The following is a 72,089-nucleotide window of genomic DNA, read 5'->3' as shown; positions in this document are numbered from 1 at the left end:
TGACCAAGTTATGACCCTAGGAAGTTGGCTGCCCAATTAGCCCCAACAGGGCCCACAAACTCTTGGTGTTCCACCTCTTGGGGTTAGGGTTTTGGTTGCTTATGGTTTTCCATTATTGTTCAATAATAAAAATTCCCTTGAGCGTAATTGTAACACAATTCAGAGGCATTTAGCCACCACAACTCTTCTCAGAGATAAGCTACCATTTCCCAAGCTAGTTTATTCCCATTTCTGTGTGTAATCATATTTCAGCCCTTTGATATTAATGAAATGAAGTTTTATTTCTACTGCATCTCTATGTTTATGTTTATATCTATATTTTTTTCATTTCTGCATAAGTATGGATCAGTGGTATCAGAGAGGTCTGCACTTTCTCTATTTTTCTTTGCATGTCCTCAATGAGGTCAGGGTATAAGGTGTTGGGGCTCAAACTGGTTGAACCTTTGCAAGACTAGCCTCGCAAACCCTGACGACCTCCCATGGTGGAAGAAAATAAATATGAGGGGATAGTAGATCCTTTCAAAATATTTCTTAAGGAATCCATTGAAGGATAGAGGAACACAATGATGGATAACTTTATGCAAATCCTTCGGTGACTACCCACAGGCAATACGTCCTCATCCAGCAGCCACTCTGGAGGCGCCACTCCTTTTAAGGTAAAATTTAACTTTGAAATTCCCATATAGATGGTTAAATATGTTGGAAGGATATTTTTCAGTTCATGACTTTTACAATCAGGAAAACAATATTTTTTTACTCCTCAAAACTGCCCTACATGTCAAGGACTAATGAGAAACCTACCATGAACAAAAGTACGAGAGGGAATCCTCACTATTTTTAGTTGCACCCTCTTGGAATTTTTTCCAAGATGCCATAAAGGAACAATATTACCCTATCAGGAGCTATGAAGATAAATACATAAAGTGGACCATGCTACTGCAAGGAAGGGACCAAGATGTGTCGTTGTTCACGAATGTTTTCCATGCCTTCGCATGAAGTTGGGTATCAAGGATTTATGAGAATAATTTGGTGCTCAAGTACCATGACTGTCTAAACAAGTAGATCTAGGATGATATGGAGTTCCTTGACATCTCCTTTCTTAGCGCCACCTATCGATACCTTGTAAAGATCGAGCCGAAATTTAAATAGAAGAAGTGAGACTTTAGATCTATGAATCTAAAGTAAGGGAAAGCTACCCCCAAATTGCAGCATAAAGGATAAATCCAAGGCAGGGTGATCCAAGACAACCCACCAAAGCCGCTACAAATAAAACACCAAGAAGACAAAGAAGGACACAAGGGAATGGTGTGAGTTCCATAAGAGCCCCACTCACAACACAAGTGAGTTCTGAGCCAAGCAGTCATTGGTGGTTGAGCTGAAGGCTTATGAATTAGATGCATGTTCTGAATCTGATTCAGAAACCGACAAGGGGAATGACAAAGGGAAGCATATTGTTGATGTGAAGCCTAGTGCCATCATTTCCACCACTAATATCCAAAAGCATGAGCCTAAATATCGAGAGGATAGGGAGCGGTTCATGCACTCACATATGTAGGTGAATGGTTCTTCGCTACAATTCATTTTTGATAGAAGGAGACAAAAGAACCTCATTCCAATAGAGGTCATGAATAAGCTAGGCCTACCAACCACACCACACTTGCAATTGTACACTAGTGGGTGGCTTCACCAAGGGTGAGATCTCCACGTCAGCCAATAGTGTCACCTTCCCTACAACACCAAGCCCTTCACAGATGAGCTACTATGTGATGTTGTTTCTCTTAGAGTTTGTGATGTATTATTAGGCCAACCATACTTGTGGAAGCATAATAATGTGTATGATTCAAGGCCTCGCAATGTTATTATTACTTTGGGCAATAAGTTACAACTGATACCATATGTAGCACTACCTACCTCCATCTCTTTGATCACTGCGAAGCAATGTGGTAAGATAATTTCCCAAACTGGGAAATTTGTTTTCCTTATGATTCACCCTTAGGGAAAGAAGAGGATTATGGCCATAGACTCCAAACAGGGATCCTACAAAAGGAATCAGATGGAAAAGGTTGTGGAGGAGTACAGGGACATCTTCACCTCACCCACAGGGGTACCTCAACACTGTCAAGTCAAGTGCTCCATTGATTTGACCCCAAGTGCACTGCTACCCACTGGACTGATCTATCGACACTATATTCTAGAGAACGATGAAATGAAGAGGAAGATTCATGATCTGTTGTAGAAAGGGCACAGAAGACCACGCTCATCACCATGTGGGAGCCCGATCGTGTTGGTACAAAAGAAGGACAGGACCTGGAGACTGTGTATTAATTATCGGGCCCTCAATAAGATCATTGTCCAGAATAGGTATCCAATCCCACAGATTGATGACCTTATGGACCACCTCAAGGGGTCCAAATATTTTAACAAGATTGAATTGAGGTTTGGCTATCACCTAATATAAATCAAACCCTCTGATTGGTGGAAGACTTCCTTTAAATCCAAGGAGGGTATTTTCTAATGGTTGGTCATGCCTTTTGGGTTGACGAATGCCCCTGCAGCCGTCATGAGACTATTCGATGACATCTTGCGACCCTTCACCAACTCATTCGTAGTAGTGTATTTGGATGACATTCTAATCTTCACCCAAAGTTTGGATGAGCACCTCCACCATATTTGGCAGATCCTCCAAAACCTACGAGAGCACAAGTTCTATGCCAATTTAGAGAAATGCACTTTTGGTATGACCTGTGTTGCTATTAGTGTAACCCACTTATTGTTTTTAGTGCAACTCCCTTATTGTATTATTGTGCCCATATAGTCCCCATGTTGTTATTATTATGCCCCACAGAAGCCCACTATTGTTATTGTTGTGCCCCTACAATATTATTGTTATGTAGGCTCTGATTGTATTGGGACCCCTTACACTCCTATATATATAAAGGAGTTCTTTTTCGAACCATAAAAAGGGTCTTTTCCACCTCTATTTACCTCACATTAACTTATCAATCCAAGAACGATTTGTTATCTCAAAGAGTGTACTCAGTTTGAGGCGGTCATTTGTTAGAGTAATGCTAGTAGTATAGTGCTCAAGAAAATACAAGAGTAAACAGATGTTTGAAATGAGATCTACATACAACAAAGCACTTTAAGACTTAAATCATTCAGAAGACTAACTAAATTATCAGTCAAGGGTACAGTAACAATAAATCATCCCTCTGTAAACTGATGTAACTAAAGACGATCAAGGAACAGATCATCAACCTGGGAACTAGACAACGAATCTCAATGCTCACTACAGTTTCAGATCATTCAACGCAATGGAAATGCAAATAACAGGAAATGGAACAACAACTATAATTGAAACAACAACTAGTCTTGATAAACAGTGAAACCTTACTCTAAGGAAATAAAGGCATCAATCGTATCCTATAGAAATCAGAGAGCAATCCTTACTCTAAGAATAAATTGGACAACAAATGGAAATAGAACGACAACCAATTAGTAATGAAATATAGAACAGTGCTTCAAACCAATTGTGAATGTATAGTAAATCGAAATAAATAACACACATAGCACATCTTGATATTGAGAAACAACAATCTGAATCCGATACCATAGATATTAATCTCAGTTATAAAGGATAACAATCGCAATTTGTAATGGAACAGCAATGTCAATTGAACAACAATCGTAATTAAGTATAAACCATAGATGAATACAGTAATACCAACTTAAGAATGTTACAGCCCAGTTACTCTGTAATTGAACAGCAATAGCATTCTGTAAAGAACAGTAACGTTACATCAATGATTTAAGGGAACAACAATGCATTATAAAGTCAAAATGAACAATACAACATTCCTAGTACAAAGAATGATATTGTAAATATAATAGAGCTGTGATATAAAATAACAAAAGACATCAGATTACCGAACAAAGTTGATAATGAAAACCATGTACGAATTAAAGGTAATGATATAGGAGTAAGTGTTCCACCAGGGCCAGGCCCTTAGCCTCTAGGGATACACTGTTTGAGATTATTCTAGGATCAAAGATGGAATAACAACCAGATTTATATTAAAGCATCCAAACAAAGTTACAGTGGATCACTTCTCAATGAGAGTCGATGATCAAAGTTTTAAACATAAAGAGAAATTACATAATAGTAACAACAACCGTCCCATGAGCTAGTAGTGTTGCCCCTTTTTATAATAGAGGAGTGAAGATATAAATGATGCAAAAATAGTTAAGATTGTGATCCCTCAGGATCAAAGGATCCTAAGGGATTCACCAAATTGTTAATTTCAGTTATCCCTTTCTTATCTTGCACCAATTCGATATCTCCTTTTCCTTTCCTTGGCTGATACGCTTCAGTTTGGATTACCTTGTGTTATAGCTCCAAACCTCACTCTTGATGTTTGTGGTGCTGCACTCATGGCCTAGGGCAACCCCTCCTTCCCGCCCTGGTCCAAATATTCAAAAAAAAGTGTTTTACTCCCTATACGCGACATTGCCCTAAGCTAAACACGTGTGTACACGGGTCTGTGTATACCCAACCCACGTATATGTCTTAAAACACTTAAAAAAATTAAAAGTCCTTAATTTCGGGCGGACATCGCGGGTTTTACCTGCTGATTACCTATTAGTGCCCATGGCCCAACTGTTCCCAACGAATTCCCAACTAAGAAACTACTTTGGGAGAAGTATAAAAAGGCTTCAATACGAAGGCCTAAGGGAGGAGAGAATAGAGAGAAAGATCACTCTGCTGAGATTTTCCCTGACCAGGTCTGAAGATCCTTGTGCTTCCAGCACTTCCCCCATTTATAGGAAACGCTTGTTTCCTTGTCTGATGATGTCTTTCTACTTGAGAGATCATGGAGTAAGTCATGGAAGGAGTTTGTTTAAGGCTTGAGACCAGACGAATCAAGAGGACGGTTCCGCTTGGCGCTTGCGAAAGGACGAATCAGGTGAAATCATTCCCTTCTGTACTTTAGTTATTTATAATAAAAGAAACACTTGTCTTGTTCCTGATATAAATCTTCTTCATGTTCATGATGTCAATGTTATAATTCATATGTGAATGGTTGTTTTTAATTGTATAACTAAATACCTTTCCTTATGTTATGAAGATGATTTCTTTATGATTCTTGGTCAATATACTGTTGTACTTTCTGGAATTGTTTGTTTTGCAGGTTGAAGGACTAAAAGGAACTCTAAGACGGTTTGGACCCTAACTGGATCTTCTCAAACGAAGGACTCTTAGGTGCACCCATTTTTCGTATAGTTTGTTTATATTAGCATCATGGTTGTATGGAATGTGTGTTTCTCTCTGTAAATAACCTCTTATCTGCTAGGGTATCAACCCAAGACCCTAGGGCAATTTATCCCTTAACAGAATTGGTGACTCCGTTGGGGACAACAGTATTGTTGTTCCTATTTTAGGTTTATTCAAGCCAATCAGGGCTCAGTTGTCTGTTTTCTTGCTGTTACTGTTTAGTCTGTTCCTATAGGAACTTGAATTGTAAGTTTGATCAGTTTCTTCAGACTTCTTTTTGTTTTTTCTTGAAATCTTTTATATACGTTGTTTTTCCAGTCTACAAAAGCGTATATACGCATGTTTCCTTAAGTAAACATGTGTATACGCATGTTTCCTTAGGCTGAGTCATGTATACACGCAGCTGTGCACTAACATAGTCACGTATATCTTATAATTTTCAGGATTTTTCGAATCTTTTTGTTTCTGAAGGTCTATCTGTTGGTTTGATTTAGTCCTGAACAGTTACTTTTCTATGTCAGTCTTTAGTTTTACAACAAGTATCTGTTTTAAAATTTTCTCTGATTGTGGAAAGTGTTGGTCTTATTTGTTTTTGCAAGCATCATCGTTTTTGTTTAAGCATGCAAGATTTCTTGCTAGGAATCTTGGCTGCTCTGATTCCTCAGGGCAGGAAGATTGATCTCAATATTTGTGTCAAAATCTTGGTTTGGTGACCTTTTTGTTTGCTTGTCGAAACTACATTTTTGTGACCATCTACTTTTCTTGCTTTTCGAAAGTTGTTGATTGACACTTTCTTGAAAATTGTCTTTTTGATATTTTGGTCTTTGTTGTCAAGCTCTTATTGCTGCTTCTGATTGTTAAGAGCATCTCGAAACACATTTTTTTGTTGAATTTTCATCCATTTTGTGTTGTCAACTTGCAAAGTGTTTTGTTGTCGATTTTTCAATTGTAAAGTTTCAGTGTTGTTGAGAGCACTTTTGAAAAGACGTTTTTGTTTTTACTTTTGAAGAAAACTTCTTGAAAAACTTGGTTTTGCTTTCTTGAACTTCGTTTTGATTTATTTTCTTTTAGTGAATGAAAGTGAGTTTTTGTTTGTCTTGAAACTTGCTTTTAGTGTAGAGATGAAAATGAGCATTAGCAACTCATATTCCATCTAAACATTTTAAGTGGCAAATCATATTGATAAACAAGTTACTTTAATTTCTTGATTTAAAGTAGTCTTAAGTCTTGCATCAGCATGTACTCATTGCATTAGGATAAATTTGCATCAGCATGTACTTAGAGTGTGAAGCTTGAGTAAAAGAAAAGAAAAGAAAAATTTGTCACTTTCTTTGAAGTTCCTCTGAACCTAGTAGAAATTTCTTTCATCGAAGAAAAAAACGAGTGCATTTGCATATGGTTTGGTTTTTATTGATTTCTTTTGCGTCAAAACACCACAAGTTTCATTTCCGCTTATCCCTTGACTTAAGAATAGCACATTTAAAAACAAGCGCTAATTAAAATATACTAGAACTTTTAGGATATTTTAGGGCCTTGGATTAGGCGAGTGGAGAAAAACTCTCCAAGGCCATTTAAACTGCTAAACATAGGAGTTTGAATAGTGAGTGAAAATCCAATAGCATTAGGGAGACCAGGAAAGCTTCGGATCTGGGAGTCAAGCACGAGGGTTTTTGAAGATAAGGAAGAGAGATACCCCCTCTCCTACTTGTCAGATCTAACCTCAAGACTGTTCCGCCTAGCTTTTGATACGAGTTGGTAACCTTAGTTGCTGCTCCTAGGGATCTACATTGGTGGCTGTGGAGGGGAATCCCATGGCACCTGAGGTCGACGTTGTATCACTCTCAATGGTACTACTCGAGGGCACCCTTGTGAAGCTTGGGGGCTTGCACCGGCGCAGGCTGTTGTTAGGAGGTCAATGTAACTTCCTCTGTTACCTTCGCTAGTAGGACTGGGCCATCATTATCCCAGACTATCCTCGGAAGGCCCCTTACTTCACTTTCTTGTATTTTGGTTTCCGGTCGTCATCACCCGGAGTGGAAATACTCGAAAGTTGTTTAACTGGCTGATAACTTTGAGGGACTTTTTAGTGTATGCTCTGTGCTCTTAGTTGGCCTAGCTTTCATTTTTTCTTGAGTCTTTAGCTAGAACTTAATAAAAAATTCAAAGTGACTGACCAATCACCCAGACAGTCTCAAAGACTTCGTGGTCTTTCACCACCAAGTTTAGAACCTTTTCCTAGAAGGCGCAGAGGTAATACTGCTGGTGGGTTTCATCCCGTGGAAACTAACACATCGGGGATTGATCTTCCTCACAGGGAAATTAGTGTTCAAAACAAGCCTTGTACTTCCATGGAACAAGAGAGGAACACTCTAGTTCTTTCTCGAGTTCTCTTTCAATCAGAAGATAACATAGAAGTAGAAGAATTTCAAGAGTCGTTAGCAGCTTTGAATTCTCCCTTACCTTCTAGTTATCCAGAAGTATTACAATACGTTGGGTCTCTGACGCATAGACCATCAAGTCCAGGTCATATTACGCACTTACCATCGATGGCTACTATTGGAAGCATGGCTTCTACCACAAGTGCTACAACTATGCAGACTCCAACATCAGTACAAGGGGGAGGAACTATCTCCATCCCCTCTGCATATTTATTTGGGTCTTTTGCTAGCACATCTTTGGTTGGGTCTACCTCCATTCCTTCTACGGGTGGAAATTCCCAAGCCAATGCTTTTAGTACTCAATTCTTCCCATTTGGCACCCATTCACAGGGTATTCCATCAGTTCCATTTAGTGCCTACACATCCATGATGGGTGGATCGGCTTCATTTCAGGGTTTTCCTTTCGGAAGTGGTCATTTACCACATTCCAACCTGACGATAGGATCTATGCCTTTTTCCGCTATAGGACAAAGCAGTAATCCCTTTCAAGGTTGGACTAACCCTGTGGTTAATGGCATGGGAACTGGGAATCCATTTTTTGGCCAACAAGGGAATAGGCCGTACTCCACAGTTAGTTCATTTTTAAGTATTCCTCCCTTAGCTTCTAATTGGAATCCTTATCAGGGGTTATAAACTCCTTATAATCCTCTAAGAGGGAGCTTCGCCGGTTATGGAGGTTTTTCAGCCAGAGTTGGTCAAACTCCGAGTTTTGCAGGATCACAAGGTCTACCTTTTGGTTCAGCTGGTTCTGCAGGTTACTTCAGGTAGCCTGGTGCCTTCCAAAATCCAAGCCCATCTTTTCAAAACTTTGGGAACTCCACCCAGTCTGGGTGGAATCCCCAAGGTCCTCCTAGGCTTCCTTTTTTGGCAATGTTGAACTTGCTAGATCTCACGAAATTAACAAATGATCCAATCAAATATAATCTAGCCTGGCCTCTGGTCCCAACCAAACTCCCTTCGAACATTCCAAAGTTCGAGGGGAAGGGCGGTGAAGACACGAGCGACCATGTAACCACATTCCATTTGTGGTGCTCATCAAACTCCCTTATTGATGACTCGATTAGGTTGAGACTTTTTCAACACACCTTGACTGGTAATGCGGCCAAGTGGTATATAGAGTTTCCAGGGGGCAGCTTTACATATTTCGCCAACTTAGCTAATATTTTCTTAAGTCATTTCCAGTTGCCCATCCGTTATGATGTCGGAACTGAACATCTGTCCAATTTCCCTCAGGACACGGCAACTCAAATTTCTGACCACATTTAGGAATGGAGATGGAGAAAGAGGCTTATTAAAGCCGAGATTCCTCCAGAATACCATCTTGAATGGTTTTTGAAATCTTTACAACCTGAAATCTTTAAGGATGTCTCCCTGTCTGGAGTCTATTCTAAGGAGCAAGCTATTTTTAAAGCCCAGCAATTAGAGTTGATTTATTCTCAGTCTAGGATTCTACAAAAAATCTTGCCTAATGCTCTCAGTATGAAGGTTGATATATCCAAGTCGAAGATAGGTCCCCACGCGGATGGTATCATGGGATCGGTAGACACAAATGCGGTGAACCTATTGAGTCAACTGTAGCAATTATCTTTACAAACTGCTTCTAACAACCAAGTCACATCGTCTAACCCTTCGTCTTCCCAACCCTCTTCAGTTAATGCCATCCAATCTACCAACCCCAAAGGAAATCAAAATTCCAATGGGAAGAAGAAAGGATGAGGTAAGAAAAAGAGTCAAGATGAGAAGACTGACGCAAATAAATCTGGCAATAATGCTGGTGGTGGTAGAAATGAGTCTAAAAAGAAATTCAAGTTTCCATGCAAGTTATGAAATGGAGACCATTTCACTCATATCTGCTCCAAGATTCAAGATGCTCAGCGCTTGTTAGGGCAGCAAGGGACTTCTAGCTCTCAAGCTGTGTTAACCAACCCTTTTCCCCAAGGGTAGCAACTTCTTGCTGGCACGAGTTCAAACCCTGGTACCTCTGTAGGGGGCAACCAGGAAGGGGAAAAGTCATCAAATGTTTTCATGATGGGTTCCAATGTCCATGTGGCCACTCGGTCACATGATTATGGTGAAGAAGAAACTTCCAAGGACAAAACTGCTCCCGGAAATACTGACCTTCATATTGAGCGACCCCTTGTCGAGACTAAACCATAGATACCAAAAGGTTCCGCTAAATGCACGACAATTAATCCTAATGCTAGGGCCCCCTAGAATTACTCCATTGTTGAGGATCTGGCTCAGAGTGCATGTGCCATGTCCACTTTAGAGGTTCTCCAGTCGTGTCCAGCTCAATGAAGTGTTTTAATTTCGACGATTGGGGCAGTTGATCCAGCTAACTCTTTAGTGCTCACTTTTGACATGTTAAATGTCAAAAAGTGACTCCCTCATCATATGGCTTTCCAAATAAAGTCTACATACCAGAAAATTAAAATTTTTCATACCGTTATTGATGAAGGAGCTTCCACGTGCGTCATGTCGATGTCATGCTGGAAGGCTATTGGATCGCCTTCGGTCGTTCCTTCACCTACCCTCTTGACTGCATTTGATGGAAATTCTCATAAGCCACATGGGATTATCCCAACCCTTCCCATATGTGTTGGGGGGAAGGTCGTTAATATTGAAGTAGACGTCATTGATGCTAACCTATACTACAATCTCCTCTTAGGAAGGAACTAGGTATGCGAAATGGACGTCGTTATTTCGACTCTATTTCATGTCATTTTCTTTCCTCATGAAGGGAGAATCATTAAGGTTGATCAATTGGATTATTTTCCAGTCGATCCTTAAGCAACTTCTAACTCTACTATTCCTTTAGTGGATAACCCTCGTCTGCTTACTGAGAATCTAGAGTTGGGATGTATTCTTCATTGATGGGTACCTTGAACTTCCCTCTCCTATTGCTAGAATCAATGTCATTTCATCATCTAAGGAGTCTCCTCGAAAAGAGTTCTTTCGAACTCATTATTTTTTAGACCCTTGGACCTTGCCTTCACCTATGACCACATTAGCTGAAGGACAAGTGAATGGAATGGAATTCCCTATGTCTATAGCTCAGCTTAGATACCAGTTTATCGTTAACTCTGCAGATGACCACTCTACTCCTTTTTCTGTGGAGGAGTTAGATGGTGATGTGGTCCCGACCTGGACCCTTTATTCTACCTCTGCCTTGGACTGACTAGATACGGTTTTACCTTCTAAAGAAGCAATCCTAGAAGTAATGATGGGTGTAGATCGACCTTGGGAAGACTTACACCATCGTTCATATTTTCTTCCTCCATTGTAGGAAGTAGAATCTAGGTTCTCCGAGCTATTTACTAGTGATGTTTGTACAGTATCAAATCCTTTGGCTCCAGCACACTTTCGTGCCGAAGGTAATATGTCGGTGATTTCAAAAATGATATCTATAAACATCTCTACGAACCCTAACATGATCAAGAATCTCTTCATCGGAGTCGAATGTTCCCCTGAAGAAATTCAAGTTTACACCGACCTTTTCAAGGAATTTCGAGATGTATTCGCTTGGTCTTATGAAGAAATGCCTGGCATTGATCCATCTATAGTTCAACATGAGATCAAGACATATGAAAATGCCAAACCAGTTCGTCAAAGGCTTTGGTTGGTTAATCCTAGGAAAGCAACAACCATTAAAGCTGAAGTAGAGAATCTTCTCAAGGCGGGTTTTATATACCCTGTTCCTCTTACCCATTGGGTTTCTAATCTAGTCCCTGTGGATAAAAAGAAACGAACAATCCGAGTCTACATTGACTTTAGGGACAAAGCTTGTCCCAAAGATAATTACCCCACACCATTTATTGATCAGATTATTAACGAGTGTGCGGGTAATGAGATTTTTTCCTTCATGGACGGTTTTTCTGGTTATAATTAAATCTCTATCCGTCCTGAAGATCAACATAAGACAGCTTTTATATGTCCCTGGGGTACCTTTGCATACAGAAATATGCCTTTTGGTCTTAAAAATGCTAGAGCTACTTTCCAGCGGGCCATGTCATATGCTTTCCACGACATTAAACATATCATCGAAGCATACTTGGACGATCTAGCTGCTCATTCTCGAAAGAGAACTAATCATCCTAGTCACCTTCGATTGGTTTTTGAGTGATGTCATTTTTATAAGATCCGGTTGAATCCCAATAAGTGCATTTTCATAGTTACATCTGGTCAGTTATTAGGGTTCATCGTGTCAAATGAAGGGATTCAAGTTGATCCCTTCAAGGTTGAGGCAATAATTCAGTTGCCTCCCCTGTCCTCAATTCGACAACTTCAAAGTCTTCAAGGGAAAGCTAATTTCTTAATAAGGTTTATAGTGAACTATGCCGAGATCAGTAAAGGATTTATGCATTTGCTACGTAAAGGAGTTCCATTTGTATGGGACGACTTCACACAGTGGTCTTTCGATGCTTTGAAAGAGGCATTAGTCTTTGCCCCGCTTTTGAGTCCACCGGATTAGGGTAGGGACTTCCTTTTATATCTCGCTACAACATAATCAAACATTGGTATGGTTCTCATTCAGGAAGACGATGGTCTCACAGAGCATGTGATTTATTATTTGATTAGAAGCTTGATAGGTCTTGAACTTCGCTATTCTCTGGTGGAGAAGTTGGCTTTGGTAGTTGTCCATGATTTCCAGTGGCTCTATCATTATATCTTGCTACGCAAAAATTTTGTCTTAGCGGCGGTCAACCCATTTCAATTTGTCCTTAGTAGGCGAGTGATTGGGGGAAAATATAATTGATAGATAGACATTTTACAAGAATTTGATCTTGAGTTCTTGTCCGCCAAGTCTAAGAAATCCATGATTTTCGCCGAGCTAATTTCCGAGCTACCTTTTGGAGAGGATACTATTTATGAGGAAAGTTTTCCAGACGAACATTTATTCCTCATCTCTTCACTTGACCCTTGGTATGGAGATATCATTGTCTATCTCTAGACTTTGAAGTTTCCCTCTACTTTATCTAAGGATGAACGCCGGAAATTACATCACCTGGCCAAGAACTATGTTATTATAGGTGATACATTATACTGTCAAGGGGTTGATTCAATCCTTCGGCATTGTTTAACCGTAGAGGAAGCAGAGTTAGTGCTCAATGACTGCCACAGTGGAGCTTGTGGTGGTCATCTTTCAAGGCTTGCTACAGCCCAGCATATCTTACGTGCTGGCTATTTTTGGCCTTTGCTCTTCAAAGATTGAATTGAAGTGGTCAAACACTATCACCCCTATCAAATCTATACTCAGGAGATGTGTGCACATCCAGCTCCTATTTTTCCCATTGTCACTGTCGATCTTTTTACTAAGTGGGGTATTGATTTTACAACTTGTAATTCACCTTCAGCTGCAAATCACAACTACATTATCGTGGTTGTAGACTACTTTACGAAGTGGGCCAAAGCCATGCCCACTTATAAAAATGATAGTGAAATCGCAACATTGTTCCCTTTTAATCAGATTATCTCAAGATTCGGTATCCCGAGAGAGATTGTCACTAAGCATGGTAGTCATTTCCAGAATCAACTAATGTCTAAATTGGCTCTTAAATTGGGTTTCTGCCAAGAACATTCGTCTCCTTATTATCCTCAAGCCAATGGATAGGTCAAGGCAGTCAACAAAACTGTTAAGACGATCCTGCAAAGGACAATCGACAAAAATCGGTCCAATTGGAATCTTATGTTGTATCCAGCTCTTTGGGCATACCGAACCTCCATAAAGACTGCTACTTGTTTTACACCTTTTGAGTTAGTTTATGGGATGGAATCTATCTTTCCTATCAAATGTGAAATTCCATCTCTTAAGTTAGCTATTGAGCTCCTTCTAGAGACTTCTAGTCTCGAAGAGCGCCTCCTTCATTTGGAACATCTCGATGAGCAGCGTCGAGATGCCACCACAATCAATGAGGCTCATAAGAAAATGGTTAAAACACAATATGATAAAGCTGTCCGTCCTCGAGTCTTTTCTAAAGGCGACCTCGTCTTGGTCTACGACCAAGATAAGGACACCTTGGGGGTAGGCAAGTTCAAGCCTATGTGGTACGGTCCCTTCATTGTTAAATGAGTTTTAGAAAAAGGGGCGTATGAGTTAATCGATTTTGAAGGAAACAAGTTGGTGGAGCCCCGAAACGGGCTCTACCTCAAGAAGTACTTTGCTTAAGTAGTAACTAGGCAATGGCTTCTTTTTACATTTTGTATGTTTGTACATATCTCATCGATAGTTTTTTATATCGACACTTTTGGTTTGTTGTGGCAGGAGTTGATGGATGACTTGGTCTTTTTTGGATTCGCCGATGGTGCTAGTCGGCACACTCGGAACCTCGCTTTCATAGCTTGGGTACTCTACTATCCAACTGGTCAATTGATGGTGTCAAGGGGAGTATGCATTGGTCCCGCTTCAAATAATATGGCTGAGTATACTACTGTCATTAATTTACTATCCGAAGCCATTTCTTATGAAATTGATTTGTTGGTAGTCTATCTTGATTCACAATTGATAGTGTCACAATTGAATAACATTTATCGGGTAAGGGATCCATGTTTATATCGCCAATATTTAAGGGTGAGGTTGTTGCAAAGATCATTTACTTACATTAATTATTTGCACATTCCAAGATCTCATAATTGGTTAGCTGATTCTATCGTTAATCAAGAATTAGACTGGCACATCAATAATTCATCACAATAAAATCAAGAATCAAAAAGTTGAACTGTATGTATATATATCATAAAACATCTCGAGTGTACATAAGTGTGTCCAAACAATATACAAAAATTGGGACTCAAATGCCCATAATCATGTTCAGTACATCTAATGCCCCGGCTCAGGATGAGTGGCTAAGTAGGTAACTATCGCATTGGCCACATGCCTAAGAGTGTGAACCCAGTCACATGGAATGCCAACCACATGAAGCTGCATATCTTCAGGAAGATCCTCTATGGCCGCCATCGGTACTCCGTGAGTGAGTCTCACCAAGTGTCGCTGAACTGTGTGTAGCAGTCACTCTGTGTCTGCAGCTACCTCTTCGGCCCCTCAGCTGTGATGTCTGTGTCGTGGGAACTCATCTGTTCATACCGGCCCAATATCTGGAACATGATCATCATATTAATCATTTGAATCCTCTCATAAATATTTTTAAAAATTCATTAATTCGAAAAATCACAAAAAAATCATAAAAAACAAAAACACTTACCTATGTCGCCCCATGCTGTGGTCGGTGATAATACTAGATCAGGATCCCCTTGGAAATCCAACCTAGCATAAGGGTAGTCATCTATGGCAATGATCTACTGCTCCCACCAGGAGAAGAATTCATCATCAAATGCAGTCCGTGGGACGTCCCCACCTCCTAGATGTTTCATCAAGTCAACCCACCTACCCATTCGTGGATCTCGTGGGGTGCTGATTGAAACCGGTACTCTAGGTCGAAGTGCAGGGACCCTCTCAAAAAAGAAAGAACACAAAATAGTCCCATATCCGAAGTTTTTGGTCTGCCCTCTCTTGATGGAAGTAAGCTGGCTTTTTAGGCTGGTCAGAAGCGGAGTACACCAGTCAAATACGGTGGTAAGACAATCTACTGCCAACCTCATGGCTAGCCATGATGCCTGGTGCAGAGAAGCTGATCCGTGCACTCTAGCTATAGTGAACAATATTATCCTCAGTGATATACTCTCCACATGTTTGATTGGAATTTGACTTCCAATATTCTTTGGATGTCTCGGGAAATATATATGTACGTAGTCCTCAATCGAGAGACTGCCTCATGTCCTGCCCCTCGAATGTACTACCTCTCCCCTTCGGGAAAGGCCTGTGATGAAATAAATTTCTTCCACTTCTATCCTGAGTGGCATCTGGTCAATCATTAATGAATCATCCTCGTTGCTCTAGTAGTGAATGAGCATGTCAAGGAGGCGTGTGTTTCCCAATAAGGCATTCAAAGCATTGGGATCGTTCATAACCTCATCATCCACTAAGGTATGCTCTCTTTCTCGCCAAGTGACTGGCATCTTGAAGAAAAATTGATTTTAGACCATTAGTTTTTTGAAATTTTCGCGGCGTATACATAGGTCCATATCGCGTGTAGGTCCCGTGTGTACGCAGGTTTCATATACCCAACCCGCATATACGTTGCAGTGAAATTTTTGACTAAAAATTCAACGGTAAAACTAAATTAAATATTCTAAAACTAGTCACAATTGAATGCAAGACAAGTATAAAGGATATCTAGTGATTTTGGAAGGATCTGAACGGTTGAATTTGGTGTATGGAAAAGTTTTCTTCTTTTGCTCCACTCCTTTGCTCTCAAACTCAAATGGTGAGTCCAAAAACTATTTTATACGCTTTGAAAATGCAAAAATTTTTCAAAACTTGATTTTGTTTGGTGTCATGTAACTTTTAACTTGGGATCTTGGAATGTCAAGAATGGTTTGATTTTCAGGACATTTTGGACATTTTTCGATAGTTTCGAGTTGGTTCCATGACTACTGACCCATCATGACAGGTATCGTTTTCTCACTAGCATATAGGTTAGGGAAGCCATTTTTCTGTTGCATTATGCACACTAGCCTTCATTTGTCGATACACTTGCCATAGGGTCGATCCCATCGTGTTATGGTTCGTAAACCACTTTCACTCGCCGATTTTTTTTAATCATGACACAATGGTAGAGCCATCCTTTTCATGGGCATCCTAGTTAGCACCTCACTGACATTTGTTGCCCATGCTGCTCCGATCTGAGTAGGCTCGGGAGCCCTCTATAGTCCTGCCATGACTTATGCGATGAAGAATCATTCCTCTTTGCTTCTTTGCTTCATTCTGGCCTTATACCCTAGAGGCTCCTTTGTGTTGAGTTGTACTACTGCATTGCATTTTGACCATTTTCACCCTTTTGGCCTTAAGCCGGCTTCACTTGGACTCGTGTTTAAGCCAACTTTTAACCATGACTACTGTGAAATCAAACTTGCATGCCCTTGCCTTCTACAACTTGACACACCTTTATCCATGGAAGGAACACACCTTTGAGTGTCTTTGACTAGTTTTCACCTCCCTACATTAAGCATAGGAACGTTCCAATCACAGGAACTAGATCATCTGTTTCACCGACACTCGTTCTTTCCACTGTACTATAGCATTCTTTTATTCTTTTTCCAACTTAAATAAAAAGACAAAAAAATTGTATATTCTAAAAAAAAAGAGCGGGGACGGGACAATATTTCCACTTATTGTTAGCAGCTAGAGTCAGTCGTGTCGCCGTTGAAAAAAGCACTCAAAGCAAAGTCTCCTCCATTTGGGCAAGATTTGGTTTTACCTAGGCATGCCTTAACCTTGTTATTGAGTCAGTCCTCCCCCGATTGGTTATCTCTTCCAATCATATGGAGGGTCCGTTCATGCCTCCTACATGACGAACTTATACAGAGTCATCATATGTTGCCACATAGTCACATTGAGTCGTGCTTTTGTTTAAGGGAAGTTAGCCTGAGTCGGCCTCTCTGCGGTGTCTCTTGACTCATTTTTCAGTCGGCCATCCCTGGTTGTCAGTATCATGTCTATCATCACATCAGCTACAATGGTCCTTTACTCATGCCGGTTTGAGAAGGTACCCATCGAATTCTTGCTGGCAGGTCTTGTCCTTATCGACAATGACATCTTGCTCTAAGGACAGGCTAGAGCTGCACCCTGGCCCTATTTTCATTATTGATAGGTCACCTTGTGCTCAGCATCCATCAGTATCATGGGTCTTTGACTGAGTGGTTTCCCTTGTGTTCGGGAGCAGCTTACATTATCACACATTGGGATTCGTGTAGTACCTTGGTTTCCATTTGACCCTATTGGTGGATACCTTGCCTCTGTCTCAACTTTCATTATTGGTTGGTTCAGAGGGTTTCTGTCATGCGCTAGCCACATCTTGTGTACACCGAAAACATGCTTCAGTTGGGTTACTAAATCTTTTTTCATCCGACTCCTTCCACATTATTGGCCTACGAGTTACACTCGCACTAGATTGATGAAGGATGCCTGAATGCCTTCCTTCTAGCGGATCTTTCCCCATCGACTATGACTCATTTCTCTGGGGCAAATATCTAGAGTCCATTTGGCAATACCTTGGGGTTTGCAGTCATTAGTGGCAGATCCTTCTCTATCGACAATGGGAAACCATCATTGTCTCCTGATTGATAGATTCTTACAAGTGTTCGACTCCAGCTCATCTATTCACACTTGTTAGATTGTACTGGGTACCTTGATGCTCATTATCATTATCGGTGAGTAGTCTCGCGTTTGTTAACGGTATACATCAATGACCAATAATCAAACGATTTCTCACATGGTCGACTCTAGATCATTTATTCCCATAGTGTAGAAATGTACCACAGCGGTCGGTGAAGACCTCAGGTTGCATCAGCATTCATTGGGTCACTTGGCAGTTGTTCCTATTGCTACTAGTTGATACCACTCTACCTTATATGTTGCAGTCATTCATGGCGACATTAGATATGCTAGCACCTGAGTTTGTAGTGTAGTACCATCCTACTCCATCATGTCCATTTGGTACCTTTTGTGGTCAATATTTGATATCAGTGATCCGGTTCATTCTTCAGCATCATTGACATTCTTATATGTGATATTGAAACATGTACTTCTTCGATCGTGATCAGATGATCCATTATGTATTTTCCAGTTCTTTATACTCGTATACTTAGTGGATCCACTTTTACTTGATATGCGGACATGCTTTACTTTCTCTGAGCATGGGTATGCCTGCCTCAAATGGTGTTTCTTTCTGATCTCCTTTTGTGGCTTGGTAGGTTGAACTCTAGTGAATTCCTTCTCAGTTTTGGGAAGATTTCCTTTCCATGAACTTGCTTAATACATTTCGGTCATCATGTACCCCTTCTGACCTCATATATTAGGAGGCATATGTTATAGCTCCAAACCTCACTCTTGATGTTTGTGATGCTGCACTCATGGCCTAGGGAAACCCCTCCTTCCATACCTAGTCCAAATATTCAAAAAACAGTGTTTTACTCCCTATACGCAACATTGCCCTGAGCTAAACGCGTGTGTACACGGGTCTGTGTATACCCAACCCATGTATATGTCTTAAAACACTTAAAAAAATTAAAACTCCTTAATTTTGGGCGGAGATCGCAGGTTTTACCTGCTGATTACCTATTAGTGCCCGTGGCCCAACTGTTCCCAACGAATTCCCAACTAAAAAACTACTTTGGGAGAAGTATAAAAAGGCTTCAATGGGAAGGCCTAAGGGAGGAGAGAATAGAGAGAAAGATCACTCTGCTGAGATTTTCCCTGACCATGTCTAAAGATCCTTATGCTTCCAACACTTCCCCCATTTACAGGAAACCCTTGTTTCTTTGTGTGATGATGTATTTCTACTTGAGAGATCATGGAGTAAGTCATGGAAGGAGTTTGTTGAAGGCTTGAGACTGGACAAATCCAGAGGACGGTTCCACTTGGAGCCTGCGAAAGGATGAATCAGGTGAAATCATTCCTTTCTGTACTTTAGTTATTTATAATAAAAGAAACACTTGTCTTGTTCCTGATATAAATCTTCTTCATGTTCATGATGTCAATGTTATAATTCATATGTGAATGGTTGTTTTTAATTGTATAACTAACTACCTTTCCTTATGTTATGAAGATGATTTCTTTATGATGCTTGGTCAATATACTGCTGTACTTTCTGGAATTGTTTGTTTTGCAGGTTGAAGGACTAAAAGGAACTCCAAGACGGTTTGGACCCTGACTGGATCTTCTCAAATGAAGGACCCTCAAGTGCACCGCTTTTTCGTATAGTTTCTTTATATTAACATCATGGCTGTATGGAATGTGTGTTTCTCTCTGTAAATAACCTCTGATATGCTAGGGTATTAACCCAATACCCTAGGGGAATTTATCCCTTAACACCTTGTCTGCATATGGTTTCCTGCCATAGGGACAGCAGTTAACTCTGCCCTGTCTTTTTCCTTGGGACGGAAATCTTTCGTTTTTCCCTTTTTCTACATAAGAAAATGGTGATTATTAGTTATTTTGTGTTACATACAAATCTCATAGATTTTTCCATAATTTCTTATTATTTACCTAGTTCATGATGCAAAGGGATTATGAGTTTTTAAGGAAAAGATGACAAAATAATCAATAAAACATACCTTCTTTAGTACTCCACACACCCCCCTGCTTACTCTTTTTCATTCCCTCATGACAACATTGCAGTTGACATGTAAGGCAGTGAGAGAGTAAGCTGGAGACGGGATCTCATGTGGTGGTCTACAACCATGATGCCTAACTAGGTGTTCAAAAAGATGGCTTGTCTGGCCCTCAGGCATCTCATACAGGGCTTGGTACCCAGGTGCAGGGTGCCAAATAATCCGACTTCTAAACCTATATCCTAACCAAGATGTCCCTGTGCTCAGGATAAGTTCACCATAGAGGCTCAAGCGATCAATGGCTAACTTAAATTTTTCATAATTAAATGGTTCCCTGAGTTGGATGTTCGGATTAGAGGTCTGATGTCAAAATTTAGCAGCTGCAATGGCAAGGTCCTTAATGGTAAAGAAGTATTCTATCCCTTGCTGATTGATTGCTATATGAATGGGTCCTAATGCTTCAATCACGCCCAGAGTCCTCATGAGACTCCTGTGTTTGGTCCATAACTGTAATGGATCTCTATGCTCAGCTCTTACCCATAAGTCTAATCCGTTTTCTTGTCTTTGGAAGGCATTATAGGCTTTAAGCCATTTGATTTGATTAACTCCAAATGAAACAAATGCCTGCAGTTGGATATCCCCAATGAAAGGGTCGGGGTTCTGCTCTGTCTCTTGATCTAACACGAGGTTATGCAGATAGAATTCACACAGTAGTCTTTGAACCTTTACTCCATAGTGCTTACAACAATTTATAAAATCATCAATACTATTAATTTGTATAGGGGCTCCTGCTTTGATAGCCTTAATTTTCAATTACAAATATCGTTCCATTAAAAACAAGGCATAATTCTTAGCAGGGGCTCTACATGCTAGGACGTCAGTGTACAAAGAGCATAAGGTATCCATCTGCTTGATAACTACATCTAACCTATGAGTTACCTTTGCGACTTCCTCTTCTTCCTTTTGCCATCCTCCAAAAGCCTGGATTTCGGATAGATTAACATTCCTTAGCTGTTGTTGTAATTCTTCATACTTTTCTCGAGAAACTACTTGTTCTGTGAGTTTTTCTATTACTTGCTAAGCTTGCATCAAACCCTCTCATAGGGTTACTGTACTTGGATTACTATCCCACATAGTACTGGCAAGTGGAATATTGACTTGAATCATATTATTGCGTCGCCTTGTGTTTATAGTTTGCATTCCTTCAGAGGATTGTGCCTCTGTCTGAACTTCTTTGTCACAGGCCGATATATCATCTATTTTCACTTCAAAATAGGCAACAGTTGAATATTGTTCCTTTTGCTTTTGAACAGCAGTCTGCACTTCAACAGGGTTTTGAACGACAGACTGTTCTTCAACAGTGTTTTGAACAACAAACTGTTCTTCAACAGGGTTTTGAACAGCAAACTAGACATGGGTCCTCCGAACCTTTTTCTTGGGGGGCCTCACCAAAGTGGTTGCATGTCTTACCCCTAAAGTCCTTTTTGTTCTCTTTCTCATTTTCAAAACCCTGATTTGTTGTCGAAGTCGTGCTATCACATTCAACAATATTTGTTGTTATTTTCATAGTCTTCTAATTTCCTCTATTTTTTTAGAAAGAACAATTGTCTGTTTAGTCAAGCCTGGGTTGTCACCTTGGCCAATTCCCTAGTTTTATTCTTGTGGTTCTCCTTCGCTGTTTTTTTCAGGTTTCTCAGGAGTAAAAACCATAGCTAGCTCTGTTATTTCCTGGGTGACTTCCTTCTCCACCCCCTCTTCTTCCTGGAATTCTTCTGATGTAGTCTGGCTGGGAACATATTGTTCCTCCTCTATATCACTTTTCTCTCCTATCATACCTTCATCATGAACAGGATGATTCTCTTCTTCTACTTCCTTGTCGAGTAATTCTTCGGGTGCATTTTTGTCCTAAGCAGAATGCTCTTTTGGTTATTCTTCAATATGGAGGCCTAGCGGGCTGAGAGGTTGGGCATATTCACCCATATTGGCCAAAATTTTGGCCAATTCATCCTCTTGCAATGGATTTTGTAGTGGGCTATCTTCGCATTTCTCTGTTTCTTCCTCCACCTACCTAGGTTGCTCGGCCTCTTACTCCATTTCTCCTTCCTCATTTCCTTCCAAACCTTTATCATTCTCTTCTCCTTCCAATTGTGGGGGTTGCTCATCCCCTAAATCGTCTATCTCCACTGGTTGGATAGTATCCCCTTGGGAATTTTCCAGTCTCCCTCTAATCCGTGCCAATCTGACTGATTTCCTTTGTTTCAATAGTCTATCTGGTGTACTGGTAGCATGCTTACGTTTTGGGGCCGGCATAGTCAGTCCCCCTTCTATCATGGCAATTAGCTCTTCCCAGTTGCTCTGTTGCTAAGTAAGACTGTGGCTAACTATTAGCCATATCAACCCATGGTGACTTACTAACAATTCTACATGTTGTGATTTCTTCATACTTCGGGTGACATCGTGAAGTAATGAATTTAAAAATGCAGTTAAGTTCACAGAGCATTTTTGTTTTAATACAGCTAAGAGTTTAAGGTGTCATGGTCTTACCACGTCTTTCCTGCCTTCACAGGTGATGTAGCTCTGGACGATCTTCGCCAATTCTACCCACGGCTCACCCAATGCTGCTAGTAGGACTCCCTTTCCTCTAACTGTCAGGTTTTGGCCTTCATCTTGGAAGATCTTCATGATCTTTCACAGTCTCTCCTTGTTTAGAGTCCACATAGGTCCAGTGGTTGGCAGTCCCAAGACCTCTGCAATTATGTCATCGGTCACTGCTATGTGTCTCCCCCTTACTGTGGAGTGATATTCTTGCAAGTTCTACAAGAATTCTATTGCTACGGTCTCGTTGGATTCCTATAAACGATTAAGATAAACTAGCCATCCTGCCCTTGCCAAGATCTCCAATGCAGCATCAGAAGCTGTCAATACCTGTGGTTCTCTCTGAATTGATCTTTCTCCCATGCTTTAGCTCACTGTGAAAACGTAGATATGGAAATGGAACAATAGGTTGTTCAAACTATTAGAAATACAGAGAAAATAATGAAACATCACGACTCGTTCAAATCCTGGGTTACTTTCTAATTGCTACAGAGCATAATACGGAAATGACTTAGGAACAACAAGCTATGCAGATTGAAAAACAATATACCATTGAGCCTTGCTAATTCCAAGTAAACAATTTTCCGAATAATAGTCTGACACGTATACCAGTAAATTATGAGTTCACCTGCCTCCCACTTGCAATGTGATAGGCCTCCCTCGGCCGTCAAATGAGGGAGCAGTGTGCCGACTTGCCATAGTGCAGACTCATAAAGGAACAACGTATGCTGAAATACCATGTTTTACAAAAGGAGCAGATTGCCGAAATCGAGGTGTATAGTAGGATCACTTAACAAATAAGAGAATGTTATGATATGATTCGAGGCTGGGAGGATAGGACAGCTGACGTGCACAAAAATTTCGTTGTGGTCATTATCAACTTTTTTCGTCATAATTGGCTATAATAAATTTTCATGCGTTCAATGGTTTGAGGAAATGATATACATAATCTTATATGACATATTACAAAGGTATAAGACAAAGAAGGGTGTTAATGATTACTATTGTTGTATAAGGAATGTGACTTCAATACCATTAATAGAGCTCTACTACCGACAAGTGTCCATAACCTTGATAGAGTTGTTTGTTTCACCCATGAAACCATGATACTTTGTGTATGCTTAGGAAGTGCTGTACAATGTCAAAATGGAGGCCATTATGTTGGCTTGGTAACCATTCAAACCATAATTCCATTCACTAGGAAGGAGTAAAAGGTGGGCAGGTTGGCTCGTGATGAGACCTCTTGTTCCAAGCACTCTTTATTTTTTCTGATGTGCCTCTTGGATCATATCCCTGGTGTGGTGGCCATAGTGGAAATGCCACTTAACTTTCTTCCTTATGATCATGGTAGGCTAGCTCTTGATGAGACCCCCTATGTTGTATTTGACAACCCATAAGTTATATAAACATTTTTCTCTTTTTTTTTTTCCTTTTTATAAAGTAATTTCCTATGTATACACAAAATGTGGTTTAGCACTCATTAAGAGTAGGAATGGTGGAAGAAGTCTTAACATCTCAATAGAAAAATATACCCTTTGTTCTTATTCCTTAATAATGATGAATGAAGATTATGGGAATTTTAAAAAAAGAACTACCATGATAAAGATAACAAATCATATCAGTATTAGTAGGATAATGACAGCAAAAGTGATGGATAATTGTGTCCCTTCCTCTTTCCTGTTATCAATTCAAAGCAATTTCTTGTAAACATAGCGATTTCATATAATTTACTGATTTCAGTATGCTCTAATTTTGTATCCATTGCATACATGTATAGCTGTGCTCCAAAAAGACTCGAAATTATCATATATTGAGAAGAACGATAGTTGTCCTTTAATTGGAATAGCAAGGAGAACAAGCATCAATAAAAGGAATACAAGAATGTTGTTATTTCAAAAAAGAAGAGCAAAAAGTACAGGTGTTGTTCCTTTGGAAAAGGAACAGCAGAAAATGCCATTATCGTTCCTTTGGAGAAGGAATAGCAAAAAAACGCTAGTGTTGTTCCTTTGGAAAAGGAACAACAAAAACCAAAAGTGTTGTTCCTTTGGAAAGGGAACAACAAAAACCAAAAACTGTTGTTCCTTTGGAAAAGGAACAAAAAAAAACCAAATGTCTTGTTCCTTTGGAAAAGGAACAACAAAAAAACAAACGTGATGTTCTTTTGGAAAAGGAATAGCAAAAAAACAAAAGTGTCATTCCTTTGGAAAAGGAACAACAAAAATCGAAAGTGTTGTTCCTTTGGAAAAGGAACAACAAAAAACGCAAGTGTCGTTCCTTTGGAAAAGGAACAGTAAAAACCGAAAGTGTTGTTCCTTTGGAAAAGGAACAGAAAAAACGCAAGTGTCGTTCATTTGGAAAAGGAACAGCAAAGTGAAAAAGGAATAGCTAATATAAAAAGTGTTGTTCTTTCAGAGCAAAAAAACAAAAATGCACAAAAATGCTGCTCCTTTGGAAAAGGAACAACAAAAACAACAGTGTTTTCCCTTTTGAAAAATGAACAGCAAAAATAATGCAAGCTGAAAGAAAGGAATCAGTAAGATAGTGAAGGTGTTGTTCCTTCTAAAAGGAACAACAAAAAGAATAGAATTGCTGATTCTTTGAAAAGGAACATCAAAATGCAAAAAAAAATATGTACGGAGAATAATTTATGCTAACAAAGCAAAAGAATTATGTACAAAATGTAAAAGTAGTTAAATCACTTTAATGCACCAGAGGTGAGGAAGATTTCTCTTCCTCCACCAAAATTTGCAAGTCGGAGTCTTTGCGGAGTTGATGGTAGAAGGATTCCCGAGTATGTGGTTTGTGGTATAGTCGAACTCGGTGGCCGTTTGCCTTGAAGGTATGTCCAGATCCCTCAATGGTGATTAGGGTAAGGGTGCCATTATCATGCACCTTTTGGATCTCATATGGACCAAGCCAACGAGTCTGAAGCTTCCCGGGAAAATCCTGAAACCTGGAATCATATAAGAGCACCTAATCTCCTTTGTGGAAGACTTTCTTTTTAATGAGAGCGTCATGCCATTTAGTTCGCTGCTGTTGGATTAATGCAGTGTGTTGAAGGGCAGAGAGCCTGATCTCATCTGGCTCATTGATCTGCTATAACCTATTAATTTGTGCCTCGTTTCGATCTAGACCAACTTCTTGGGTTGTTCGCAATGTTTGGATTTCGAATTCTATGGGAAAAATGGGTTCCTTTGAGAATACCAATTGGTATGGTGAATAGCCAGTAGTGCTTCTCCATATTGTTCTATAAGCCCACAAGACTTCTAATAATATTGCAGCCCAATTGCGTCTATGTGATGCAATGGTTTTTGTTAAGATTGCTTCTATTATTTTATTGTTGCTTTCTACTTGACCGTTTGCCGGTGGGTGGTATGGAGTAGTAATTTTATGCTGGATATGATAGTTTTTAAGTGTTGCGGAAATCTTGTTACCAGCAAACTGTGGTCAACCATCTGTAATTATGTCTCTTGTAAGCCCATATTGCACAAATATATGGAATAGGAACTGTATGACGGAATCCTCTGTATTTCTCGACAATGTCTCTGCTTCAACCCGTTTGGTTACATATTCTGTTGCCACTAGAATATATGTTTTCTAGTTCGATGATGGGTTAATTGGACCAACAAAATCGAGTGCCCATCGCTCAAATGGTTCAATAACCAGCTGTGGATTCAGGGGCATTTCCTTAGACTGACCAGGGTGTCCTATTCTTTGGCAACTGTCACAAGCTTGAGAGAACTTCTTTACATCTTTGAAGATCGTGGGCCAATAATACCCTGTTTGCAGCACCTTATGTCTAGTTCTTCGATCGACAAAGTGTCTGCCACATGGTCCATCGTGACAAGCTTTCAAAATATCAAAAATTTCATCCTCCCGGATGCATCTCCTGATGTGCGTATCTGCTCCTGTATGGAACAGGTAGCCCCCAATCTAGGAAAATTGAGCACTTCGTTGGACAATCAGTTTTCATTCATTGGGGGTCAGATGTTTTGATAATTTGACTATTGATAAGTAATTCGCACCATCAGCATACCAGGGTGTTTTAACAGTGACAAAAAATAGATGCTCATATGGAAATTGATCTTCAACTGTTGCTGCATCCATAGGTTTCGGCATCCGCGAAAGAAAGTCAACTACAAGATTTTCTCTTCCAAGGCGGTCCTTGATTGTGATATCAAATTCCTACAATAAAATCAACCATCTGGTTATTCTACCATTTGTGATCGGTTTAGTTGCTAAATACTTTATGGCAGAGTAATTTGTATACAAGATAACAGGATATCCAGTAATGTAATGCCTAAACTTATTGACAGCATGGATTGCAGCTAGGAATTCCTTTTCAGTAATGGTATAATTCAATTCAGCAGGGGATAAATTCTTGTTAATATAATAAATTTCATATGGTTTTTTATCTTATTCCTGCCCAAGGACTACTCCAATAGTTGTATCTGAGGCATCTGATGAAATTTGAAATAGCAGGTCCCAATTTCGTCCTCTAAGGACTGGGGCTATTGACACAAGCCTCTTCAGATCCTAGAAAGCACGGTCACATTTTTCTGTCCCAAGAAAGTCAACATTACGTGTCAATGCATATAGAGGTGCAGAAATATGCGAAAAATGTTCTATAAATCTTCTATAGTAACCAGAAAATCCAAGAAAACTGCATACCTCTATTTGAGTGGTGAGCGTGGGAATTAGTAAAATTATTTGAATTTTGGCTGGGTCTACCTGTATGTCAGATGCTAATATATAATGGCCTAGAATCAGTCCTTCAGTCATCATCATATAACATTTTTCATGGCTCAAACAAAGCTTAGTGGCAATGCAGCGTTGCAGAACTTTTTCCAGTGTGTCCAATGCTGGATCAAAATCGTCTTCATATGGTGTAAAATCATCCATGTATACTTTGAGTCCTTCATTTATTAAATCTAAAAAGATGCTGAGGATAGCCCTTTGAAATGTGGCAGGAACATTGCATAAGCCAAAAGGTAGAACTCTGTAGGCAAATGTTCCCCAAGGACAAGTAAAAGTGGTTTTGTCTTGGTCTTCAAGGGCAACCTGAATTTGATTGTATCCATTGAAGCCATCTAAGAAAGAAAAGAATTTCTTTCCTGCCAGAGTGTCTAATTCTTGGTCAATGAATGAAAGGAGAAAGTGGTCTTTTTGTGTTTCTTTATTTACTTCTCTACAATCTACACAAATCCTCCACTTCCCATTCTTCTTTGGTACCATGACAAGTGGAGAGACCCATTTACTATCAGAGATAGGTTAGATGAAGTTCACATCTAAAATTTTTTGAAGTTTAGCTTTTACAATGTCTTTTAGGTGAGGATTAGGTCTCCTTTGTGGTTGGCGAATAGGTCTCACATCTTTTTCTATGTAAATGTGGTGTGTACATAACTGGGGATCAATTCCTTTCATATCAAGATAGTCACATGCAAATGCTTCCTTTTATTTCCTCAGTAGTTGGATGAGCTTCTCTTCTTGTTCGGGAGTCAGGTTGGCATTAATGTTTAAAGTCTTTCCTGGGTCAATTTCTACAATTTTACTTTTTGAGACAGAGGTAGTAGGTATTGTTTGATCGTGCGTATATTTAAGAGGATATTCTTCTAATTCATTATCAAATGCTTCTTCTATCATGTGACATTGTATGCAGGATATGGTTTCAGTTTAGCTAATAAAATTGTTAATGGCATCATCTTCTATTTGGTCTTTGAAATTGAGGACCTCTTCTATGGTTAATGGGGATCTAATATTTTTGGTAAGGTATGATACATGATGCTTGTTAGTTTTTATTATTGTGACACTTGGCTACGCTGGGGGATATAAAGCTAGATTCTTGATATTTTCCCCCCTAGTTATGGTCATACTGCCTTGTCGGCAGCCAATATAAGCATCCGCAGTTGCAAGCCAAGGTCTGCCTAAAATCAACGGATGTCCATCAAGTCAATTTTTGGGGTTTATTATTAGAAAATCAGCTAGATACTCCCAGGAGTCAACGGATACCATGACATCATGTATTGTGCCTTCTGGCCTAACCACAGATCGGTTAGCCAATTCTAGTAAAGTAGAGGTCAGTTCTACTGATGTAATGCCCCGTTTTTGGCAAGTGGTGGTTATTAAGATATTAATTATAGCTCCTAGATCAACTAAGGCATTTGAGAAGGTTTGACCATAGATTTGTACGGTTACCATTGGATTTCTCGGGTCTTCATATTTAACAGGTGTTTCCTTCCCTGATAATAAATCAGATAGAGTGCCAACTACTTGGACTTTTGGGTTGCTTGTTATCTTCCTCCTTGGTTTCTTTATACATAGCTCTTTGATAGTCTTTACATATATCATAATGTCTTGAATAGCTTGGAGGAGTGGGATTTTTATGTACAAGTTTTGTAGTTCTCCCAAAATGTCAAAATCAGAGTATTGTATAGGTTGAGGTATAATTAGGCGTTCTGGGAATGGAGGAGAGGATGTGGTTGCTGGATTATGAATATGTTGTCTGGTCACTTCCTCTTCTTATGGCGATTGTTCCATAGGTAATTGATTTTCAACTTGAGCTATTTTATCTCCCTCTATTTCAATGATACACCCAGATCTTAATTGAAGATCATTACACTCCCTCAGATCAGTTCCTATCTCTGGTGTCTCAATTATTTGAATGGATTAGACCGGTCTATTATTTGGATTGGGGTTGGGTTGGGCTGGGAGTTGCGGTCTCAAGTTAGGCTGGGGGTTTTGTTGTAATGTTGGCAGTGTAGGTTGAGGGAGTGGGATGGTTCCTACTAGCTGATTCATCGATCTTTGCTAGTTTGTCTGCCAGACTTGACTCTGTGAAGTAGTAGGAGCCCATTGTGTTGGATACGCATTGTTTTGCCGATATGCTGGGGTATAGGGAAAATTTGGCCAATTGGGTTGGCTTGCTTGATTCGGCCATGGAGATGATGAAGGAAATGATTGTTGTGACCAATTCGGGAAGGGAGGTTGATTTTGCCACATTGTATTATATTGTTGAGCATGATATTGTGGAGGCTGAAAAGAAGAAACTGGGTCTGAAAACATACCTGATTGTCGCGGCTGCCATTGAAGACATTGATTAAGTAGATACATTGATTCTGGCTCTTCTTCTTCTTCCTTGTATACTAATTTCAATCCAAGAAGTGAGGGGTAGCTCCTTGTGGAGTGGTCTTTTGTACAAATGGCACAAACTTGGACTGCATCTAATGGACACTCCTTATGGCTGTGTTTCTTTCTGCATCTGGGACAGAAGATTTCCAAATTTTGTTCTGCTTCTGCTTGCTTTTGTTTGGCCTGTATAATATCAAGTTGTGTTTTTCAGTGTCCCCAATATGTCAGTTTTAAAATTTTCTAATAAATTTCCAATTTCTACATGAGTTACCCCTTCCACCGAAGTTCTGTTATCTCTTACAAATCGATCATGTTCTACTAGTTTTAGTCTTATGCTGCCTCTTGAGCTCTTGATACATAAATCAATAATGTTAGCAAAATTTTACTAATAAATGTCTCCTTTCCCCATAATGTTTAGTGCTTCAATCCATTGTTCCTTCATTCCCCTAATTAATGTTGTTTTTAATACATTATCAAGTTAGGGTAATGATGCATAATGAGATCTTTGAAGATTGTACTGGAAACGCTCTACATATTCTTCTAATGTTTCATTTGGTCTAGCTACCATCTGAAATATTTCATTCTAGACCTGCAATAGTCCTGATATTTTTTTAGAAAAGACTCTTTCATTTGGTCCCAGTTATTTATAACATCACCACCTAATCCCTTAAACCATCTTAGAGCAGCCCCTTTTAATGTGGAGGGAAATAATTTCAGTTTCTAAGGGTTGGTGGTATAGTCATATCCTCTACACAGCACGTCAAATTCGAATAAAAATGCATCCGGATCTTCTGATGTAAGGCCATGGAATGTAGGGATATGTTGTTGAGGAATTGCTTTCATAGGTGCATTAGCTGCAGTATCCACAATGGGGCATTGTAGTGTAGAGGTTTGGGTGTTTGGTTGGTTCTGGGCCATTTGGTCAAATATATGCCAATAACCTTTTGGGATGTCTAGGAGGGTATTCCTAGGTTGTCACAACACTTCCTTTATCTGGGATGATGAGAGTGTCTAATGTCTTGCAGTGTTCAGGTTCTTGAATTTCTTCAACTTCGTTATAAATGATTTTTGCAGCACTTCCCTTATCTGGGCTGCTTAATGGTTGTATTACCCCAAGAGGAGATTTTGGTTCTTCAACTTCTCCTGTTTCTCCTCTTCCTTCACAAAGATTGCTAAGGTTCCCTTCTTGCAATGATTTTGGGCTAGAATTTTCAATTTCTTGAAAATCTTGCTCTTCGGTTTGACTATGCACCTCAGCAAAGGCTACAGATGGTGATCCTGTGGCCTGAAGGGAACTAGTAGGCTGTCTAGAAGCAACTTTTCTAGGTCCTACTGAAGGCTAATATTATGCTTTTTTAAGGATTTCGTCTATAAAGGTCGATCAGCCAAGGGTCACCGGCCCCTTAGCTTTATCGAGCTTGGGTAGAGGTTTAGGATTCTTTTCAGGATTTTTCTGCTTAGTCATGCACTCAAATCAACTGCTAAGTTCTACCCAAACAAAATAGCAACAAATATGTAGGAAAGAAGGCAGGGGAGCAAGGCTATTACATACTACACACATAGGTTCTTACCTTTCGTTTTTAAAACTCAGTTCTTTCCTAACAGGCTCTTACACTACTCTGAAAAAGAAACAAATGGCTACACTCTTCCCCAGCAATGGTGCCAAAAAGTTGAAGCATAAAAAGGGTCTTTTCCACCTCTATTTACCTCGCAATACCTTATCAATCCAGGAATGATTTTTTATCTCAAAGAGTGTACTCAGTTTGAGGTGGTCATTTATCAGTGTAATGCTAGTAGTATAGTGCTCAAGAAAATGAAAGAGTAAACAGATGCTTGAAATTAAGTCTACCTACAGCAAAGCACTTTAAGACTTAAATCATTCAGAAGACTAAGTAAATTATCAGTTAAGGGTACAGTAACATAACTCGTCCCTCTGTAAACTGATGTAACTGAAGACAATCAAGGAACAGATCATCAACCTGGGAACTAGACAATGAATGTCAATTCTCACTACAGTTTCAGATCGTTCAACGCAATGGCAATGCAAATAACAGGAAATGGAACAACAACTATAATTGAAACAGCAACTAGGAAATGGAACAACAACTAGTCTTGATAAACAATGAAACCTTACTCTAAGGAAATAAAGGCAGCAATTGTATCCTATAGAAATCAGAGAGCAATCCTTACTCTAAGAATAAATCAGACAACAAATGGAAATAGAACGGCAACCAATTAGCAATGAAATATAGAACAACACTTAGAACCAATTGTGAATGTATAGTAAACTGAAATAAATAACACACATAGCACACCTTGATATTGAGAGAAACAACAATCTAACTCCCATACCACAAATATTAATCTCAGTTATAAAGGATAACGATCACAATTCGTAATGGAACAACAATGTCAATTGAACAACAATCGTGATTAAGTATAAACCATAAATGAATACAGTAATACCAACTTAAGAATATTACAGCCCGGTTACTCTGTAATTGAACAACAATAGCATTCTGTAAAGACCAGTGATGTTACATCAATGATTTAAAGGAACAACAATGCGTTATAAAGTCGGAATGAACAATAAAATATTCCTGTTATAAAGAATGATATTGTAAATATAATAGAGCTGTGATATAAAATAACAAAACACATCAGATTACCAAGCAATGCTGATAATGAAAACCATGCATGAATTAAATATAATGGTACAGGAGCAAGTGTTCCACCAGGGCCGGGCCCTTAGCCTCCAGGGTTACACCACTTGAGATTATTCCAGGATCAAAGATGGAAGAGAAACCAGATTTATATTAAAGCATCCAAACAAAGTTACAGTGGATCACTTCTCAATGAGAGTCAATGATCAAAGTTTTAAATATAAAGATAAATTACATAAGAGTAACAACTACCATCCCCTGAGCTAGTAGTGCTTCCCCTTTTTATAACAAACGAGCGAAGATATCAATGATGCAAAAATAGTTAAGATTGCGATCCCTCAGGATCAAAGGATCCTGAGGGATTCACCAAACTATTAATTCTAGTTATCCCTTTGTTCTCTTACGCCGATTCGATATCTTGTTTTCCTTTACTTGGCTGATACGCTTCAATTTGGATTGCCTTGTCTGCATATGGTTTCCTGCCCTAGGGACAATAGTTAACTCTGCCCTATCTTTTTCCTTGGGATGGCAATCTTTTGTTTTTCCCTTTTTCTGCATACGAAAATGGAGATTATTAGTTATTTTGTGTTACATACAAATCTCATAGATTTTTCCATAATTTCTTATTATTTACCTAGTTCATGTTGCAAAGGGACTATGAGTTTTTAAAGAAAAGATGACAAAATAATCAATAAAACATACCTTCTTCAGTACTCCACAGTCTTGTCATTTGTATCATCTAATAATTGTTCATTTGTGTAATGTAAAGGAGGTTTCCCCCTTGAAGAGGTTAATTTTTAAGTCATTGGTCTGTCTTTTCTATCTTTTTGTGAGTTGGTTTCATAACATTTGATATCAGAGCTTTGGATTCTAGGGTTTTCTACTCCAAACAGGTCATTGTGTAATTTTCGCCATAAATTTTTCTCTATGAATTTTCAGAAGCTCAAAACACAACCCATTTGAGACGAAATCATTCTGAACCTCGAGTCCAAATTTCAAATCTTGTCTCGCTATATTTTTGGAGATATCATCTGAGGAAGTTAGGGTTGTTGGAAGCTCCAAAATTCCATCTCAAACTGGCCATCATGAAGTTTTCGCTGTAAGTTTTTTCTATGAAAGATCAGACTCTAAAATTAAAATCCATTTGATTTGAAGTCTTGGTGAAGCTCAGACCCACATTTAAGATATTTTTTCGGTAAAGTTTTGGACATACAGTCCACGACATTTAGGGTTATTGCAAACTCCTGAATTACATTCCAAACAGGTGACCTTGGGAAAATCGTCATAACTTTCTTTCTGAGCATCAGATTGAAACGTTGTAAGAATTTATAGAGAGAGGATGGAATTTACTTTTCTGTGTATTTTTTTCAGGTCCGTAGGTCAAAATAGTGACACATGGAAGGTCAGACAAGTTCACTCTACTGAACCAGTCTATAATCATATCATCGTAAGTGATTTGGCGTAACTCTTTATTGAAGAATCAAATATTGATCAGACTAGTGAGGTTATAAAGAGGAATTAGAGGGCTACCACAAGCCAAAATTTCAAAACTTGAAGATCTGAAATTACAAAGTTACAGTCATTTAAATATCGATCTCCTAAAAGCAAGAAAAATAATGACTCAACTAAAGAAAATAGAAACACCTAGAAGTAAAATTTGGATGGATGATTTGAAGAATGCGATCGAAGATAGGATAAATAGTTTTATATGTGCCATAGAAGCTAATATCGATCGTATGGAAGTATATTTGAAGAAAGGCATGGAATATTTGAAGAAATACATCGAAGGTTTGAAGGAAGGGAGGACAAAGCTACTACAAGAAATGCATCCTAATTACGAAAAGGTAGTAGAGGAAACTCATGATGAAAGAAAAATAAATGTTAATCATGATTTCATAGAATCCAAAATTAGATTGAAGACCCACCATATTCCAAAGACCGATATGAGGAAGTTTGATGATAAGGATCCCGTGACATGGATACTACAGATGGAGAAATATTTTGATCGACGTGATGTGAAACTTTTACAAAAGGTATGTATTGCATCTTTATATTTAGAACTCAATAAATTTTTATGGTATAAAGGGTTCTGTTCTTGTAAACCACTTGTCACTTGATCAATTTTCACAAACACACATTATGAGGATATGAAGAACAACACCTTCTTTAGCCAATTGATAAATCTCAAAAAAAATGGTTGAATGGCAAAGCACATTGAAGACTTCCAAAAATTGAATATAAGGGTAAATGATATTGTAGAGAAGCAGAGGATTGATGTCTTCATAGGGACTTTAAAGGATAACATTCAACATGAGGTTCGTCTTTGGGAAACTGATTCATTGGAGAAGGAATTCAGGCTGGAAATAAAAATTAAAAGCAAAATTATGGCAACAGAAATCCTACCACTCACAACTATAAAGATGGAAGTGTTGTTGGTCCTAGCCTTCCACAACCTACAAGGTTGACACCACAACAATTGGAAGAAAAAGAAGAAAATTACCTTTGTTACAGTTGTGATAGCAAATACACTAAAGGTCAAAGTGTGCTGAGAAGAAATTCTTTTCCATTGATTGTGAAGAGGAGGAAGAAAAGGATCAAGAAATGTCAAAAGAAGAGGATATACACCAGGAACCAACCCCAGAGAAAGAAGAAATGAATTTGAAAATATCTTGTAATGCATTGGCAGGAATTACCACTCCTCATACTCTCAAGATAGATATATCAAGAAGAAAAAGGATAAACTCACTTTCCTGCAGAGTCGAATGAAACAATAGGCAGATCAACATCATAGTGAAATAATTTTTGATATAGGAGACTCTGTATTTTACGAATACAACCATACAAACAAATGTCCCTCAAGCAAGCTAAGAAGGATAATAAATTACCACCAAAGTACCATGGTCCTTACAAGGTGCTGCAAAAGATTGGTACTATGGCATACAAATGGGAGCTTCCTACATCTTCGCCAGTGCCCCCAATTTTCCATGTTTCATGCTTAAATAAGGTTATAGGTGACAAGCTCCCAGTTCAAATAATATTGTCAGAACTTGACGAGGAAGGAAAAATCATATTGGAACCTGAAGCAGTCATGGAAACAAGAACCTGATAGCTACGAAATCGATAAATTTCAGAGTATCTCATCAAGTGGAAGAACTTACTCGCTGAAGATTCCACATGGGAGGACAAGAATTTTATATAGAAGCATCCATAACTACTCAAGCGTTAAGGACAACACTTTTTGAAGGAGAGGGGCATGTTAGGTCCCTATAATAATAGTGTAACCCATTATTGTTATTAGTGCAACCCCCTTATTATATTGTTTTGCCCGTGTAATCCCCATATTGTTATTATTGTGCCCCATAGAAGCCCACTATTGTTATTATTGTGCCCTTACATTATTATTGTTATGTCGGATCTGATTATATTATGATCCCTTAGACTCCTATATATAGAAACAAGGTCTTATCATTTATATCATCCAAGAATTGTTCATTTGTGTAATGTAAAGGAGGTTGCCCCCTTGAAGAGGCAGATTTTTAAGTCATTGATCTATCTTTTCTTCTATTTTATGAGCTGGTTGCATAACATAGGTTCAATATCTAGGTACATCATTAGTGAGCAAGATGTGCATGTGGACCCAGCCAAGATATAAGTCATTCAGGAATGGCCATCCCAATCACTCTAACAGAGCTCCGTAGCTTTCTGGGTCTTGCTAACTTCAACTGTAGGTTTGTTTTGGAGATATATCATATCACTTGGTCATTGGGTCAAGTCACCAAGGGAAGAGTGAAAACAAATTTCTTTTGGACTAAATCCCAACAGAAGGTGTTTTCCAAATTAAAACATCACCTATCCTATGCATCAGTGCTCACATTACCAGAATTGGAACAACTATTTGAGATCAAGATAGATGCCTCTAACTATGCTATTAGTCCATTTCTTACTTATCAGGGGCATCCACTAGCATATCACAGTCAGACACTTTCAAATACAATTTTAAAGTATCTCACCTATGAAAAAGATATGTATTTCATTGTGCAAGCCTTCCGACAATGTAAACATTACATTCTGGGGAAGGAAATGATCATCCATGCACACCACTGACCCTTGCAGCTCATACAGACATAAGGGAAGTTACAGAATGATCACCATAAAAAATGGAAAATGGTCCACATACCTACAACAATTCCATTTGAAAATTATGTACAAGAAGGGCAGCACCAACAATGTTGAAAACTGCCTTGTACAACCATCGATCATGGTGTTGACCACTGTGCTCGATTCTTGTGGGCATCAGATTGCGAGGTGGTCGCATCTTTACGAGAGCGATCCATAATTTCGGAACACATACCAGATGCTCTTGGATGGAAAGCAAGTTCCAAAATTTCGCCTCCAGGACTCACTGCTATGCCACCTGGGACACCTCCATGTTCCTTCAAGAAAGAATGCAATATGATTTGGGAGGTGCACTACGGTCAAATCATTGGACATTTCAAGGTAGAGAAAATAGTGGCAGTGCTGCAAAACTATTTTTATTAGATGAGCCTTCGACAGGATGTTGGGAAGTACATCAGATCATGCACTACCTGCACCATTATCAAACTGACCATCTAGAAGTGAGGCCTATATACTCCTCCGCCTACTCCTAGTCAACCTTGGGAATCTATCTCCATGGATTACATGTTGGGCCTTCCTTCTACTAAGGATGGCAATGACTGCGTTTACTTGGTCATCGATAGATTCTCTAATATGACCATTCTGGTGGCTTGCAAGAAGAATATCACAACAGAAGCCACTTTTAAGCTCTTCTTTGAACGAACCTGGGTACACTTTGGGATCCCATTGTCCATTATATCAGATTCAGACAATAGGTTCCTAAGTACATTTTTGTCAATTCTCTGGTCAATTTTGGATACCAATCTCACTAAGTCCACGACTTTCCACCCCCAAACTGATGGCCAAACAGCGGTTGTCAACATGATGATCATACACATTCAGCACATGTACAACTCGAAGCATCTATGCACGTGGGATGAAAGCCTCTCATATTTCCAACACAGCTACAACAGATCTCTCCATAGCTCAACTAGCCACATCCCCTTTCAAGTGGGATTTGGATTCCAACCACTATGTCCCATTAATGTGATCATTCCATTTGTAGCTACTCAGAGAGATTCAGCTCATGTCCAGTCCCAGATGACAGGGCTAACAACTTCATTGAGTGCATTCAACACATCCACCAAAAGGTCCATGAAATATTGGACAGAGCCAATGCTAAGTATAAGAAGCAACATGATCAACATCAGGTGCAACACAAGTTCCAAGTGGGTGACAAACTTTGGCTACATCTGCAAAAGAAATACCTCGTTGGGCCCCAATGCAAGCTTCCCTCACTCTAATATGGGTCATACGCCATCATCAAGGTTGTATGGTACAATTCCTTTAAGATAAACATTCCATTATTCCTTGGCATGCACCCATTATCCAATGTGGACCACCTACGGCCATACTTTCCACCATTGTTGGACACATCCGACATTGCAGAACAATTCACACCAATGGAATTAAACCTAGAATGCATGGAAGATGCCATAGCTGATTGGATCATGGACACATAGATCAACAACAATCACTAACACATCATCTATCTATATCTAGTTGTCAAAGTGGGCCAACTCCTTCACCACGGCAAGTGGATCACCAAGGACCAAGTTCAACAAAAATTTCCTCACCTCATGGAGGCTCTACACACAATGGGGACCATTTATTCTTAAGAATAGAGGACTGATCTAGGTGGATATTGGTGTTCACTCACCTATTCCACCTAGACCTCCAATTGGTTTCATTAGTTTCCTTGTTTATAGCTACATTTAATATTTTTGGTAGTTTTTCGGGTCTTGAACTTCTGGAGAAATTTTGACCCCCTAAATGGCGCTTTTTTGGGGTATTTTTGTGTCCCTCTAAAATATTGTAGTACTCAAAGATATATTTCCAATGAGGTATCATACATTGCAAATAGAGATAATATGACCAAGTTATGACCCTAAGAAGTTGACTACCCAACTAACCCCAATGAGGCCCACAAACACTTGGTGTTCCATCTCATAGGGTTAGAGTTTTGGTTTTCTAGGGTTGTCCCTTGTTGTTAAATAATAAAAAGGCCCTTGAGCCTCATTGTAACATAGCTCAAAGGAATTTATCCACCATATCTCTTCTCAAAGATAAGCTACCATCGCCTGAGCTAGTTTATTTCCATTTCTGTATGTAAGCATATTTTAGTTCTTTGATATTAATGAAATGAAGTTTTATTTCTGCTGCATCTCTATGTTTATGTGTACATATGTATTTTGTTGTGTTCCTGCATAAGTTAGGATCAGCTGTACTCTATAGTATCCTTTTTGTATGCTATCTCCACATACACTCCAAAAATTTGAGAAATGCCTCCAACTTCTAGATTACATTTTCGAGAGAATATAATTACTTCCTTTTCTGCAAGGTTGTGACTACTGTAACAACTGATAGATGTTTTGGAGGGTAGTATTTGTACCCAAAGGGAACAAATCCTATGATACTTCATTGTAGTGTGATGCATTAAATTCCATGTATTAATATTATAGGGGTGTTCATAAATACACCCATATTCCCTAGTACTACAATTGAAACAAACTTTCAATCATTATCTAGTAGAAAATCGAAACTAATGCATAAATATTAAAAAAGTAGAACTATAATGAAATATGTTTCAAACTTAAAATCCACTACCATTTGGGAATAACTCCTGCCATAGGTAATCAATATCAATTACATTCATTATGTCCTTTGTTGGTTGTACAAGAGGTTTTATCTGCATTACCAAAGTTCTCTAGAAGGGTTTAAACTTCATAGTTATTTTCTCAAAAGATGTATTATTACAATACTTTTCCAAGAACCTAAATGTATTAGCAACTTTCAATTTACTTTTATATAGTAGCTAAAAGTCAATTTTCTAAAGAGCAGAGGCACATGGAATACAATATGTCTACAAGTACAAAGAAAGAAATAATTATCGTTCATACATAGATTCAATTAATTTAATTTTCACATGAATAACCTGACTATTTATTAAGAAACATGAAATTTTTAATGGGTTCACAGTTTAATAGTGAAATTGGTGGGGCATGTCAAGTAACCCATCAACATTTCATTTCCCATAAATACATATAAACAGTTGGGGCTAGGTACAAATCCTAGGTGAATTTGACAAAATAATGCATGCCCTCTCATGGAAGCTTAGCTGCACAAAAGTGATTGTGACAATTGGATTTCTCGTCGAGAGCCATTTTTCTTGCCTAAGGGGTCCAATCATGGTTCCATACCTCCTTAAGGAGTTATGCTTCCCATGGGCTATGTTATCACTGAAAATGCTGTTGTCAAAAATTTTTAGCATATCTAAAAGGCAGGGTGTTTTCGCAGCGCCTGAATTCTGTTTAGCAGTTTCGCAGCGCTACCTGTTTGCGTGGTTTCGTAGCGTGCTACGAAACTGGGGATTTGTTTGAATTCTCAGAGGAGACCCAAATGACAATTGCTAAAACACAAGAAGACCGAATTCATATGCTGGTATTCTCATCAATATTACCAATTCTGAAGGTAAAATTTATCCTTATTCCATGTAGTAAAAAACCTAAAGGGTGCTACACACCCATGACCATAACAATGGGCAAGTTTCAACTAATTAAGAAGTCATGGCCAGCTATATCTGATATTGATATTGTAAACCCCAGCGAAAATGTAGGAAGGGGCATCTGGGTGTGAAGGGGCACATGGTCCACACCGACAAAAGAAAGTATTAGGAGGAGCGAGCACTTCAAAGTTTTTGGCCTCCATCACTCATAAAAGCTTACAAGCTGATTAGTGCAAGCATTCAGCAATGGCTAGATATGAAAATAACAGAGTTTTAACATGGAGTAGCACGTGAGTCATACACAGAGAAAACTTATAAGCAGGAGTGAACACTGAAGATTCTGTTGAACATCGCTCATCAAAGCAGCAATGGCCGGAGATGAAAACCAAGAGAGTTTTAATATGGAGTCTCAGGGATTAATTGCATTGGATGGCTCTGTCGATCTCAAAGGCAGGCCCGTTCTCAGGTCCAAAACTGGAAGATGGAAGGCTTGTTCCTTCGTCGTTGCCTATGAGGTCTTCGAAAGGATGGCTTATTATGGGATTGCCTCCAATTTGGTGATTTACCTGACAGATAAGTTGCATGAAGATACTGTGAGCTCGTCATCGAATGTCTCTAACTGGTCTGGTACAATCTGGATCACCCCTGTCATCGGCGCCTATATTGCAGATACTCACTGGGGACGCTATTGGACATTCACAGTGTTTTCATTCGTCTATATTGCGGGGATGGTAATTTTGACATTGGCGGTTTCATTGCAATCTCTGAGACCGCCAGAATGCACACCGGGCTCCAACTTCGGTCAGAAAGCTTCCAAGTTCCAGGACCGTGTGGGATTCTCTGTGGGTTATGCTATTCCCACGGTGGGATTGATTATATCTGTCATACTATTCTTAATAGGTACTCCATTTTACAGACACAAAGTTCAGAATGGGAATCCATTCGATCGCATGGCTCAAGTAATTGTTGCAGTAGTTCGTAAATGGAGAGTTAATGTGCCGTCGGATCCCACGGAACTTCATGAGGTTGACCCCAAAGCCTATGTTGCTAAAGGCAGATTCCCCATTGCTCATACTCCGGTTTTGAGGTTTTTGGACAAAGCAGCAACAAAGGATGGTCCAGTGTTAGAAAAAGCAGAGAAGGTTTGATAGATAATGGTACGCGGACATCAGTTTGTGAATTTACAGGTGCTACACTAATACTTTTGGCTACTAGATCGATGGCCGGCCAGTAGAGAAGAAGAGGGTGGGCCCACAATTGAATAGTGGAGATCATCGGATTCATATGGTTGATGCTGCAGAAAACACACCCAGTCCTAAGCGATTAATGCCAAGTGTCAAGTAGCTTTATAAAGAATTTGATTGCCATAAGGCCGCCATGGTTAGTGACACTGGGATAGAGATGTGGCGCAAAAGCTGGAATGATATTGATTGATGTCGTTAAAAGATGAGTGCACTAGTGAATGGCATCCGTGAAAGATTGAATGGCATCCCCTGGAGGCTGTAGAATTGAGGGAGGTTGACGGCAAGGCGGAGAAGATGGTTCTGTCGGTGTTTGGTTACGGTTCCATAATATGGAAGGCGGGTTTCCACTATGACAAACAACGAGTTGGTTTCATCAAAGGCTACCGTCGTCTTTTCCATCAAGGGAGCACAGACCATAGAGGAACCCCTGCCAATCCCGGCAGGACTGTTACACTCGAGCCTCACGATGGCCACATCAGTCGAGGCGTTGCTTACAGGGTTTCTGGACAGGAAGCTGAAGATATTGCTTTATCTTATCTAGAAGTGAGAGAGAAGGAATATGACCAAAAGGCCTACGTTGATTTCTATTTTGAAAAGGATTCAATAGAGCCAGCTATATCTGGAGTCCTTGTGTACATTGCATCAACAGACAAGAATTCGAATTAAAATTACCTGGACCCTGTACCATTGGAAATGATGGCTCATCAAATTGTTGGAGCTGTGAGTCCTTCCAGGCCTAACATTGAATATCTCTTTCAACTAGAGACAGCTCTACTTGAGATAGGTTGCAATGACAGTTACGTGACAGACCTCGCAAATGCAGTTAGGAAAGTATTAACATGCAAAGATGGAGATGCTACTTCAAATGGAGATGCAAAGTACTGAACTTCAGTGTGAACTTCAGCAATTTGTTGTCTTATTCGCGAGATTGGTTTAAAGGATATTTTGCCGAGCCTTTTGAGTTCTATAACATGCGCTGCCTCAATCTAGAATATCTCTGATGTTATTGTGGATCCATTGAGAGATAAAGTTGCTAGTGCCCACATTGCAGCTTTGATTTCTAGGTTCTATGCATAAAAAACAGAGTCCCTGTAGGAATTATATCTTCATCAAATCCTTCATCCAAAAGAAAATCAGTGACAGTAGAGAATTAGGAGCACAAGGCTAAATTTTATACTATCGATGCTTTTGACTCTAAATGGGAGAAATTTCTAGATCCAGGGGAGTTCATTGTGATGGTTTCATTGGTTAAGAAAATTCGGAAACTTTACAACAAAAAGATGCAGCTGATTCTGACAGACAAGCCGAAGTTGATATATGTAGACCCAGTCAAATTGCAAAGGGTGAGATAGTTTGGTTTGATAATCCTAAGGAGCTTAATGTCCAAGTGTTGAATTCTTCCAACTTTAAGATCTGTACTTTGAAAAAGACCACCTCATTTGAAGATTTGAAGACAGCAAGGAATACTCCAGTGACTTTATGTTCCAGTTGGGATTTATGAAGCTTTTTATTGGTTTGATGCTAATCAAGTTGGCTGTGATATGTAATGATAGAAGCAAGCTTCATCTTCTTAAAACTATTTAGGTTCCTAATAGCTGTACAAATGTCTGAAGAGATCATGAATTTAAGCAGAAAACGCTTCAAAGATATATAGGTTCTGTTTTGACATCTACAGCAGTTTCGTAGCGCGCTACGAAACTGCTGTAGAATGTTGTTTTGTGGAAAAAAAATGAATTTTGATGATGAGGTCAGTTAATGGTAAAAGAAGGTCTCAAACTCAGGCAGGGAGATCATACATGGGTTTCATAACAACTCAAACAGTGACAGGTGTAGGTCTTGAAGGGAAAATAAAATATTTTGTTTATTTTCATAAAGTTTTCTCAAAGGCAATTTATGACCGAGCTACTAGGGTATTGGTGGGGTTACCAGAATGTTCGATTGATACACCTGTTGGTCCTTGAAGTATCCAGATCATATAGCATATGGTGATTATGCGTTGTTAATTGAAGGTTCAAAGAACTTGGAGTGTGGTCTTTAAATGATGAAGAGGAATGGAAGACAGGGGACCGTGGATATAGGATGATTAATTTTATCAATTAATAAGTTGTCTTACAGCTAGCATCCGAGACCAACTTGCTCGGTGAATGCTCCCTTAACATATCTTAGCCATAATGGAAATCATACAGCTGTCCAGCATCCAAGAAAGCATCAAGCCTGCGAGGAGAAAAGAATTAATGTTTTAGTTTGATTAGGATTGTATGTAATTACAGCCTAGCATGTTTGTAATTAATGCATTAGTTAGTAGCATGTAGGAATAGTTAATAACCACCTTCGAGGCTCCCCTCATGCTGGAGGAGGAAGCTCGAGGTGTTTTAGTTTGCTTGCCTATATATGGATCAATGGAGGATGTAAAAAGGGTTGGATACTTAATAGAAAAACAGTGTTGTTTTGGGCCATTGTAAGACCTTTTTTGACAGTAATAGTAAAACAGAGTTATTCTCTTCTCAAGATTCTCGAAGGATTGTCATGATCAAATGTAGTGATGATGTGTTATACTTTATGTTATTTTATGGTTTTGTTGTATGCAATCACTCAGAATTCATAATTATATGCTCTGACTTCCTGTGTATACAGCAAGCTATGTGTTGGTGGAATATGTTTGACATGTAATGCTAAGAGCCTTGATTTCCATGAGGTCACTGTGTTTTCCTTGTTTACTTGATATTATAGACTCCATAGCCCAATGAGAGCTAGTTTGATGTGTTTCCAACCAGTTATGCTTTCATAAGTGAATAAAGAGTTAGCCATCTAGTGTTTGAAGGATTTTATTAAGAGTTGTGAGAGAGCCCTCTCTGATTAGGAAGGCTAATTCCTAATCTAAAGTTTGGTCTGAAACAGTTACATGAGACTTTGCTTGGTTGCAGTCCCTAGTACTGGTTTTGTGATAACATTTTGGTGCGTCTGCCGGGAGCTTAAGATTGAATTTCTGAAGGTAGCAGGAGTTCAAATGATTTTCAAGGCTGCAAAACTACCTTGGCGACTCCATTGTTGAAGAATTCAAGGTTTATATATTCATGGTGATTCCACTGGAGTTATGAAAGACCCAGAAGCTGCTCTTCTTTGTTCAAGGTATGCATGCATAGATTTCTCAGGAATTCATGGTTTCCCAAATCATTTTCCCAAGGATGCATACTTTCTAAGGAATGGTCCAAAATTTAACGGAGAGAATCTGAGTTTAACTTTGGATCATATATCAGATTTTTGTGAATTTGCACAGCTTCTTAGAATTAAACATGAGGATGTTTGCATTATGTTATTTTATGATTCACTCCAAGGGAAATGCAAACAGTGGGTTGAATGCTTGCCTGCCAAGTCCATTAAGTCATTGCCAGACTTTTGGCTTATGTTCTTGGAGGAATGGATAGATAGGTCAGAGGTGGAAGTAAACTCTCCTTCAGTTGAAGGTTTTAAACAGTGGAATGATGATCATAATAAAGAAGAAACAAATGAATCTTTTTCTTTGTCCCTGTCCTCATATCTGAAATCCTTTGACTGCAAGTCAGAGGATAAGATGAAATTTTTTGATGAATTTGCCAAAGATATTGAGAAAGAAATTGAAGGATTAGAAGGACAAATTCAGGCATATAATTTTCATGATCATGATCATTATTCCCAGAAATTTTTTATGACTGAACGCAAGGAGACTATGCTGGTTCCCCTCTCTTTTACGATTGAGGAACTGAACGCTGTGGTTGAAGATCAGTTTGCACAGCTGGAAAGTGTCGTGGAAGGACAAGCTGATCATGTGTTCTGGGATCCTGTAGCTGATTATATGGAAGAGTTTTACTCTCCAGTGTTTCAGTTTTCATATGAAGATCAGAGACTATTTCAGTGGCAGTGGTCTTTACACTATCACATTAGTTCTGAAATCCGATACAGTCAGGGAAGATTTCAGTGGCAGCGGTCATTACACTGTCATATTGGTTCTGAATTCCGGGACAGGCAAAGAAATCAAATGTCAGACAAAGCAAATGATTGGCTGCATTGGAAGTTTCATATTGATTGAGCTGAGGGAAGTTTGAATGGTTAGGGTAGGTAGGTAGATAAATTGCAAATAAGCTCAAGGTTAGCTGAGCATTTATTTTTCAGTAGCATTAGTTTCTTTCTCCTACAGTCATGCTTGTCAAGCAAATTTCTGTTTGTCACAAATGGGTAAGGCACTGGAGCTGCGTGTTCTTAGCGCACCACAAGGGCACACTATCCCTAGTGGAGCCACTGTTATCACTGAAAATGCTGTTGTCAAAAATTTTTAGCATATCTAAAAGGCAGGGTGTTTTCGCAGCGCCTGAATTCTGTTTAGCAGTTTCGCAGCGCTACCTGTTTGCGTGGTTTCGTAGCGTGCTACGAAACTGGGGATTTGTTTGAATTCTCAGAGGAGACCCAAATGACAATTGCTAAAACACAAGAAGACCGAATTCATATGCTGGTATTCTCATCAATATTACCAATTCTGAAGGTAAAATTTATCCTTATTCCATGTAGTAAAAAACCTAAAGGGTGCTACACACCCATGACCATAACAATGGGCAAGTTTCAACTAATTAAGAAGTCATGGCCAGCTATATCTGATATTGATATTGTAAACCCCAACGAAAATGTAGGAAGGGGCATCTGGGTGTGAAGGGGCACATGGTCCACACCGACAAAAGAAAGTATTAGGAGGAGCGAGCACTTCAAAGTTTTTGGCCTCCATCACTCATAAAAGCTTACAAGCTGATTAGTGCAAGCATTCAGCAATGGCTAGATATGAAAATAACAGAGTTTTAACATGGAGTAGCACGTGAGTCATACACAGAGAAAACTTATAAGCAGGAGTGAACACTGAAGATTCTGTTGAACATCGCTCATCAAAGCAGCAATGGCCGGAGATGAAAACCAAGAGAGTTTTAATATGGAGTCTCAGGGATTAATTGCATTGGATGGCTCTGTCGATCTCAAAGGCAGGCCCGTTCTCAGGTCCAAAACTAGAAGATGGAAGGCTTGTTCCTTCGTCGTTGCCTATGAGGTCTTCGAAAGGATGGCTTATTGTGGGATTGCCTCCAATTTGGTGATTTACCTGACAGATAAGTTGCATGAAGATACTGTGAGCTCGTCATCGAATGTCTCTAACTGGTCTGGTACAATCTGGATCACCCCTGTCATCGGCGCCTATAGTGCAGATACTCACTGGGGACGCTATTGGACATTCACAGTGTTTTCATTCGTCTATATTGCGGGGATGGTAATTTTGACATTGGCGGTTTCATTGCAATCTCTGAGACCGCCAGAATGCACACTGGGCTCCAACTTCGGTCAGAAAGCTTCCAAGTTCCAGGACCGTGTGGGATTCTCTGTGGGTTATGCTATTCCCACGGTGGGATTGATTATATCTGTCATACTATTCTTAATAGGTACTCCATTTTACAGACACAAAGTTCAGAATGGGAATCCATTCGATCGCATGGCTCAAGTAATTGTTGCAGTAGTTCGTAAATGGAGAGTTAATGTGCCGTCGGATCCCACGGAACTTCATGAGGTTGACCCCAAAGCCTATGTTGCTAAAGGCAGATTCCCCATTGCTCATACTCCGGTTTTGAGGTTTTTGGACAAAGCAGCAACAAAGGATGGTCCAGTGTTAGAAAAAGCAGAGAAGGTTTGATAGATAATGGTACGCGGACATCAGTTTGTGAATTTACAGGTGCTACACTAATACTTTTGGCTACTAGATCGATGGCCGGCCAGTAGAGAAGAAGAGGGTGGGCCCACAATTGAATAGTGGAGATCACCGGATTCATATGGTTGATGCTGCAGAAAACACACCCAGTCCTAAGCGATTAATGCCAAGTGTCAAGTAGCTTTATAAAGAATTTGATTGCCATAAGGCCGCCATGGTTAGTGACACTGGGATAGAGATGTGGCGCAAAAGCTGGAATGATATTGATTGATGTCGTTAAAAGATGAGTGCACTAGTGAATGGCATCCGTGAAAGATTGAATGGCATCCCCTGGAGGCTGTAGAATTGAGGGAGGTTGACGGCAAGGCGGAGAAGATGGTTCTGTCGGTGTTTGGTTACGGTTCCATAATATGGAAGGCGGGTTTCCACTATGACAAACAATGAGTTGGTTTCATCAAAGGCTACCGTCGTCTTTTCCATCAAGGGAGCACAGACCATAGAGGAACCCCTGCCAATCCCGGCAGGACTGTTACACTCGAGCCTCACGATGGCCACATCAGTCGAGGCGTTGCTTACAGGGTTTCTGGACAGGAAGCTGAAGATATTGCTTTATCTTATCTAGAAGTGAGAGAGAAGGAATATGACCAAAAGGCCTACGTTGATTTCTATTTTGAAAAGGATTCAATAGAGCCAGCTATATCTGGAGTCCTTGTGTACATTGCATCAACAGACAAGAATTCGAATTAAAATTACCTGGACCCTGTACCATTGGAAATGATGGCTCATCAAATTGTTGGAGCTGTGAGTCCTTCCAGGCCTAACATTGAATATCTCTTTCAACTAGAGACAGCTCTACTTGAGATAGGTTGCAATGACAGTTACGTGACAGACCTCGCAAATGCAGTTAGGAAAGTATTAACATGCAAAGATGGAGATGCTACTTCAAATGGAGATGCAAAGTACTGAACTTCAGTGTGAACTTCAGCAATTTGTTGTCTTATTCGCGAGATTGGTTTAAAGGATATTTTGCCGAGCCTTTTGAGTTCTATAACATGCGCTGCCTCAATCTAGAATATCTCTGATGTTATTGTGGATCCATTGAGAGATAAAGTTGCTAGTGCCCACATTGCAGCTTTGATTTCTAGGTTCTATGCATAAAAAACAGAGTCCCTGTAGGAATTATATCTTCATCAAATCCTTCATCCAAAAGAAAATCAGTGACAGTAGAGAATTAGGAGCACAAGGCTAAATTTTATACTATCGATGCTTTTGACTCTAAATGGGAGAAATTTCTAGATCCAGGGGAGTTCATTGTGATGGTTTCATTGGTTAAGAAAATTCGAAAACTTTACAACAAAAAGATGCAGCTGATTCTGATAGACAAGCCGAAGTTGATATATGTAGACCCAGTCAAATTGCAAAGGGTGAGATAGTTTGGTTTGATAATCCTAAGGAGCTTAATGTCCAAGTGTTGAATTCTTCCAACTTTAAGATCTGTACTTTGAAAAAGACCACCTCATTTGAAGATTTGAAGACAGCAAGGAATACTCCAGTGACTTTATGTTCCAGTTGGGATTTATGAAGCTTTTTATTGGTTTGATGCTAATCAAGTTGGCTGTGATATGTAATGATAGAAGCAAGCTTCATCTTCTTAAAACTATTTAGGTTCCTAATAGCTGTACAAATGTCTGAAGAGATCATGAATTTAAGCAGAAAACGCTTCAAAGATATATAGGTTCTGTTTTGACATCTACAGCAGTTTCGTAGCGCGCTACGAAACTGCTGTAGAATGCTGTTTTGTGGAAAAACAATGAATTTTGATGATGAGGTCAGTTAATGGTAAAAGAAGGTCTCAAACTCAGGCAGGGAGATCATACATGGGTTTCATAACAACTCAAACAGTGACAGGTGTAGGTCTTGAAGGGAAAATAAAATATTTTGTTTATTTTCATAAAGTTTTCTCAAAGGCAATTTATGACCGAGCTACTAGGGTATTGGTGGGGTTACCAGAATGTTCGGTTGATACACCTGTTGGTCCTTGAAGTATCCAGATCATATAGCATATGGTGATTATGCGTTGTTAATTGAAGGTTCAAAGAACTTGGAGTGTGGTCTTTAAATGATGAAGAGGAATGGAAGACAGGGGACCGTGGATATAGGATGATTAATTTTATCAATTAATAAGCTGTCTTACAGCTAGCATCCGAGACCAGCTTGCTCGGTGAATGCTCCCTTAACATATCTTAGCCATAATGGAAATCATACAGCTGTCCAGCATCCAAGAAAGCATCAAGCCTGCGAGGAGAAAAGAATTAATGTTTTAGTTTGATTAGGATTGTATGTAATTACAGCCTAGCATGTTTGTAATTAATGCATTAGTTAGTAGCATGTAGGAATAGTTAATAGCCACCTTCGAGGCTCCCCTCATGCTGGAGGAGGAAGCTCGAGGTGTTTTAGTTTGCTTGCCTATATATGGATCAATGGAGGATGTAAAAAGGGTTGGATACTTAATAGAAAAACAGTGTTGTTTTGGGCCATTGTAAGACCTTTTTTGACAGTAATAGTAAAACAGAGTTATTCTCTTCTCAAGATTCTCGAAGGATTGTCATGATCAAATGTAGTGATGATGTGTTATACTTTATGTTATTTTATGGTTTTGTTGTATGCAATCACTCAGAATTCATAATTATATGCTCTGACTTCCTGTGTATACAGCAAGCTATGTGTTGGTGGAATATGTTTGACATGTAATGCTAAGAGCCTTGATTTCCATGAGGTCACTGTGTTTTCCTTGTTTACTTGATATTATAGACTCCATAGCCCAATGAGAGCTAGTTTGATGTGTTTCCAACCAGTTATGCTTTCATAAGTGAATAAAGAGTTAGCCATATAGTGTTTGAAGGATTTTATTAAGAGTTGTGAGAGAGCCCTCTCTGATTAGGAAGGCTAATTCCTAATCTAAAGTTTGGTCTGAAACAGTTACATGAGACTTTGCTTGGTTGCAGTCCCTAGTACTGGTTTTGTGATAACAGGCTAATTTTAATGCTTTCCTCCATAGTAAAGGAATCACTTTCAAAATAAAGAAGTAAATGTAAGATTTAAAACCGCTTTATAATATTACTCAAATACCACAAAAGAAACATGGAAACTCACCTTAAGAGTGTGATTTTACTCTCATGCATCCCTCTTCCAATGTATAATTTTGGCTACATGTCACATCCTCTGATAGGTTAGTCACCTCAAAAATAACTTACTGACATAAAAGACAAGTTCTAAATAAACCATCTTTAAAATTAATGTTGATGGTTATCATCTATACGGTAAAAGTAAATCTATTTTTAAAATATCCCCTAAAAAACATAGATTATGAAAGTAAATATATTAAACAAGGATTCTTTCATATTGTATGTATAGATTCATGGAGGTTTAAAAGGATACTTAGGACCACTAGAGGAGAAACATTATAATGAGCCAATATGAACTTTCAATCCATTTCCTCAATAATGGAAATAGAAAAGAGACAATAACCAATATCTTTGGGAGAAAATATGCAACAACAACAAATATATACAATGAAGAAATATTTCCTTTTTTCCCAAGCCACAACTTGATAGTCTTTATTATCCCAAATGATTTTTCCCAAGTATGCACATAACATGTCAAAAGGATAATAACCCATGCAATAGCAACAAGTAGCTTTAGAAAGTTCCTGAACATATTAAATGGTCTCATGTTGTGATAAGCTTTAAAGTTGAGAATAATATCCAAGACACCTCCGAATTTGAAGAAATATTAGTCTCAAAAACTCTAAATTGTGTGGGGTCCAAGTAAACAAATTATTGTAAAAATTATGTAGATGATTACCTTAAGACTTTTAACCATGTCATGCTTAAAGTTTTAGAATGTTTATTATTTTACAAGTCAAAAGTACAAGAAATTGTGATGATGAAAAATCCAATAAAACATAATCTACTCATTTGATAGAGAGAATTTGTGAAAATGCATTAACAATGATCTATGTAAAGGCTATGAATGTAAATATTAGATAATACTTAAACAAGATGGCTTATGACAAATGGATATATCTTTTTGTATTTGATGATAATTTCTTCTTTTTAAACAATCTTAAGATTGGAAATTCAAGAGAAAACGCTTAGGTTTAGTTTGATATGTTTAGCCTGAATAAGATGAAGTATTGCTATTGTAAAGAATATACTCAAGGCCTCCTCAAAAATGTCCTTTTGAAAAATATCCATTGGAGAACCAAATTCATTCGAAGCAACAATAACCATTTCCTGAAGAATAGAAATGAGTTTTATTTTATTTCACATTTAGTTCCCATGTATAAATGATCTTTGATGTTGACATGGGTGAAAGGAGCTTCCATAGTATTTAAATGCATGGGGAATCCCTACTAGAGTTTTCATCTAGGTGACCTTCTCTTGTTTTTGGATTTTTTGTCTCTTCAAATAAGAATTTACTAATACCATGGTTTCAATAATTTGATTTCTGATAAATTCCATCCTATTCAGTACTAAAAAGTAAGGCTACAAATTTATAACATGACATCTCTTCAATAAAGTTGGCACTTGACAGGATATAAGAAACTTTGCAACATCACATTGAGACACACCCATATCACTATTAGCCATCAAGGGAAATGGATAATGAGACAAGTCATTTTCTAAATTCTCTACTTATCCAAAGGCATAAATAGATGCCTCAAATTTATTACAAGATCTATTAGAACCCATCTCACCTCATCATGTTTTAGAAGTTCTCAAAGGAATGCACTATTAAAATATTCCATTTGTTTGCTAGTACGAATTTGAAGCAGTAGCTAGCAGTTTTTCATCCATGACCCTTTGATCCATAGCAGTAAAGTTAATATGAACACCCCCATCATGGTTAAGAGTGAAATATTCTTCTAGAAGATTAACTGATCCAACTTCCATTACATTGGGCATAGACCTAGGCATTGACAATTGGTTCATTCTTCCAGATAGTTGTAATGATTGAATGGCATAAGTAAGAATGCCTATGGTTCTTATATCCCCTACAATAATAGGTAAGTTGAGTTGACATTGTGTTGCCAAATTTTCTTTTGGATTTTCATTTTTCTAGTAAGCTTGATAAGAATCACCCAAACTAGAAAGAGAAAAGATATTCAATTCACTGAAAATTCTATGCCACTAAATCTTCCAGCCAAGTTGGCATTGTAACTCCTTGAAAAATCGGTGATTTTATCAACATCATTCCCTTCTGAATGATCTAATGAAGTCCTCATAGAAGGTTAAATTTTATCATCATGTTCCAGTGTTTTCTTTTGAACAATCCTATCAGTCTCATCTAACCTCTCATTAATATGAGAATTATGATAAGGTTGTTCATCTATTTTCTCTCTACTCACTTGTTTACCTTTATCCCCTTGTAGTCCAGAAAATATGGGTGGACCTATATTTCCTTGAGGAACAATTTGAATTTTTCCATCACCCATATCTTGTTGATATTAATGGAATGGAATAAATCTTATCTGTGATGGGTTTAATTCAGAATATGAAGGCATTATCTATAATGAACTTTCTGAGCGATGACCTTGAGATGTGGATAGAACTCTCTGCTACTTCAGATTTAATACATGAAATGGCATAGTAGAGGATGGTGGTGGAAGAGTAGGTGACTTCATTTCAAATGAAGTAGTAGATGTAGGTGGCTTTGAAAAGTGTGCTATCATACATGGTAGATTTGCAGTATTCACACCATCTTCAGAAAATTGAGGTAGCAACTTATCAAGACAACCTTCTTGAGATCTTTAAGTAATGCTTTGATTCTTTGTGACATTTAGCCCTACCAAATTCTCTAAATATTGCAATGGGATACTTCCCATGCTGTTTGAATGCTTTCTGAAGCCAATTTCAGGGATTCTATTGACAACATGAAAATATAGCTGCTCTGAAGTCCTTCTATTAACTAGTGCATCAAATTGGAAATATTTTATTCAACTGAAGTAAAGAGAAAGATTCAGAGTATAGAAGATCCATCACTAGCTTCTATTTTGTTGTATTCTCCCATCATATTATCAAGATCCTCCTCAAGGGTAACGGATGCAAGAGCATCAAGATCCTCGCCAGGTAGTTGATACTTCAGAATAAGAGCCAGGCCATAAATGTCTCTAATCTTGTGCATAAGTTCCTCATAGCTAATATCCTTATTCACATTGATGATGTGGGTCTCACCCCCCACATACCTGAGCTTCCCATCACTTGGCCTGGGTAGGATTGTTCCTCCAAAGATGCACATGAACATTACCTTCCATGAGGGAGAATCATTTGATGTCCCTGAAAGGTAAGATTGATATGTGGAGTATGAAGACATTTGTTGAAGTCTAGTTTTCCGAGAAGAATGAGAAACCAATCCTCTATCCAGTTGATACATACCATCATCAACATAGTGGGAAGTTTTCATTTCTTGGATAAATTCAACATATGTAGGATTCAAGTTGCTCCCAAAATCACTCAAGTTGCCTTTGTCTATTTCCCACGTAGAAATTTTAGAATTGCTACCTAAATTTGTTCAACCTATGCCAAGTATGCATGTTATATCCTCATAAACATAGGGGTTAGCCTCAGGAAAATTTACCTTCAAAATTGGTACCTTTCCAAATCCATATCCCTTCTAGATCCTTGATGCTTCTTGTGAAAACCCTAGAGGAAATTCCTCACTAGTTTGCAAGGAGTAATTTGCAGTGCACATTCCTCCATTTGGTTTATTAAAGACCAAATGACTTAAATTTGATCGAATAAAGTTTGGATCACATGTTATCCGCTGCCCTGATTGTAAAAAAGCCTCATTTTTGATAGCTTAGGGTCTAGAACCATCATGCCTATAAACATTGGTGTTTTTAGCTGGCCTGTCCACTTTTTCATCCATGTCAATAATCTTTTCGTGATGGAGTAAGTCTTGTTGCCCTGTAAAGGGCATGGAAAAAATTTCTCAACTATAAAAAAAAGAACCATGGCCACCCTATGTGTTTCTCAAAGAAATGAATAACAAAAGCAACTAATCCATTTCCATTTGTTCCCTCCAAGTCATTTCAATGAAGCTAAATATGTAAGAAAACCTCAAACACCTTGTATTAAAATTTGATCAGTGTTGAGAGATAATCTATCTACATGAAAGGCCTCTTAAAACTAAAACTTCAACTCTGCTTCATGTTTAATTATTTACAAACAATATCTCTCTTGAACTCACTCTTCACATAAGAATCCAATCTAAGTATCAAATATTTATAAGAGGATGCCAAGCTATGTGTCCAGAAAATGACTCAAACAAGTTTTGGTAACTTAGGCATTGTAGAACCTCACAATTTGAATATGTGGAAAAGTTTAGATAGATAAAAAAAGATAAAACTTATATTAAGAGAACAAATTATCAAAAATGGTTAATGGCTCTAGTTGGTGCATCATGATCAAGAACATTTGATCAAGTACATAAGGTGACTCCAACCTAGGTATAACACCATCACATTTAAATAGAATAGCTAAAGTGAAAAAGTAAAAATTATATTGAACACAAAGTAGAGATGAGTAAGACCAAGTGTAAAGTTGCAATATTCATAAATTCATAATAACGTTGTATGTTCACATTGATAGGGTAATTCAAAAAATAAATTTTATCTGTAAAACGAAATTAAAAATGATGCAACATTCAAATCACAAACAACCAATCAATCATAATACTTTTACATTTCAACATTTAACTTTCAAGGTTCTATTTTAGAACCAAGGTTCAATCCAACCATCGTCTTCCATAATATTGTTACTATCTATTACTCTTCAACATAAGGAGTAACCAAATGACCATTTCTTATACTAATCATATTATCTTGTATATTTGTATTCAAGTTTCTTAGACTAAAGTTTCACTTGAGTGTTCATATGGTTTTTGAATTTAAACTGTGTTAGAAATTAACTCTAACATTTTAGGTATTACTATTATGCAAAAGTAAACTAATCTTGTAGCAAAAGGACCATATTTATAGCAACAAAATTGGTAAGAATTGGGCAGAAATTTCAGGCATGATCATCATTCCACCATGATCCAAATTCCATGCGTGATGGAATGATGCCACCAAGGATTTTTCCAACTCCGAGTTGACCTAGATCCTAAAAAATCAACCATAAATCTGACTTATTCCATAGAAAAAATCTAGCAAATAGGGGGAAGTATGTGTTAGTTTTTGGTGAATATGGTAGCAGCAAACAAGCGTTGTAGTCTCGGACTATGTCTAAGAGGCTAAGTAAAAATCCCATGAATAATCTTAGGATCTATTGCACTACAAAGAATATATAGGAAATTTTGGGATTGTTATTAGAATTTTTGAGAACCAATGTCAAATTAAAGTTCCTAAACCATAAGTGCTAAAAGTTAGCCCTTATCCTTCAATAGCTAAGTGTTCGCTCTTTACCAAGAGAATACTCAATTTCCCAACACCACTTACTTTAGTTTGCATGGTACAATAAATCCTTTATAAACTACAATGAAGCCTACCCCATAGGGTAGATCCCTAGGTTAGGACATCATTTTGTTTATTGAAACATGATGAATGGTGTATCTAATGGATCAAAATGTTCCAAGATAGTAAGAATCTAATAGACGTGGAAACACCAAAATAAGGCCAAACTCAACTTCCCTTCATATTAATGTTACCAAATCTCCATCCACAAAATATATTCCTCTTCAACTTTGATTGAAAATAATAATTTACCTAGAACAGAGAGATGAACAAAAAGTTCCAATTACATGCGACACATTTGGGGGGCATGTTATCACTAATTGAGATGATGAACTTGGTTTGGAATTTGATATCAAACATTTACATGAAAACATCAAATAATATTATTACTCATATTCACATAAGATTGAAGGGTTCCAAAATAGGGTGATTGGAAAACTCAAAATAACCAAAGCAATATCCAGGGAGAAATTCAACCAACCTTTGATGTAAAATTTAAAAAAAATTACAAAATATAGATTTTCTTTTGAGACCAAAGAAGAGAATTTGTTATGCTCTTAACCTGCAAAGTAATACCCAAACACAGAATATACGAAGAAAAGATACCCAGAACACAGAATATGTGAAGAAAAGATACCCAGAACACAGAATATGCGAAGAAAAGATACCCAGAACACAGAATAGCAATGATTTTATTATTCAGAGAGAAATGTTCACAGGCCTCTTCGAGGGGGCAACCTCCAATAGAGCAGAGCTCGATTACAAAAACAAGACACGATACTCCTCGCATGGAGTCTCTATCATTTATATATGACTCATACATGCAATACCACGAGCCAATACCGTGGGTTTTATTAATACCATCTATCTAATACTACCGCCCATTTGCAACTAACTGTGGTCCCATCATTAATTGTGGGTTAACCACTTACAAATATTAATATGGGCTTTATTGACTCTTGACTATGACGTGATCCCATGACATAAATAAGGGCGTTAGGGTGGGACCCTAACATGCCCTCCCCCTTAAGACTAGGCTTGTCCTCAAGGCTGAAGCTGCGGAAACTACTGAAGAATAGTGGCTGGTTCCCAAGTTGCATCTTCCGGAGAGGTGTCTTTCCATTTGACGAGGACTTCCTTAATCATGCGGCCACACAGGTGCTTGTCTTGTGTGTCTAAAACCTGTTCGGGTTGAAGCCAGATTGACCCTTCTTCGTCTAATTCAGGTAGAATGGTTTGAACTCGGCAATTGTTCCCAATCACTTTCTTGAGGCACGATACATGGAAAACTGGATGGATTTTTTCCGTAGGTGGCAAAGCCAACTTGTAAGCCACTTCTCCAATGCGCTGAAGTACTTGGTATGGTCCGTATAATTTTGGAGAGAGCTTTTGACAACCCTTATCTTTGAGTGATGTTTGCTTATATGGTTGCAGAATCAAAAAGACTTGATCCCCTTCTTGAAATTGGCGCTCTGAGCGATGTTGGTCGGCCTGTTGCTTCATGCGGTTCTGAGCTTGATGAAGATTCTCGCGAAGATGGGCGAGCATGGTTGCGCGGTGTTGTAGGAGTTGATCCACTGCTTGTACTTTGGAGCATCCCTTGAGATAAGAAGTAGGGGAAGGCAGAAGTTGACCATAGACTGCTTCATAGGGAGTCATTTTGGTGGTGGCATGATAGTTGGTGTTATACCACCATTCAGCCAGAGGTAACCACTGTGCCCAAAGGTGTTGCTTTTCTGAAGTGAAACACCTAAGGTAGGTTTCTAGACATTTGTTGACGACTTCGTTTGACCATCTGTTTGCGGATGATATGAAGTACTGAGTTTGAGTTGAGTGCCTTGTATTCTGAAGAGTTCCTGCCAAAAATTGCTGGTGAAGATCGGGTCGCGGTCGGACACTATAGAAGTGGGCATGCCATGTAATTTGAAGATCTGATCCATGAAAGTTTGAGCCACCAAGGTTGGTGTAAATGGGTGGGGTAGGGCGTAGAAATGAGCATACTTCGACAGTCGGTCCACCACCACCATGATGACTGACTTGTTCCCTGACTTTGGAAGACCTGTAATGAAATCCATAGAAACCTCTGTCCAAATTGAGGCCGGAATGGGCAATGGCTGTAAGGTGCCTGGTGTGTTGACGGTTTCCCCTTTGTGGCATTGACAGACATCACATTCGGCTACGAAAGTAAGGACGTCCTTTTTCATGCCTGTCCAAAAGAATGATCTTCTGGTGCGAGCATATGTCTTCTGAAAGCCCGAATGTCCTGCAATGGGAGATGAGTGCAATTCTGCCAAAAGGCGACTTTTGAGGGTAGATGTTGGTGATATTACGACTCTGTCCTTGTAGCGAAGAATATCATTCTGCCACGAGTAGCCCTTGCTGGAATTAGGATCTACCTGCAATTGAGAAATGAGTTGGGAGAGCCCTGGGTGTGAAAACCATTCCCTGCGAGCCTCTTCAATCCAGTCTGGAATGGGAAGGGAAATTGCGAGCAGAGTACTTTCCTCCTCAAATTGGCGCGATAATGCATCTGCGACAATGTTGTCTTTCCCTTTCTTGTAAATGATCTCATAATCATATCCCAGCATTTTGGCTAACCATTTATTTTGTTGTGGGGAGGATAGGCGTTGCTCCAAAAAATATTTAAGACTGTGATGATCTGTGCGGATTTGGAAACGTCACCCCAATAAGTAAGGTCGCCAGGTCTCGACTGCATGTAATATGGCCATCATCTCCTTCTCGTAGGTAGATTGGCCCAGATTCCGCCCACTGAGTTGTTGGCTTGTGAAGGCCAATGGTCACCCTTCCTGCATTAAGACCGCCCCAATACCTGTACCCGAAGCATCACATTCAATGACAAAGGATTTGGTGAAGTCAGGTAGTGCTAAGACTGGAGTGGTACACATGGCGTTTTTGAGAGCGGTAAATGCCTGTTGTGCTTCCTCGGTCCAGAAGAAGGAATTTTTCTTTAGGCATTGAGTGAGGGGCTTCGCTATGCGGCCATAGTTGCGGACAAATTTACGATAATAGCCTGTGAGACCCAAAAATCCTCTCAAGCTCTTCAAAGTCTTAGGTTGAGGCCATTCTTGCATTGCCTGGATCTTTTTGGGGTCCACCTTGACACCTTCACGCCCCACAATGTGGCCCAAATACTCAACTTCTTCCATGCCAAATGAACACTTAGACATCTTGACAAATAATTTGTGCTTGCGGAGCAGTTGCAAGAGTAGATCTACATGCTGAAGATGTGCCGCCCAAGTGCCACTATAGATGAGAATGTCATCGAAGAAGACAAGGACAAATTTTCTGAGATATGGTTTGAGGGTGTGATTCATAAGACTCTGAAAAGTAGAAGGGGCATTACAGAGACCAAATGGCATGACCAGGAACTCATAATGGCCTTCATGATTTCTGAAAGCCGTCTTGGGAATGTCGACTTCCTTCATGCAAATTTGGTGGTAGCCGAAGCGAAGATCCAACTTAGTGAAGAATTGAGCCCCATTGAGTTCGTCCAGCAAATCGTCAACCACTGGAATGGGAAATTTATCTTTGACTGTCAACTTGTTGAGGGCCCTGAAGTCGGGACACATCCGCCACTCCCCATCTTTCTTGAGGACCATGACCACTGGGGATGAATAAGGACTAATGCTGGGACGAATGACACCTGCTTCCAACAATTCCTTGATGATTTTTTCTATTTCATTCTTTTGAGTGAACGGGTATCTGTATGGCTGCACATTTGGGGGTTGGGCCCCTGGAACCAAGGTGATGCTATGATCATGTTCCCCTCGCGAGGGTGGAAGCTCATGAGGCTTGTCAAAGACCGTCCGATGGTTATTTAAAATCTGCTGCATCTCAGGATGAATTGGCAGAGACCTGGTTTCGACTACTTGGATGGCATTAAATTGAGCTACCACTCCATGATGGCCCTTTTTTAACAATTTTTCCATCCGATGCGAGCTGATGACAGAGGGGGCTCCCGCCTGGAGGCCACGGAGGGTATGTGTGGAGTTGTTCTGGTTAAAACTCATATATAACTCCTGGAAATCCATTGTGATTGGCCCAAGGGTGCGGAGCCATTCAGCACCTAGGACAATGTCGCATCCCCCCATGTGTATGGCAAACATGTGGGTTTTCAACTGATAATCCCCCATTTGAACTTTGACATTTTCACAACGGCCTTCACATTTCATTGTGCCCCCATCTGCAATTTGGACTTGGAAGTTAGAAACTGCCCGTACAAAACAATGCGCTGCTTCGGCGATTTTTTGATGGATGAAATTATGGGTACTTCCACTATCAATCAAGACTATTACTGGGCGATGTTTAAGAAAACCCCTGATTTTGAGAGTTTGAGGGGAAGAGATTCCTGCCAACGCATTGAGCGAAATAACTGGTTCGTCAGATACAATCTCCTTTTGGTTGTCTCCTTCGATCGCCTCCGGTTCCTCAAGAGGTGGATCTTCCTCGGTGGAGCTGTAGTCAGTGGCATCTATTTGAAAAAACTTGGGCTCCTTGCATTTATGACCAGGGGAATATTTTTCATCACAGTAGTAACATAGTCCTTGCTTCCTTCTTTCGGCCATTTCCTGAGGTGACACCTTTTGGACCTTAAGTGTCTGAGTCGTGTTGTGAGCTTGTGGGGGACGACCTTTAGTGGGGAAATTGGGGCAGCTGTATTGGGCTGTTATGGCACGTTCCACCTTACGGGCTACCTGGCAAGCCTCCGTCCATGTGGGAGGGTGGTGGAGTAGAACTTGAGCTTTGATGGCTTCTTTAAGACCACTGATAAAACATTCCATTGAGAACTCATCTGAGAGATGCTGAGTGCGGAAGGCTAAGGCTTCAAAAGCGGTGATATATTCATCCACTGTACCCGTCTGTCGGAGCTTAGTGAGACGGCCCAAAAAGGAGTCTCCCTATTCAAAGCGATCTCGAAGAGCTTTGGCAAATTGGGCCCAACTCGGAAAAGGTCCATTGCGACGTTGATGCCATTTCGCCCATTGCCATCGTTCATTGTCCAAGTACATGGTCCCCACTCCAAGCTTAGTCCAATCATCTTGGAGACGATTCAATTTGAAATACTGGTCCATTTGTGCTAGCCATGCGGACGGGTGAGAACCGTCAAATTTCTGCATATCCAACTTGGGAGGTCATTGACTAGGTGGTGAATGGGTGTGCCAGACGTGAGGAGAGTGGCTAGACTCACCCTCATGGTGTTCATGGTCATTATACGGTTCCTCGAGAGCTGGCTCCTTGCCCTTATCGAGTGCTTGCCGTACCTAGCTAGTTAGTCCGCTAATCATAGTTTTGAGCTCGTTCATATATGTTTCAAGTTTGTCTAGCCTTTCATTGGCCATTGCTTGAGCTCTAGTTTCTACCATACACCAACTTGATGAAAAATTGGGACTGCCAAATTTTTTTTTTCTAATAAATTGAATGGTACCACCGTGCTCAGCTCGTCGTCTTGATGCTGATGGGCTAGATCACAAATAAGCGCTTAGGAAGATCTCAGACTTTTTTTTTTTTTTTTTTGGAAAACTCCTAACGGAGTTTTACTCCTTCTTGATCAATACTGCAGTCACCAAATCCTCAAAATGTCAATGCCGCCAAAAGTCCTGCGAAAATTATATCCAGGTACAGGAACCCTTCACAACTACTCCGATCTGGTGGATCTGAGAGATCTGAATGGTGGAACAACTGCTGCTGCTGATCTAATGGAGCTGCGGGACTGATGTCTGCTGCTGCTGCACTTGCTGATCTGGAATAGATGATGTGTGATCCCCCGATAGAAAGGGAACTATGGTCTTGAGAAGTTTCAGGTGCTATAGATCGCAATATACATAAGGGTCTGACAGTAGTACTCGGCCCAATGTTTCAGGGCTCTAACTAAGGAGGATCGACCGTACCCTTAGCCGTACAACCCGACTACCCTATCGTACGGGCGAGTAATCTCTCCGAGTGCTGTTCTCGATGTACTGTAGCCACAAGACGGCTGAAGGTTTATCTATGGCGAGGTTTCAAGGGAGCTAGGGGGCTTCCTATATACCCAGAGGGTACGTGGAAGACAGTCCGTGCGCGGTTCTGTCTAATGCGCTACTACTCGAAGGGGTACCCACAGGGGTTACAAGGGAGTCCAACAGACGTGACCACCTCTTGTATTTCCTGCGTGCATGCCTCCCCAAATCCGCAGGTTTATGCGCTTAATGACAGATCCCGTGGTTTAAAGACGCCGGAACACGTCTCTAGCCAAAAAAAAAATTTGCTAAAAATTGGAGATTCCACCGAGCCCTGGAAATTGCTCTGATACCACTTGTTATGCTCTTAACCTGCAAAGTAATACCCAAACACAGAATATGCGAAGAAAAGATACCCAGAACACAGAATAGCAATGATTTTATTATTCAGAGAGAAATGTTCACAGGCCTCTTCGAGGGGGCAACCTCCAATAGAGCAGAGCTCGATTACAAAAACAAGACATGATACTCCTCGCAGGGAGTCTCTATCCTTGATATATGACTCATACATGCAATACCACGGGCCAATACCGTGGGTTTTATTAATACCATCTATCTAATACTACCGCCCATTTGCAACTAACTGTGGTCCCGTCATTAATTGCGGGTTAACCACTTACAAAAATTAATATGGGCTTTATTGACTCTTAACTATGATGTGTCCCATGACATAAATAAGGGGGTTAGGGTGGGACCCTAACAAAATTGATCATTGAGTTATAATCCAATGGCATCTAGAAGAAAACAAACCATAACAAGGGAAGACTTCTCACCTGCACTAAAACAAAATTTACTTTGTTTTATTCAAACACATTTAGGGGCATATTGCATGACACAGTCTAACCAGGAATTTCAATGTCTATCAAATACAATTTGAAAAAGGTGAAGTATCATTGAATGTAATTTTTGAGAAGTTTTCTATAATAAATTATGTGTATATGTGTACATATAAAATCAAAAGTTTGTCAATTGTGTGTAGCTTAAGTGATTTCCCTACCCACCCAATTTCAAATCCTACTTTGTGACATGTTTGTTTTTAGCAACCCTGACTGATTCTTCCTTTTAACTAAGACTTACTAGATGCTTCGTTCTTCATCATGGCATAGTGAGATTAGCCAAAAGAGGATTTGTAGATGGCTTTTTGTGCTCAATGTGCAAGAAAGGTAGAGTTAAAGTTCTAGGACTATATCTAGGCCATTATCGAAGGACATGTCCCTACATTTTGGTTCCTTGTTTCTCTACCATATCCATTGGAAGGCATCCATTCTTGATGATTCTTTCTTATGTTATGCAAAATTTCTACTATGTGTTCAAATCTATTTTCTATTCAAATAGATGTAAAGTTAGTCTACATTTGAAGGTAGAAATTGTATTTACACGAGTATAGTTTTCCATAGGTTCCTAGATGAATAAAAAATTAAAGTAACTATTAAAGGTCATGTTGTAAATCTATACTATGAACCAACATGTTCCTCCAGATGTAATTAATAAGGTGATATTGAAGAACATTTATCAGTATACATCTAGACCATTATTGATGATTTTATTATTTGGCCATGTTATTGTAAGGAGAAATAAGGAGAAATATTCTCAGGGCCATAGGGGGAGGTCCAAATCAGTGTTTACATCATTGTACAAGGGGGATATTGATGGAAACGTTAGCATTGATGACAACTGAAGCTCGAAGATCTAGTCACAGATAGTTTACAACATTTCCGACATCAAGTTGTGTTACATAGGTTTGGATACCTACACGGTGTAACTAAACTGCATGGTATATGTTTCTAAAAAATTCACCTAAATTTATAACCTCTAAACTATATATAAATTATTCTATATGGATTTCTCAAATTGTGCAAGGCAGAGTTGAGGCAGGGAGCTGACAACGCACAAATATATAGTTTAACATTTTCTCCTAGGCTTGCACTTTCAAGTGACAAAGGAACAATGCATGTGTTTGGGCTTAGAAAACTTTCCTCCCAAGATGATAGAGTAGATACTGCTCACTTTACATGTAACCAACCTTCAAAGGATGATTGTCTTAAAGGCATATTCATAGAGTACAATAATAATCTAGATCACATCAGAAATAATTGAGTGCCATACTGCAGACACATTAGTGACGTTGAGTAATTTTGTTTGAATCGGGTATTCAAGAGAATATTTTATTTTCGGATCACATATGTGAGTGAGAATAACCATTCCAAAATGAATAATGTAGCAAGCACATTTTCTTTAAAGTAGGACAATTTTTTTTTAATGTTGTAGATCATAAAAAAATGCAATACCCAAAATCATACTCTAGAGTGATTACAATAATAAACTAGATGAACAGTCACTGATTGTCACAAGATGGAAATTTTTCATGTGTAATTTACAATGCCAATTTGAAATATGATGAAATTGTTGACAACCGTATAATGTTCCTAAGAAATTAATCACTCAAAAGACAAAGCATCCTATCGAACCTCATAGTCTATATCCCTTGATAAAGGGGAAACCCCAAAATACCTAATGTTTCGTCAACTTTTGGGGAAGCTAGGCAAAGAAACCCAAAATTGGGGTTTCGTGTGAATTTTACTCAAACAATTAAGAATACAACACTCTCTAGGAAACATATAAATATAAGGGGTTGAATTCATTTGGATCAATCAATGGATTGGATCATTTATCTTTGTTTTTCTTGAGCCTGAGTCTCTAAGGGGTTTAAGGGCCCTTTTTTCCTACTAATTCCAGTGGTGAAAGATTCCACCCTAGTTATTCCCTTTTATATTTCCATTTTGTATACTTGTTCTGGCACAAATATCTCTATCTACTAGGAACAACAAAGAATAATTGTAGAGGAACCTAGAATAAGGAAGGTCTAGGAACATTCAAGTTGGATGAATTTCCTCTATGATATTTTAAGATAGAGAAAAGTTTTCAAGAGAAATATTCCTAACCTATCACCTGTTTTAGATCAAAGTCTACTATTACTAAACCTTTGCATAGTCCTATCAAGCAGAACATAATTCGCTTATAGTTGGGTGGAGAAATTCTGGGATGATGACAATTTCTTATCAACTTAATTATAGGAAAACAACCTATTTATGCATAATAGAAGACTGAATCCTTAGAACTATTTTCTAGGCAGACTAATAATTCATCCTTATGCTATCGAAGTCTCTTCTAAGTAGATCGAATAAGATTAATGAGTTTTGTTAAAGGAGTTGAAGAACTATAGGCATAGATGGAAGTCTGAGGAAGGTCATTGGGTCGCTTGAAACATATTGAGATTATGTCGATATATCATATGAAGAAATCTGAAGTTTTTGTGATAGAGTAGAATACTATTAGCCAAGGTCATCATTTTACTAAAGCGTATTTCACATGTGCATATTCTGAGGCAGTTTTGATAGTGATTGGAAGGTGATCGTAAGTCCTAGAAATAGAGATTGTATCCTATAAAAAATTCTAGATTTTGAAGGTATTTAAAGAATATTATCTGTGCATAGGTGGAATCAGGTCATTGGTGTACAAGAATTTGGTTAATTTTCAATGGTACTCGGGACTCTATGATGGTTTGCTGAATTTTACAATGATATTATTACTGAATGTATTCTAATATGATGGTTGAAAAATGTGTAATGATATTTAGTATGGATCCTATCATGTTGTGTAATTGACAAAGTTGATGATTTTAATATTGAATGAGAAAAATAAGTTCTATTTGGAACCCTAAATACCTGAAACCCTAGGTCAAAAATTACCTTAGAATACTACAAAGGTATGAGAGCTAGGATCCTACCAGCTTGGAGGATTTGTGAAGATGAACCAACTGTAAGCAATTTTTGGTAAGGAGTATGTAAAACATTGGAGGAAGCTAGAAAAGTGGCAAGAGGAAACTATGAATAATTTGCAATATTGGAAGAAAGTGGCCCTTACAAAATTATAGGATGGAGGAAGGAGAATGGAAAGGATCGAATAAGGAAATGGATTGACTTATGGGCTAGCCACAAGAAAAAAAATTTCCAGTGATACTTATGATAATCCCAATACTTTAAAACAATGTATAAGGGAAGTTGAAGGAAATGAAAAACCATGGACATGGTTGTATGCCCCTAAAAGGGAGGAAAATACTAAGGAAAACACCATAGCTAGTGGTAACAATGATGAAGGTGAAAGAAATCTACTAAATCTCAAAGAACGGGTTGGACTTCTCAACGAAGGGGATATTCTTTCTTATAGTAACATCCTTAAAATTTAAAATATACTTGGTATAAAGGAAGCTAAAGGTAGTAGTGTTAGTAAAAACTCTTCAAACACCTCTTACAGTGGTTTGTCACTATATAGCCCAATATCAGTGGCAACAAGCATAAATACATCATATAATGATACTGATATTTCCACTGAGAATATTAGAAGGTCTACTATGAACTTGTTAGAGGAATATTTACATCTACCAATGGGTTTTGGTCGTGATAGGGAACCATATAGTATTTTATCTTATGAAGAAACGTATGAGAAACCTGATGACTAACATGCTATTGATCATTATTGTGATTGGCCAATACATTCACTCTTGCGGAGATAATTATGTCAATGGTATTCAAGTGTTTAGAAATGAACCACACTACTTGTTAATTTTACAATATTATAAAAAATGATTCTAATCACTGCATTCAAGACACTTATCCCTTGATCTCTATACTTTTGGGTAACATTTTAAGTAATGTGAAACGAGCAGAAAACCAAGTCCAATTAAAATGGAAATGCCAAACTAAATGCCTTTTTCCTTTTCAATTATGGTTGAAACAATGCATGCCAATTTACATCTCTAAACATGCAACTAAATATAGCGTACATGTTCATACAAGTAAATTTTTAGTGTTGACATTCTCAACTCAACACCAGTGTAACAGAGCATGGTTGCAATGGGAATCCCTTGTTGCTTTTGTCTCATAGTTGTTGGAACATTTACACCATGTGTATGCATTAGTGTTTGCTAATGTATTTTGTGCTTAGATGATGCTCATGGAACACATGGATGAGTAAATTAGCCAATATATATATGGTTTCTCCTTGATACATTTTTAAATATGTTCTCCAAGGTACATCGCTTCTGAGCTGTTATGACGTGAGAATATTTGACAAGAATAATCTAAATTTAATAAATAAAATGGGTTAAAGTTAAAACTTAAGCAAACTTTTTTCTTTTTAATTGGTCATGGTGTCACCTCAGTTGCTAATTTTGAATATTGTTTAAATTCTTAAAATTTCAATGTTCTTTTCGTTGAGCTTGAGCCTATTTTGTTTCAACACTTTATGCTAATATTTTTCTAGCTTTAGCATTGTTTCCACTGGAAACAACTAGTGAGGTTACAATATGAAATAGTGATGTTGTAGGTCATGAGGGAGCATGTTTATCCAGTAGAGAAGAGGTCACAGTGGATAGGTATTTTCTTCATATGGTTGCTATACCTGAAATGGAGTTTCAGTGCCAACATTGGCATGTTGCTTGAATCATTTTCAATGTTATGATTGGGCTTGTTTTTATTCCTTTTTTTAGATCTATTCACCAAGATACGGTATGTTTTTTTCATGCCTTTGCATAAGATAAGATAAGACAATTTTATTAATATCCTATATGTTTGCATAGGGTTTATCCTTATTTTTTATGAATATTTGCATATTATCCTTGAAATTCATGGTCTGAAATATTTACATACGTTACCTAGACCTAAAACATTTTAATTTTTATGCCCTAGGTTTCATTTATCTCCCACCAAACAAATGAAGGATTTGGATAAATTTTGGTAATATCAACAACCTCATGATGAGACTAATCATAACAAGCTAAATGACAAACTTTGTGCAAAGTTCTATGTGGGGTATATTTTTGTTTAAAAAACAACTTGAAATAATCAAATGAAAAGAATGTTGAATTATCTTGAAACCATAAATAGTATAATATTTTCAACTCTTGACTGACCAAGCATAGAGAGCATAAATAACCCACAAATATTTGTTAAACAAACACCCATAGCATGTTGACTGAAAAATAAATGACAAGGCTTTCAACTATTCAAATCACTTATATCTCTACAAAACCTAAAATGGAAACCTGAAACACAACCAAATAAAACAGAGAGAAAGAAACAAATATCGCAAGTCACCTTTTCTACTGTCGAAGTGATTCATTTTCAAAAAACAAATTCGCTAAATATGGATCAATACTTTACAAGATAGACACAATCAAGACTTGTGATGTTATTCCCTAAAATAAAACCCTCTGTGATGTATATGTTAGATTTATTATATGTAAATAGGTTCTTGATTTCCAAACCTTCAACAAAAATTGAATGGAGGAAGCTCCAACCTCAAGAGATGGTGTAACTTTAATAACTTTGATCAAGAGGAGAAAAAGAAAAATATCACATTCAATGACTTAAATATTCTTCTTTTCCTTCTTCCAAATGTGCGCTCTTGTCTCCCTATATATTCTATTTTTATCTCACATCATTTTAAATTTATTTAGTGTGTTGTTAACCAATATTTGGCACCTCCCTAGTTGTACCATGGTTAGATTTACCTCCACCCCAACTTGGGAAGAGGTTGGTCCTCTTTATGTTATCTCTAATATGGAGAGTTACTATGCCTAACACGTAATTTTGGATGTAAATTTTACATATTCAATTTTTTTTTGTTGGGAGAGTTTTTTGAAAAATGTGTCAAAGGATACTTGGGAATGTTATACATTCATTAGATATATATTTATATTTATCAAATCATAAGTGATAAAAAAATATATTTATGTAAATGTAAAATATCAAATTTCATAAGGAATACCTTCATTTAATCAGGAAAATCTTAAGGATGGAAATTTATCCTCAAGTTTAGAAACCCTGGCGAATCTTACTAGTCCCTAACATGCAAACTATAAAAGTTTTAGTGATATGTTTGTAAAAATATTCAAATATGTAATGATTTTATCTAGCCTCTATAAAAATTTGCTGATTTTTAAGGTAAAATAATTTTATGATATAAAATTAGGGCGAATCATTACTAGGAAAAATGGAAATTGGCAAATCATTTTTTGGGAAGACATAGAAAATTAGTCCACCTGCGAATATTAGCCCCTAAAATTTTCCCTACATTTAATAATTTAAATTAAGGATGATAAGAATGGGATCAATCTTGATCCCAAGGGATATTGGAAAATATGATTTGGGAAATTCCACAAAGAACCAATTTGAGGTGTATATTATTTATCAACATTTTATATAATTAAAATTAGAATTAAGACATTAATCATTATTTGAGACTCAAGTATTATAAAATTAATTGTTCTCAACAGTAAATTAGCATCTATTATAGCTTAAAAGTAAAAGGAAATCTCCAAAATCCAAAATTCCTTGTTCTATTAGGTTTATAGAGAGCATAATAACCAGGCTTACTCACTAGCCAATGAAGCAACCATGCTCAAAATGGAGGCTATTTAGAAGAAAATGAGGTATGAAACATCAAGCAATATTGTGATCCTTAATGTTTATTGCTTATGGCTACCCATTACATGCTAATCAAATGAAATATGTTAGGGCACCATTGTCACTCAATCCAAAGAGAGGGACTAAGATATCAAAGGGTGTGCCCCTCCACTTCTCATGTGCATAAAACAACTCCTTATTAGCTTCTTCAACAATCCTACGCAGTTTATCAAGAGAAGGGTGGGATAATAGAGTAGATTTTAGGCTCCATAACACTAAACATCCATTAATAAGCTCCATAACTCTAATCATCCACTGATCCAATAAAGAAGTGTTTAAGGAAGTATAACCTTTTAGCCAATCTATAACATCCTTTGAATCCCCTATCACTTGTAAGTTTAAATTTTTGAAGTGACACAATTAAAATGAGTGACATAAAAAAGTTATTCATATTATTGTAATACTTGTTAGGGATTTTTATTTTTGTTCGTAGACTAAATTAGTCATTCACATCACTCATTTATCAGTGTATTACATATTATCTAGTCGTATATTTTAGCCCTAGACTAAATTAGTCATTTATGTTAGTCGATTTTAGTTAGGTCACTTAAGATTTCTCATTTTTTGCAGTATTTCACTTGGAAAAGATATGGTGACTAACGTTTTTAGTCACCTAGTCACTAATTTCTCATTTTCTACTAGTGAAAAGATATTCAAAGCCAAAGGTGAAAAATCTTATGGTCAAAGGTTGCAACCAAAAATAGAGTGGTGGTCTTAGTAGGATTTATTTATGGCATACAGCCAAAGCTACCAAAGCAGCTGGTGGAAGGATGGGTAAGAACGACTGTTAAAATACAAACATGTCCAGTGGCATATTTTTTTCCATGTAACCCCACTGACACATCGACAAAAAGACAGAACCAAGTGCTTTCAAGGTTTAACGTGCAAACGGTTGTGTAATAGGTGGTTATTAGTGTAAATATTTCATAAAGTTGTGCCAAAAATGCTTCACTTAAGTCATTGGTGATAAGTCACCCTAAAATCAAGATATGGTTGTTTAAACTTAAGATCCGTAGTGACAAAAGAAGAAGACCATGCAACAAAAATATCATATGGAATCTAAAACATAGAACAACAAGAAATAACTAATGAAATAACCCAATAGAAGAATATTTTAAATGAATAATATTTTTATTAGAAAACACATGGTGAAGGATATTTACAACAAGGGTTTGCAAATCCCCTTCCGTGGGATGGGTCCTTTGATGTCATTTTTCTTCAACAATCTGTTTCTCTCTCTCTCAATATGCAGAAAAGCAAAAAGTAAGATATAACTCAAGTAAGAGCTCAAATATGAGAAGACGATAATGGTGACGATGACAGTGGTCATGGTGAAGATGAATGGAAAACTCTCTTATTCATAAGATATTATTGGTCTAAATTAGGAATTGGAAAATAATAAAATATTATTGACCAAATCAAGATCTAACCGTTGGGAATACTTTATTATATTTTTTGGAGAGGGAAAAATTATTTAAAATGGTCAACTATCTTTATTTAGAAAATGATTGAAGTAATTAACAAATAAAATTATTTATTAATCACTTTGTAAGGATTTATTCCAAAAATAAAATTAAGGAAGAATAAATAAATAGTGACTTATTTAATTATTCCTAGGTGATTTAGGCAAATGTGTTAAGAAATAATTATCAAATAATTATTTAATAATTATTTATAGAGAAAAATAAATAAATAATGATTTATTCAATTATTCCCATGCGGTTATTTTATTTTGAATAGAAATAATTTAATAAAAATGGTTTACTAAATTATTTCCTATGGTGAAAGTGATTTTACTATGGTAAAATTAATCCTACATGGTGTATTTCGATCCACCTAGTTAGAAATGGTTAGTTGATCATTGTTTGGGTGATAAAATATTCCCCCCCAACGTGTGAGTGTTAGGAGAAAATCATATGACTGAAATACGTTGTAGGTTACACTTCCATGAGACACTAAAGGGGAGTGAGAGAGAGAGAGACAAATGAAGAAATGCAAGGAATGACGGAGGAATGGAGGGGGGCAGAACTACAAATATGATATAAATCTCCTTTTATTTGGAGTACGTGATCTCAAATGAGGTAGAGGAGGCATACCCATAATCTCTGAGATAACTGAGTACAAATAATAATGGAGTTCCCATCAATGTGAGACTAAGCTACAAAGTACATGATATGTTGGCATCAATGGGCCAGAATGTGATACAATAATACAATGGGTCACATATATATAGTTTGCCTGAAAAACAGAGGCCAGGACTGAATACAATAACATCTAATGATCTAAGTACATGAGACATAATGTTGGTCAAGATGACATGTGGGGATCAAAACCAAAGAAGCCATGTTGCATAGGAAAAGGCTCTGAAGATCTGAATGGATCATCTCAATGAGACATGCATGTTGTAGGCACTGCAAGTAGCAAGAACCAAACTCATCAAATATGTAGAACTATATTTGAGGCTGGATCATGATTTTCTGACATCTAGGCATTTTTTGGGCTACCTAAAGGGCCACCCCCTCATGAGGTCTAGAACATATCACACACACCCAGGAAATATTGGTGCAATCTGTTGGATCAATGGACCATTGAGTGTACGATTCTTGATCATGTGATAATGAGTTGGAGTCAAGAAAGTGAAAAACAACCAATTCAAAGGGAAATCATGATTCCATTTGCTTGATCTGAGGCACTGAACAATGATGAAAGATGGAACCAAGATCCATCACCCTCTAGACTACTCTCGTAGAATAAATGTGTTGGAGTCAATAGAAGAGGACCTGCCAACAACAAAGGAAATCAGAATAGCATCAGAATGAGGTAGGTCATCTCTTTCATTCTTCTTTTCAATTATAATCTGGGAATATGTCTAGTTTGATTGTCACTTAAGTTGTTATACCCACTCATTGGGCTAGATGGATCATCTTTGTTCGCAGACAGGATTAAACTTATCAAAAAAATGGTGACTCCACTAGGGAGCCTATGATCCTTTCCTTTCAATCCTTACTCTTGATCTTTTCTCTAGTTTTTGACCAACCGTCGATTTTTCGACTTGTCTACAACAATCTGGGTGTATACCATCACTGATCACTATCTAAGAGTGCTAATTCTGGATTGTTTCGTGGAATCTTTTTATTTTTTTCCCATATT

General features: G+C 38.4%; 4 pseudogenes; all 4 read left to right on the top strand.

The window, feature by feature from the left end:
- The first annotated feature begins 40,292 nt into the window (after window positions 1–40,292).
- On the top strand, window positions 40,293–41,072 carry LOC149205429 (protein NRT1/ PTR FAMILY 5.1 pseudogene; annotated as a pseudogene).
- Window positions 41,073–41,462: 390 nt separating this feature from the next.
- On the top strand, window positions 41,463–42,053 carry LOC149205428 (gamma-glutamylcyclotransferase 2-3 pseudogene; annotated as a pseudogene).
- Window positions 42,054–46,086: 4,033 nt separating this feature from the next.
- Window positions 46,087–46,866, top strand: LOC149205427 (protein NRT1/ PTR FAMILY 5.1 pseudogene; annotated as a pseudogene).
- A 390-nt stretch (window positions 46,867–47,256) lies between these two features.
- On the top strand, window positions 47,257–47,847 carry LOC149205426 (gamma-glutamylcyclotransferase 2-3 pseudogene; annotated as a pseudogene).
- The last annotated feature ends 24,242 nt before the right edge of the window (window positions 47,848–72,089 follow it).

This window comes from Pinus tabuliformis, chromosome 1_2, assembly GCF_031772625.1.
Source record: "Pinus tabuliformis cultivar Carrire ecotype Pingquan chromosome 1_2, CPIR1, whole genome shotgun sequence".
Classification (NCBI taxonomy): domain Eukaryota; kingdom Viridiplantae; phylum Streptophyta; class Pinopsida; order Pinales; family Pinaceae; genus Pinus; species Pinus tabuliformis.
Note: the sequence above shows the minus strand (reverse complement) of the source record. Positions and strands in the feature narration are given on the sequence as shown.